General features: G+C 35.2%; 1 protein-coding gene across 1 annotated transcript; it reads left to right on the top strand.

The window, feature by feature from the left end:
* Positions 1 to 18,969: 18,969 nt before the first annotated feature.
* DCN (decorin) lies at positions 18,970 to 58,238 on the top strand. Its single transcript, XM_016215268.2, has 8 exons — positions 18,970 to 19,117; positions 23,014 to 23,275; positions 36,438 to 36,550; positions 42,606 to 42,819; positions 43,604 to 43,717; positions 48,873 to 48,966; positions 52,141 to 52,279; positions 57,495 to 58,238. Exons 2-8 carry the CDS (start codon positions 23,047 to 23,049, stop codon positions 57,687 to 57,689), a joined length of 1,098 nt encoding a protein of 365 aa, XP_016070754.1. The 5' UTR covers positions 18,970 to 19,117; positions 23,014 to 23,046; the 3' UTR covers positions 57,690 to 58,238.
* The last annotated feature ends 13,851 nt before the right edge of the window (positions 58,239 to 72,089 follow it).

Here is a 72,089-nt window from a genome sequence, read left to right on the forward strand (position 1 = left end):
GGATCTAACACAAAAGGGAGTTTTTTCCATTATGACTTATCGTATGCTGCTAAAAGCAATTAGCTCTAGCTTCAACATTCTTCCTGGAAACCATCTTGCCCAAATTTACAAGTAAATTGGGTTAATATGCTTTCTTCTCAGATATGACTATGAACTGATACCATGGACTGGTCTTTTTTCCAGCCTCCTATACTTTTTTTCTTTCCATATTTTGAATGTTTCTTTGAAACTAGTTTTCTCTCCTTTCACTATTCAGTTTCAAATCCAATACTTGGTATTTTAGATTGTTGTTACAGCAGCAACATACTTCGAGGAACTACCTCCCCCAGTGAACAGTTTATCTAGAGAATTTCTGCATAAACAAAAAATTTCCCAGATTAGCCATGTAAATCCTATGGACATTCATTTGTGGTGATGAGAAGAGTGTGAGGAAACATATGTGAAATCAGATAAAATAGTCAGAGTGATTAAGATACACTACCCTCATTGACAACTTTAACCCTATCATATAGAATATGTAACTGTGGACAGGTTATGCTTTATATTAATGAATATAAATAATGAGGCATTAAAAAAATTGATCCCTAAAGCAGTAAAGGTAATTACGTGTCTGTCAAAGCTGTGTTGTGGCTATTGCAATTTATTTTGTTCATGGATAGAAATTCTCATAAAACAAATTATTTTCTGCAAGCTAATATTTTTCCTAAAAGTGGAAAATAACTTTTGGATTCTAATCTTCATTCACAGTTTAGATCAAATAACTGTGTTCGTATGTTTAAAAAAAAGCTTGAGTAATATTTACTATTATCTTCAGGGTATAATTTAATTGCAAGTGAAAACCTGCAGTAATACAAATGTATAAATTGTGTATCTTCATAATTCATAGGCCCTAGTCCACACAAACATTATTAGAAAATAAGTTTATTTTAGAGAACAACCAGGTTTGGTGAATAATTACTTGCAAAATAAAGTATTGGGGGGGGGGAGGAAATCAATTGGTAAGGACTTTAAAAATCTTGAGTTCATATCAAAAGCATCTTATTATGTTCAAAACCGTATTATAAGATATCTTTACCCCAAATACTTACCCTTTCTTCCAGAAAACCTGTAAAAGTTTCAAAAATAGGAATTGTACACATGCACGAACAAATATTCCCTCTACTCTAAGTTTTTATATATGAAAATGAAAGCCCACTATGGGGAGAATTTTTTTTCAGAATAGATATTTATAAGATCATGTAGCCAGTTTTTAAATTGGTATTACAGTTCCAAATTTCTATTCATTTATTTATTAATTCAATAAATATTTATTCAGTATCTATAGAGTACCCACAGTCTAGGTACTAAAAATGTCTTTATGCTAAAAAATATATATACTAAATACACTTTCTAGTAAGGGGAGAAAGAATATATAAGCAAACAAATACAATTGAATGTTATCGATGGCTTGAGAAAAGTCTGTCCTAAGTACACGATGGTATGAATGGCAAAAAGGAGTTAATAACTGTTTCTAAGGATCAAGACAATGGCAAAGATCAAGTTATATTTTATAGGGAATTATATTTTAAATAAATATCGAACCTTAAGTAAATTTCACTAGTTGATGGAAGAGAAAATGAAGCATAAGCATGAGCCAGGGGTATGAAACAATGAGTTGCACTGGGCCCTCCAGGTTGTTCGCTGCAGTTGGTGTTTACATAGAGCATGGAAGGACACATTTAGAGAGGAGGCTGAAGACCTAAGCAAGAACCTGCCATTAATTTCATGTTCCAGGTAGTGTGGTTTGTTTCTGTATAGTCTAATAACTATAAGTCACATGGGCCTGTTTAAATTTAATTTTAATTAAATAAAATTAAAAATTAAATTTTGCAGTCACTTTTGCCATATTTCAATTGATCAATAGCCATGGTGTCTAGTGTTTACTCTTTGGGACATTATAAATATCAATCATTTCTATCATTACATAAAATACTATTGGACAGAATTGAATCACTAAGAATCGGAATCCAAATTTTTAATGCATTCAGAGATTAGACAGGTAGTAATAATGAATCAATCTGGCTTAACATATATACATTAAAAAGTAAGAACATTTTTCAATCTATGATCCAATATAGCGAGGTGTTTTCATTGATCAAGCAATTTTACAATTTAAAATATTTTAGTTGAATATCATCTAAATTTTAGCCTCTTTCTTGTGATCTTTATGTGGGTTTTGAAGAATTTTAAGCAACAAATATCACAATCAGATCCTTAAGTTACATATATCACTCTGGTGGCCTATTGGATCATGGATTCGAGGAAGGCAATATTGGAGACAAATTATAACAACAGTTTATTTGCAGCATAGTGAGAGAAAAGCTCCATGAAGGAAGCACCAGTGGAAGTAAAGAAGAGATAACAGATAAATATTATATAGAGAATCCTTAGACTGTTGATTATTTGAATAGATGGGTTTGCTAATTCTTAAGGTGGAAAATACAAGGAGGACACTTATCTTGGTGAATAGCAATAAATTCAGTTTTCAACATGCTGAGATTGAGGTGCCTATGATATGTCCTAGAGGGAATGTTCAGGAGGAATAAAAATAGAAAATTACAGAGCACAGACAAAATGTCAAGACTCTATGGTACATGGCCCAAATCCAAGCCACTTCTTACTTTAAATGCTGGAGTTAAGTACATACAATAGAGATTTATGGCCAAACGAACCAAAACTATTTAATACCTGGCCCTTTACAGAAAAAGTTTGCTGACCCTGCTCTAGCATAAGAGATTAGTGCCCTCTATAGCAAATCCACATCCTTCAGCCAAATCTGTGAGTTAAGTCCAGTCATTCATTTGTTGAATCAATTAGAAAATATTATTTATTAACTATGTATGTGCCAGGCATTAGACTAACAAATGATATGTAAAAATTCTTCAGTAAATATAAAAATTCAGCATAGTTATTTTTAAATATGCAAATATAATTGTGATAAGGGAAATAATTTATTATTAAATACATTGGGGTTTTTTCTTAAGGAAGAAAATCTTACCAAGGTAAATATGTGAGTTCTGCCACTTTTGACAGTTTTCAAATAATTTTGTTTAGGTTCATGCAAATTTTCTACTGAAATATTAGGTAGTATTGAGTTTTCTGTCATTTCTCCCAGAGTAATTCAACATTAATACATAACTCCAGAAATGTGAAAAAACTTCCATACTGAAATCTATGAAACTCCAAAAGAACTTTCAGCATAAACAAACTACTGATGAGGTGGTTTGAAGAGAAGATTCTTCTCGGCATAGCTACAATGTCAATAGAATAGGAGACCACTTATGCTTTTATTCATTCATTCACCTATCTATTTAACAACTATTTTGAAGCACCTATTGTTTACCAAGTATTGTTTTAACTTCAAGATATAAGAGTAAACAAGATAATTCTCAGAACCAATATAACTATTGCTATATTTGGGGAAATTATGTCTCATGGAATATTAAGGGAATACAATTGTAAAGTTTGGATGGCAATTTGAACAAATTCATTAACCTTACTTCTTTACCAATAAAGATGTTAAAAAAATATATTTTAAAAAAAGTGAAAAGAGAGAGTAAGACTATGACAATAGAATTCTGGAAGCTAGAAAGAACAATGAAAGTCACTGACTTAAAAGAACTGAGACATTTCTAGTTTTAGCAAAGAGTAAAGAACATGGAAGTAACTCCTATTACAATAAGAAAAAGACAAATTGAATATCAATGATGTTTTGGATCCATCAGAAAACTCAGGTTTCAGGCCAGAGTGCTATACTGAAACTTGGCTGGATAGGCGAATTCAGAGAGTCAAAGCTGGGATCTGTTGAACAGGAGCAGAAGCAGCTGCAGCCATAGACTGGTAGAAACACTTAAAAGGTAATTTTGATAAATTGCTGAAGGCTGAATGTGGGCTAGCATGAAAATAAAAAATTTCTGAGGTTTACAGTCTTAAGGGGACCCCAAGTTTTAAAGTTTTTACCTCTAGAAAACTCACTGTGTTCTTAAGCTAAAGAATTGCGAAAGATCCCCACACAGCTCTTAAATAAGATGAGTAATCATTGTGTAATACAGTGTTCTCTGTAACAAAGGTCCACTCTCCAGGGGAAGAGACTTACTCCAGCTGGAAGGAGGGGTTTCCTGCCATGCCAACTTCTCTAACCTTCCTATTTTACCAAAGGAAGATCAGGGGAAAGCTATGCCAGTAAAGAGATAGTTGTGAAGGTCACAGCCCAGATATACAGGCACACCAAAATACTAAAATTTAATCATAAGATTACAAAATGCTCATCTTCCCCCATTCTTTATCACCATACAATAAGACTCCAGTATAATAACAGTGAGTTACAGCTGAAAGAGCTGCAAGGCCAAGGCACAAACTGTCTTTGAGGAAGAGTATTTAGGAAAGCCCAAAGCTAGAGGGTGACAAAATGGGGACTGCGGAGGAATTTGAAACTCTTGTCCCCTAAAGCCACAGAAAATATAAATACAGTCCAGTTCCTCAGCAAATTAATATCAATCCTCACACAAAAGGCCTATTTATTGCAGTTCCCATCACCTGATACAACATGCCTGGCTTTCAATAAAAAAATTACAAAGCATGCCAACAGCAAAAAAAGACAAAGTAAGCCTTAGAACTGGACTCAGATGTGCCAGAGATGTTGGAATTATCACGGGGGGGGGGGGGGGGGGGTTTAATACTTGGTAATATGTTAGAAGTTCTAGTGGAAAAAGTAAAAAATGTTCAAGAACAGTTGGATAACATAAGCAGAGATGGAAACCCTGAGGAAGAATTGAAAAGAAATGCTAGAAATCCCAAACCCTAAAAGAGACAAGGAATATATTTGTGATAAGCTCATCAATAGAGTAGATAAATCGGTGGAAAGAATCAGTGAACTTGAAGAGAGGTCACTAGAAACTCTCCACATGAATTTGAATTAAAAAAACAACAACAACAAAAAACCACCAGGACATCTAAAAACTCTGGGACACTGTAAAAATGTAACATACACATAATTGGAGTACCATAAGAAGAAATAAATATTTGAAGTAATAATGGCTGAGAACCTTCCAAGATTAATGAAAGATACCAAAACACAGATCCAGGAAGGTCAGGGTACACTAGGCAGGATAAATACCAAAACACTACATATGGATGGGGTGGGGCACAGGTAGGTTTGCAGTTGTTCATATACGGAAACTAATGCAATTATTAATAAATAATAATACAAGAATAAAGTGTTTTGCATACTCACAATTGTAAATCTACTTTTGCCCATCCCTGTATAGGCATATCATATTTAGAATCCTTCTCCCTCCAAAATAGAGAGAGGCAGAAAAATTCTAGAGGGAGTTTTTCCTTCTAGAATTCTAATTCTAGAGGGAAAATAATGCAGCTTCCCATAGAGGAAGAAGGAGATAGTAGATGTCTTGTCAAAAATCATGCAAGGAAGGAAGAAGTGATATGAATCTTTAAAATATTGACGAAAAAGCACCAGCCAAGAATTTATATCCAGAAAAATTATTCTTCAATGTGGAAGACAAATGAAAAGTTTCTTAGACAAATAAAAGTTAAAGGAAATCATTGCCAGAATAGCTGTAGGCAAAAAATGTTAAAGGATTTCTTTAAGCAGATGGAAAAAAATATAAGCCACAAACTTGAATCTACCTAAAGACAGAACATCAGGAAAAAAAAAAAAAATGATGAAGAGAAAATAAAAATATTTTAATGTTCTTGTTCTTATTTGATATGACATGACTCTTTTTAAAGTAATAGTAGTAACAATGTTTTGTGTGATTATAGCACCTGGGTAAGTGGAAGGAAAGGCAACAATGTCATTGGGAGAGGATGATGGGATTGTGGATACTCTGGTAAGACATACCTCCCTGCACTGCAACTGAAATGGCATAGGTTTATTTGACTAAAAATTATATTAGTTAAAATTTCATATTGGAAAATTAAAGGCAAACAGTAAAATTTTAAAAAGGAATTTATATGCTAAAACAGGATATAAAAGGGGATCATATAAGATGCTCATTTAACAGCCAGACAAAGCAGAAAAGAGGAAAAAAAGTGCGAATTCAACAAATATTACAGATGTGTAAGATATATCAAGCTAAATCAAGAAGAAATCTTCAATATGAATGGTTAAAACACTAATCAAAATTCAGAGATTGTTATATTGGATAAAAAGCCAGGTCCAGTTTTGTATTGTCTAATAGAAGCCAATTTTAAAAATAAAATTTCATTTTTGTGAGGAGGGATGGAGCAATGTATTACGTTAACAATAATCAAAAGAAAACTAAGGCCTGGCCTGCATGGCTCAGTGGTTGAGTGTCGACCTATGAACCACAAGGTCACGGACACATGGCTGGGTTTGGGACTTGATCCCCAGTCGGGGGCATGCAGGAGAGAGCCAATCAATGACTCTCTCATCATTGATGTTTTTCTCTCTCTCTCTTCCTCTCCCTTCCTCTCTCTGAAATTAATGAAAACATATTTTTTTAAAAGAAAACTAAGTAGATATATAATTTCAAACAATGCATAATTCAGAACACGGATAATTATCATGGATAAATGGGCATTACATAATGATAGGGAAGTCAATTTTCATTTCTCATAAATGTATGTGTACCTAACAACAGAGTGTTGAAAAATAATAAAGGCAAAAGCTGATAAAACTAAAGGGAGAAATAGACAAATTCACTGCTGTAGTTGAAGCTTTCAACATATCATCAGGCAGAAAATAGGAATATATTTAACCTGAATATCACTACCAATGAGCTTGATCTAATTGATATTTATAGAATGTTCCAATCAATGACAGCAGAATATACATTCTTCTCAAACTGACACAAAACATGCATCAAGATTGACTACCTTCTGCCCTAGCCAGTGTGGCTTAATTTGTTGGAGCATTGTCCCATACACTGAAAGGTGGTGGGTTTCGATTCCTGGTCAGGGCACATACCCAGGTTTCAGGTCCCCGGTTGGGGTGCACATGGGAGCCAACCAATCAATATTTGTCTCTCACACTGATGTTCCTCTCCCTCTCTAAAATTAATGAGAAAACATATCCCTGAGTAAAGAATTAAAAAAAAGATTGACCACATTCTGAGATATAAAATACATTTTAACATATTTACTAGAATAGAAAACATACAAAGTATATGCCCATATCTAATGAAATTACAGTATAAATCAAACAGAAAGATAGCTGGCAAATCCTCAAATATTTGAAACTACACAATAAACTTCTAAATAACTTTTGGGTTGAAAAAGAAAAATAGTTGGGTCAAAGAAGACAAATTTTTGAAATATTTGAAGTAAATGACACTGAAAAGGCAACTTATCAAAATTCGTGGAGTGTAGTAAAAAGCAGTGGTAAAATGGAATTTATGGCATTAACTGCATATATAACAAAAGAATTAAGATCAAAAACAATAGCCTCAATCTCATCTTAGGAAACTTGACAAAATAAAAAATATTTTTTTCAACTTACAAAAATTTTTTAAAATCCAATTTTTATATTTTTATAAATATGTTACTTTAGAGCTGTTTGTAAATATGAGAAGTACAGTGTATTACAAATTTAATGTGTGTATCCCCCCAAAACTCGTATTTAAATCTAATCCCTAATGTGATGGTATTTGGCCTTTGAAATATGATTAAGTCCTGATGGTTGGAGATCTCATGACTGGGATTAGTGCTCTTATAAAAGAGATCTGCCATGTGATTTTATAGCAATAGGAGAACTGTGTATGAACCAGGAAGTGGGTTATTACAAGATACTAAGCCTGCCAGCATCCTGATCTTGGACTTCCAAGCCACAAAAAATGTGAGAAGTAAATGTCTGTTGTTTGTAAGCCACCTAGTCTTAATATTTTGTTGCGGAACCCAAACAGATTAAGATACAGTGTTTTCTTCATATACACAGTAAGAGATAACTGTTGAGAATTACTTAATGTTTATGGACCTTTTTCTTAGTGATAAGATGATTTGTACATAAAATGTCAGTATTATTCTACTTACAGTATTATTCTCACTGGGAAGAATCAGCCATCTCTTAACTCTCAAATGGTAACATGTTTGAAAACCCCTGGATTAGATTACAATTCATCAAGCTTTATAACAAAATGCTATAATATAGTCCATTTGACATATATATCCTGTCAAAAATATATAAACATTCATGTATAAGTCTGTTAGTCAAGTTCATGATTTTTATATTCTATTAATCCATTATAATTTGATTGCCTATAGACTTGTGTCAGATCTCCAGTTTTTAGTTTTGGTGATTTAATAAACCATTATTGAGCAGCCATATACTTATATTATGCCAGATGTCAAGAATTATAAATTTGAAAAGGCATGACTCCTGCCTTCAACCAACTCATGATTTAGTGAAATAAAGACATTTTCAAAATAATGAAAATACTGTGAACTTTATTCATATGAAAATTTGGTTTGTTTTTTCCTATATGATAAGATAGGAAGCTCTTGTGGTGGATGTTGAGGGTCATTGCTCAGACATCCTCTTCAATATTGAGACACTTATTTCTCTAGCTGCCAGAATTTTTGACAACTGAGAACCCACAGCTTGGTCCCATTGAGGAAGGGAGCTATCTAGCCTAAGGTTAAGCTCTGTCTCTCAGGGGCATCTCACACACTATATTTGGCCAAAGTTGGGCTACAGAACTTCAGCTGCCTTGATGAATTTGACTCAAGTCTAAAGTCCCCTCAGCTCCAGAGCTTCTCCCTGGATCTGCTGAGACCATGGTTGTGATTACAGCATAGATCCACTTCTAATCCTGCTCTGTGCTCTCCCTTACAAAGGTTTCTGAGGGCTTTCTCTGATCAACCTCCTGCAAGAAAGCTTTACTCGGGATCTGCTTTCTGGTGAACCTGACCTAAGACATCTCTAATTATACACAAACACACACACACACACACATACCTAAGAGTCCTAAGTGTCAAGAAAAATATTGAAGGGCCAGTTCGGAAATAGGATAAGGCATTAAATAAGGAAATCTATTAGGGAAGATCTAATGTGGGATTTATAAGGCATTAGAAGATGGGTGAGACTTGGTCTAGACACTGTTGCTCCAGGTGACTTCACCCAGTAAGAGCATTGTGGGTAATCATCCCGGGATCCATACAGAGTAGATTTAACACAAGGAAACACAATCAGTGTAGCCTTGATTGCTATTACTGGAAATCTCTGTGACATTTGGAAAAAAAGGTTTGAATTGCCTCACAAACATAGAAAACTAGAGATTATTTCTGACCTGATCCCAATAAAATAAAGGGGCTTTTTGTGGGTAACTTCCAAATATCTGTAAGCCTGACATCCCTTTTGGGTTAATCATTACTAACATTACGTTAAAAATAAAATATTAGAAATTGTTTTTTAGAAGATAGGGTTAGGAATTAATAAATATTTGTCACAAAGTAAAACCTCTACCATTGATAGCAGGCCATGTGATTTTACATGATTCACCAATGAATAGTTTTATTATAATAATTATGTATTTATTTTATGTATTTATTTAAGCATATAATGAAAATATAACTGCCATATAATGATGTGTTTTTGCAGATGTTAGTATTATTTAGAGCAATTATTGTTGGGTAAATAATAATCATTAAAACAGAGAAGATGAGAAAAGGTTATGATGTTGGTAATCAACTGACTAAATTTTGAGGCTCACTGAGCTATGGCAAAATGACAGTTGTGATGGAAGAGATGCAGTGCGGAAGTGTGTTGGGGTGTGAAAAAGGGTGTGGAGAGGCACATGAGTCTAATAGTCAACAGTTTACCTTCGCGCCCACTATGTGTCATGCCTGTTTTAAACACAGAGACATAGCAGCAAATAAAAGACACAGATAGCCCTGTTCTGATGAAGTATTCATTCTGATGTCCATACCTGAGATGCCTTGGTATAAATTAAGCTTAGAGTGAACTGAATTATGGCTTTTAAATTATGAATGAAGAAAACTTCACTTCTCCCACGGTCTTTGCCTGGTATTGATTTTTTTTTCCCTAAAAAATCTTTGCACAATGCTTGTTTTTATTTTTTGAAATTAAACATTCAAGGGGTTTGTTTTTAACTTCAACATACTTAATATTTTAAAAGAAAATTTGAAAGTACTTTGCAGAAATGCATACTATTCTTTCAGGAAGATACTGTCTTTAGCACTTTCATAAAAATAGCTCATTTATATATGAAATATTTTTAGGAAGACCAACATTAAAAGTTTATTTGACTATCCCAAGTTTGTTTAACTGTATTTTATAGTCACAAAATATGTTAAGTTCCTGGTTTCACAGAACTGCTGTGACAAGATACAGATACTCTGCAGATTCTCAGTTATCAGGACTGAGCAGAGAACTCAAAATATATACCTGCTAATGAGAAGTTAGTAGTATCATTCCAAATTCATTAGCTCATCTTCGAATTATATCCTCAATTTTTGTAAACAAATATTTGATAATATTAAAACTTCTTTGGCAAAGTACTTTCAACAAAAAATCCATATATTTTAATTGTTATTTTTTTATTTGATACTGATTTTAATAAAGAATGTTAGGTGTCCCCAAATTACATCTTTGAAATAACGATAGCAAGCTCCCAGGCCCATGTATCAGGGTTTACTGTCTGAGGCCAGGGTTGTCCTCTTGGAAGAAACCCTTCTTTAGCAGCATGGTTCGACTCCTTCAATGCCTCTGATAGTTTCTTATCATTTCACTTTTTTCTCATTCAATAAAAAAAATACTTAGCCAAAACAAACAAACAAAAAGCCTTTCTTTTTCCTAAATTAAAAAAAAATGTGTTGTATTATTCCACTGAATGAGGTATCCAGAATAAGCAAATTCATGGCGACAGTAAAATAGAGGTTATCGGGGACTGAGGGGAGAAGGCAATGTGGAGTTATTGTTCAATGGGTACAGGGTTTTTGTTTGGGTTGATAAAAAAAAGTCCTGGGAATGGATAGTGGTGATGGTTGCACAACATTGGAAATGTACTTAATGCCACCAAACTGAACACTAAAAAGGTAAAATGCTAAAATTTATGTTATATATATTTTAATCACAATAAGAACAAACGAACAAACAAAAAGTCCTTGAAACTACGAGATTGCATTGGCATCATTATGTACATGTTATGTAATGTTAGTGCCACCACATTTTAATTGCCTGTAGGCAGCTGTCAAGATTTGCAATTACATGAAATAAACAAAATATAACAATCTTTACTGTATGTCCTGTACTCTCTCAGCAGCTAACACTGCATGGTTTTACTTTCCTCAGACAGGCACATAATGCTCTTATCATTCAGAACATTAACAATCAACTATTTCTAAGAGCTGATTTTTTTGTTTTTGTTTTTTAAAAAATATACATATCTTTATTGATTTCAGCGAGAGGGAGAGGGAGAGAGAGAGAGAGAGAGAGAAACATCAATGATGAGAGTTGTCATTGATCAACTGCCTCCTGCATGCCCCCAACTAGGGACTGATCCCAAAACCCAGGCCTGTGCCCTGGCAGGGAATCTGAACCTCGATCTCCTGGATCCTAGGTCAGTCCTCAACCACTGAGCCATTCCAGCTGTGCTAAGAGCTATTTCCATAGCACAAACTTCAGTAGCTCTTGGTTTATGGAAATAATTAAATATTTTGTTTCTAGTTGGATTTCATATTCTCTCCCCACGAGTAATGCTAGAGAAGTTATTTTTAATTTTTTTTTTTTTTTTACCCTCACCCTAGGATATTTTTTCCATTGGTTTTTCAGAGAGTGGAAGGGAGAGAGAGAGAGAGGAACATTGATGTGAGTGAGACACATTGATTGGTTGCCTCCTGCACACACCCGGACTGGGGCCGGGGATCAAGCTTGCAACCCAGGTATGTGCCCTTGGCTGGAATTAAACCCAGGACCCTTTGGCCCACAAGCTGATGCTCCAGCCATTGAACCAAACTGGCTAGGGCTAGGGAAGTTATTGAAACTGGCCTCCAGGAATGAGAAGTAGACCTTTTGATAAAGTTTGGAAAAGATGTAAACCTGAAACACTAAATGAGATCATGCCTCAATTTTCTTTTGTTATCCCCATAGAATCATAATTACAAAGTAAGCTCACATATTGGTGAGTGAATGTTTTTATAAATGATATGTTCAGACATCGTTCTATAAAAAATGGGCACATAAGTTGTTTCTAAGTAGTAATATTTCCTCAAGTATTTGATTTATTAAAAATACAGAATAGTTTACAAAAATAAACACACTCATATGATTTAAATGATAAAGCATACTCCAACTTGTTGTCATGTTAATCTATATCTACATCAAAATATCCATCTCATGAATGATTAAAGAAATAACCTCAAGGAGGCAAATTAGAAAGAATTATTGCTATTGAAGGCACAACTTGAATCAAATCAAACAGTTCTAAAGGGGCTAAACTTCTCAGAAAAAGTTCTTAATCTAAGTCATTATTTTACAGTACAGATAATAGAATAAAGCTTTTCATCCATTTGCCCACTTAAATTCTAGATGGAGCAGTTACTTTTCGGAGGATACAGGATAAATGGAAAGGAGAGTATTTACAGACCAAGTAGGTGCCAATGCAGTAAATACACACTGTGCAGACACGAGCTGCATTTGAAAACTCCAAGCTAAACAGGATGTAACTTTCTGGCTAGAGTATGAATCAAAGGCAAGATGAAGAAGAAACAATCTCTTAAAAGCCTCAGTTTGTTGTGAAATTTTTGTTACTTGACATGAACTTACATAGCTTATTCTGTGTGACAGATTATGTTCTATACCCTTTGCAAATAGACTCACTGTATCCTCTTGTGTAATAAGGTGCTATCAATGGGAAAACTGCCTAAGATCACAGACATAATTAATGGCAGAGCCAAAAATCAAACTTGAGCTGTCTGGCCCCAGGCTCTGTGTACTCAGCGATTACACTGTATAACCTTTTTGGAAAGCTAGCGAAGAGAAATGATCTTTGTTGCAGGAAATTACAAATAGTGTACAGGGTCTTCTGTGCTTTCTAGAATTCAGGTATCACACATTATTCCATTCTCTCTGTTGTGCTCAGCCACAACTTTTTGTTTGTTTTTCTTTGTTTGAAAAGATAGTATAGTGCTGCCAATGGTGTCTACTTTGGGGGGTTTATGGTAGCAGACTTTATTTCTAGCAACCTTAGTCAACTAATAAGTAAACAGACAGGACCACAGCCAGGATGTTGTCTTTCAGGTAATATCTGGCTTTTATCTCCCTCTTTTGTAGTTTCCACTCACTTCTAATATGTATATCTCCAAAGCTGGCCCCATCTGTAATATGCCAACATTTCTGCCCTCATAGTGTGGGAAGACTTCATGAAACACAGTGTCTTTTCTCATGTGAGAATTCACAAGGAAAGATTCTATGTTAATCCTTCCCCCTTTTTTAATTCTATAATTCAGATTGCATGATTTCTCCATAGTTATTCAGACTAGAGTCATTATCAAGACCACAGATTATTTAACCTCACATAGAATGATTAATTTCTTAAGATGTTTACATATGTGAAGAGCTTTAGTTAACTTAATCACTTTTGTTTGCTGCTTTTTTTCCCATTTAAAGAATGTTCTCCTGGGAAATAAAGATGCAAGCAAAGAAGTGAACTCTTCCCCTGCTGTTGCTTACACAACAAAAGAGCTGGTTGGTGTGGTAAGGAGAACAGAGTGTGGAGTACAGGACTTTTTCAGGCATTAGTTCTGTGCTTTTAAAATTATGATAGTCCCTAACTGATACAGTTGTTATGAGTCTTAGTTGAGATAATGCACTTAAAGAACACACTACATTGACTGGCACAGACTAGGTCCTCCAATCATTTATCTTTAACATATCACATCAGCTTTCTGAGCAGTGGTCCAATTTTGACCATGCTCATCTTCTTGTTATTAAGATATTAATACACCAAGATGAAAGTAATAACCTGTTAATTAGTTTTCTTGATTCTAGTCCTTCCACCTTGCATTTACTTGCTAGATTTGATTTGCTAAAATAAAACTTTTGTCATGTTATTACTTCATTCAAGTGCCTTTGATAACATCCAGCTACTAGCACAGTAATTGACACATATTTATCACCAAATGAATATTTGAATGAATAATAAGTGCTCTGTGGGAGACTTTCAAGACCTTCCACAGTCAGACTCCACCCACATTTCTTTCCTTGTCATCCTTTAGTTATTACCATAGACTTGGAACTTCTTTCATTGTGTGACACAACATGTCAGACACCATGGAGGTTGCTAATATTCCAGAATGATAAAAAAAACTCATGGTTTCTCTAAAAGAAAGCATCCACTTAAGATGCATTTATTTATTCCTTTGCTTTCCTGTTGCCAAGGTTTTGATAGAGCTGTTTCACCAGCCTAAAGAGCTGTCTCTCCCCTTTCATATTCTTTTTATCACTCAGGATTCAGTTCAAATTGTACCTTGTTCTCGATAAATACTCACCTAACCACTCTTGTGTAATGTGATCTTTCTCCCATCCCTCCTCTGACTTGCTAAAATAGTTATTTTTAAGTACAACATACTTTATTTTGTCCAGGAATCATAATTATATAATACATTATAAGTTTTCTAGTGTGGTATCTCTAAAATGTCTATATGTATTGCCTCATCTCTTTACTCCAGTATAAATGCTTCAAGGTCATACCTTTCACTTATAATTTTTGTTGTTGTTGTGATTAATCCTCACCTGAGGATATTTTTTCGATTGCTCTTTCAGAGAGAAAGTGGAAGGGAGTGGGGGAGGGGAAGAAAGACATAGGGAGGGAGAGAGAGAAACATCAATGTGAGAGAGACATTGACTGGTTTGTCTCAGACACAAGCCCTGACCAAGGGCAGGGAGCGAACCCGAAACCCAGGTACATGCCCTTGAACAGGAATTGACTGAGCCCTTTAATGCAAGGGCAGATGCTCTAACCACTGAGCCATGCTGGCCAGAGCTCACTTATAATTTTTGTTTCTTGGTATCTTCCACAGGGCCTACTATTAACTTTTTCTCCCACAGTGGTTCTTCAGTCAGTATTTGCTGATTGGTTGGTTGGTTGATAGGTTACTGGAATTTCCTTGTATATATCAGAGACCGTCTTGCATACACTACTAGATATTCAATAAATGTTGCCTTATTTTCCTAGTGCAGACTGATTAATCAATATTATAGAAAGAATAATAAATTTTCTGACTGCAATTGACAAAAGAGATGTTCCTGAACATTCAGGAAGAGCCAAAGAATTAAGAAATTGAGTGCTTCTTGGGTTAAAGAAAGGTACATGTCCCCATATCTTTTCCCTAACTTAATTTAGAACTTACACTGTCCTTGTCTCTATTGCTATTTCAGCCTCATTGCTCAGAGTAGAGATTCTTCACCTTGGATTCTGTGGATTTTTATGAAGTCCATGAATGGATTTCAGCAGGATTTACTTGGAACCCAGTAAAATGTTATGCTTGCAGAAAGCCAGGCAGTTATTTAACAGATGCAAAGTACGAGTTTAAATCCAAGCTTATTTAACTACAAAGTCCTTGTTTTTTCCAATTACAGCATGGTTTAAGGGATTTCTCAGACGAAAACACCTTGGGCTAGGGAAGGGATGCAGTCTTTTTATTGGACTGGCCTGTCCAAGTAAAGGTTTGTAACACTAACCACCACAAGAGTAGCAGCAGCAGAAGGGACAGCACTGTGCATTGTTTGAGACGTGTCAGTGGTAGCTCTAAATGTTTTCTGTATTAACCTTTTTTAAACCTCACTACAGACCTATGAAGTGGATAGTATTATGGTTACCCACATTTTATGAATTAAAAACCTGAGGGACAGAGAGGTTAAATGACTTATGAAAGGCGCAAGGACACCGAACACAGTGGTGATGGGTGAAGGGAGTGGAATCATGTGGGAAAGAAAGATGGCCAAGGTAATGGTTTCCTGCTACCACATTTTGTCTCATCCCACCTTCAAGGCTGCCCTGAATTCCACCTTAGCATTCTTTCTTAGCTAAAAGAGAAAATCTCTCTAGGGTGGCAAAAGAAAGAGCCAGGCAACCCACTGCAACCCCGGATCTGACTTTGAAGAGTCAGTCTAAGAACAGAACAGTCACATCAGGTTTGTGGAGATAATCACTAGCTTTCAGGCCTCTTAGAAAATAAAGGGATGTCAAAGGAGACCTTTCTAGGCCCTGGCATTCTTCACATCTTAATATGCAGGTACAATTTAAATCACTTGTATTTGATGTCAGTGAGAAAGAGTGACTAGCCTTGAAATGAACTTTGACAGCACACAGAATATAGTTACCCTGTTAACTAGGGAGTTGTCAGCAGAAATCACAGTTTAAGTGGTTTAAACAGCAGATGCGGTATGGGCTCTGAACTTCAATATTTCAAATATCTATACAGCAGCCAAGATTTCTGTGAACCCTACCCCCACACATTCCAAACCAAGGTACGTTTCAGGAATCTCTGTACAAGATCTGCTTCTAGCCTCAAAACTGTTCCATTTCCCATTTGATTGCGAGAGACCTGGGTTCTGACAATAGCCCCCTGGCTTTTTGTGACTTAATTGCATATGACTTTGTTGTGACTTCCTTTCTTCTATCTAAAAGCAAGCGTGACAATATATGTAACTTAACATCTGATTACAGATACAGATTTTGAATTAAATCATGTTTGGTAAAATCCTTGGGGTTCTGGAGGTGAGGTTCTCACTAAAATTTTAAAAAATGGAAATATCTGTTCTTGCACAAATATAAAGTTTAATAAGAATTATAACTTGGTTACAGTTTTTAAAATAGCCTGCAAAGACATGTTGCCCAAGAATTTTGATAAATAGTTAAATTTCTGTGTCTTCTGAGTTTGATCTTTCTTAAATACACTAATGGGAAACTGGAAGGCCTGAGTATTAGTTTCCGTTATGCTTCTTACCAGCTATGTGAACTTGGGTAGATCACTGGTGGTCAGTTTTCTCATCTATAAAATGGAAGTAGTAAATGCAATTTCTCTTGCTCATTTAAAAAGAGCTCAGTTTACCAGAATCCTGCTTTGAGTTAATGTGCTTTATGTATATTGCCTCGCTGCATCTTCACTCCAACATTATGAATTAGGTAATAATTTTTGCCTACTTTACAGATATGGGAACTGAGACTCAGAGTAGTTAAATAAGATGTCTGAGTTCATCTCTCTTTTCCTTTCCCCCCTCCCTCCCTCCCTCCCTCCCTCTCTCTCTCTCCCTTCCTATTTCCTCCTCCCCTTTCCCCTCCTTCCTTCCCTCCCTGGAAATAATTTTTGCTGTTATTCTTCAAATATACTTTAGTAGGGTTGGGTTTTGATGAGGGACAAACCAGGGCTTGGCAAAATAGTAATCACGGTGTGATCCATAACTAATGATCTCAGTGTCTTTATGGAGTCTTTCAAGTGTTTCTTGGAAATTTATTATATACCATGATTGTGTTGGGTTCAGGGGCTCTACAAATATGAAGACACTGTGCTTCCTCCCTTGGGATAAGACATGTAGATAAATAAGTATAATATAAAGAAGTGACCGTATGTCTTAAGAAAGAGATAAATGCCGTACAAGAGAATATCAGAGGAAAAAATTAATCCAGGTAAGGGGATCATTTGCACCAATGTCCAGGGAAAATAATACTTACCCTTCTCTAAAACATCAGAATTACTGAGCTTGTGGTTATTAAAAATCAAGGAAAAGAGGAGTAGGGTAAGGTGTTAAATTAGGGAGGTGGGGCTTGGGAAATAAGGTAAAATATAATGTGATAACACCCTTTCCCCTCATTTAGTTACCCACTCAAAAATTTAATTCCTTGAAGTTTCATCAAGGCAAAAGAGTATTTGCTGTGGAATTGTATACTTAGATGGCTGGAGGTTGGAAGGAGGGAGGGTGGAGAATGGAGGGGGTCCTCTCATGTTTCACAGATGCTGATTTCAAGTTTCCACCTGGTAATGGCCTGGGGGGCGAGCATAAAGATACAAGTCAAAACAGAGAGATGCAGAGACAACTAACAGCAACCAGCAGGGGAATTAGAAACATTCAGAAAAATCTTCCAGTAGCTAAATAAATGACTTTCCTTGTATTTGCACTGTCTTTTCTCTACTGAAATTTGGAAAAAGCCATAGACTCTATTGCCTCTAGGTTATATAAAAGCCTAATTTTTGAAAATAAAAGTTTTACAGCCTAAAATAAAATGTGGCCAACTTTTAGAAATCTGTGTGTTTTATTAAAAAAAAAAAAAAAAACAACAAAAAACTAGTAGAAACAAGAAAGATTTTAAGTATGAGCAATGAACATAATAAATGATATGCTTTTTCTATAAAACCATGGCTTTCATCCAGGACACTTTAGAAACACATTCAAAATATATAGAAAACCTCCCCCGCAGAGCACTTGAATTTGCACAAAGAGCCCAAGGCAAGTAAGAATCCGAGGGAGTGTTTTCACAGAAGGCCACTCATTTATTTTCACAGACCACATTTAAAATAACTACAAGATTCATTTCATTCCATTTGCCGGACTTACACGACCTGAAAGCAAGGAAAACTGTCGTTGCCGAAGTATAATAGATGTTCCTTAGGAACAAGGCTAGAAAGGGTGGAGAGCGGGGTTGGGGTGGGGGTGGGGGTGGGGAAACAAACCCTTTAGTTACGATATTTTAGGGCACTGAATTGACACAATAAAACAAATTTCAAGTCAAGTTCCTCCACTGTGCTATACAAGCAGTTTAGAATCTTAAGCAGATGTAAAAGGAACTAGGCAAATGGGGAGAAAAAAAGGCCAATAAACTTTCTGGCTACAATACAAGAGACATATCATTACCATATGATCTAATGTGGGTGTCAGCCGGGTAGTGTTCATTGAGGGAAACCTTATTTTTTATCTGGGCTATGGAGTAGAAGCAGGAGATTTTCAACCTAGTGACAGGCACAGAGCAGCACCTACCCCCTCCTCCTTCCCACACCTGCAAACTCTTTTGCTTGGGCTGAATATTTAGTGTAATTACATCTCAGCTTTGAGGGCTCCTGTGGCAAATCCCCGGATTAAAAGGTATGGCTTTCGATAATTGTCCTGAACTCTGCTACAGACTAATAAAACTTTGATCAAGTAGAGGGAAAGAGAGATTATTTGGTGAGAAAAAGAAAAGAAAAAGTAAACTGTGCTAAACTTTTTAAGAATCTTTATGCAGCATTTTAAAAAAGTATTGCTTGGAAACGGAAGTTGAAAATTGGGTTAAATGATTAAATGCATTGTTTTAGTTCTTTCTGTTCTTGCAAAAAAAAAAAAAAGATGTTTATTAAAAATCTATGACCTAACGCCATGACTATCTATATTTATATATTTGTATTTGTACTAATGAAATGTTTAGCTCTTTAGAATGTATTCATAGAAAAGTATTCTAGATTAGCATATTATTCGTAGTTGGGTTATGTATTTAAGGATTTATTTCCTTCCTGACTTCTTGTATATTTTAAGAACTTTTAAAACCTAGGAGGTTACTAAGAGAAGTAAACTCCGGTCATTAGTTGTAGAAGTTTAGTGTACATTTCTACAACCTAGAAAAGAATATAAATAATCACCAGAGGTGAAAATAAACATTGAATACATTTATGCTGATTATTAAAGACTCAACTAAAATAATATCACATTTAGCTACATAATTTCTTAAATGTAAAGAAGAGACTCTGTCTGTATTTTCAGTACAAATGAAATTTTATAAGATATATTCACAATGCAGTGAGGGTGTAAGTTAGATTTTTTTTCTAATTGCAAACAGGATAACATGATGACCACTTGTTAAGTGAGCTCTGGTGATGTAAATACCTGTGGGTTTTTTTTCCTTCCAATTGCTGTTTTGACAAGAAAATGAACTAAACACCTCCTATAGCAGCCCTTATTTATGGATAAATGTGGTTTTATTGTTTATTTTAAAATTATTTTATTTTATTGAGGTTTTTAATTCACCTAGTGCTGGTGGTTTTTAATTTTGCTCTGCATTTATAGCTTCGCTTATCTCCTGAGGGTTAAATTTTGACTTTGATAGTCACCCCAAAGGCATAAATGACATCATACAAATGTTGATCTGAATGATATAGTTAATTTAATGGGCTGAAGTGGTTTAAGGAACCAGAGATGGTTATTTCTGATAAAATACTTATAAATTATGGCAATGAGCTTTAATGAAGTAGTGACATTATTCTTAGCAATTAGCATTTAGGAGTCATACATTCGACAGTACTTAAAACAGTTTAATGAAATTTAAAAGCCTATCATCTCAATAATAGCCTGCCTGGTTTCTACATGAGTCACTGTTGTTTTTTGTTTATTTTTCGGACTTCTTAAGGAAAGAAGGAAACGATTAAAGAAATTATTAGGACCAACTGCCCACATTAATTGATTTAAGATGCTGAGTGTTCAAGTATCAGAACTCTAATTTAAAAGAAGTTAATTCATGGAGGAACTTGTATAAAGTTCCTGGACATGTTAGTATTATTACCCAGGACAATCAGGGTTAAAATGCGCACACACACACACACACACACACACACACACACACACACACGACAGCTATAAGCTGCCTGTTTGCATTCAGCTTCAGCCAGAAAGCATTTTGCATAGAGAATTTGCACCATTTTACCAAGAGTAACTAAATATAAATGATAATATTTTTTGAGCTAACGTGCAACATTCCCTTTTGTGGGTTAGTGAAGCAACCAGATACTTTCTGTTCTCGAGAAAAGATAAAAAAGTGACATCTGCATTAATTCTAGTTGCTATTTATTAAATCTGCAATTACTTTACTTCATTTTTCTTCTAAAATTGTGAGACATTAAATATGCAAGGCTAGCAAACTTGTGGTAAACCATAAACTTTGCATTTTAATGTGAAACAGACAGAAAACACTTTCCTTAGATCCAATCCAAGGGCAACACTGCCAAAACAATAGGGTCTCCGTTAAAAGGCAACTTAGTGAGTGGGAATGGGCTCCGAGGGGAAACCTGATACTGAACTTAAAGGGGCAGTGTGAATAATTAACCTTAGTAGTATTTTTAAATGAAAATCCACAAGCCCATATTGTATGTGTGCTGCCTTCATGATACTTCAGTAATAAATATAAACTAAGAAACAAAAGTATAAAAAATTGAAAAATATTTATTCCCTTTCCAGTAGTGGATCTAGGTAAAAATTTCCCGAACATACATTAGGGTTAGGGCATACAAAGGCTTGTTTTTCTTATGCTACAATTGGATAACAACTCCAAACAATTATTTAATTTAATTATAAATGTGCAGCTTTACTTTGGACTCTTATACGTGTACAATTCAAAGTAACAATGATAGGACTAAAGATAATATCTGCAATACATTACGGGAATACTTAGAACAGTTTCAATGGTTTTACTTATTTTTTAAATATATCAACTCAAAAATTGACTGCTTGCTCTCTACATGATCAAACAATTTTTGTTATTCAGATTTATTAGTCAACTTTATTTAGTTCACTAGGCGAACTAAACCACCAATTCAACAACATAGATTTATATATACATAGTGCTTAATGAATGAATGGATAAATATTGTATGGATTTGTCAAAAATGTACTTTTTGTTTGTTTACAAAGTAGTCCTATAGGTAAAACTAAATAATATATGAGCCACATAAAAATCAGTTAGTATTTTCCATACGTGTTTATTGGTTCATTTAAAATGATCAGTTTGAGAAACTATCCAATAGAATTATTTTTAAAAGTGAATCTTGCTTATACCAAGTTGAGGTTTTCAATTTCATATCTTTCTTGTGCTAGAAATTTGATATTGAAAAAAAAGATAATTGGTGTTTAAAAAATCAGACTGACTGGCTGCTTAGCACAAATTGAATAACTGGTGTTAATAAATTGATGGTCAGTTGAGTCATTTATGTGCAGAATATTGTGCAAGGCTTGGTACAAAACAAAAATAATAAGACACGCCCTGAAGGAGTACATCTTCTATTGGGGGGGTTGGGGGACAGACCCAGCAGGCAAAACAAATTACAATAAAATGTGATAAGTTCTTTAAAAGAGGTTAAGAGCAAGGTTCCTGGGAGCACAGAAGAGCATCCTGCCTGGATGTGCCAGGGACAAGCACAGGGGAAGCCTATTATCTCATTTAATCTTTACAACACTCCTACAAGGTAGGTATTTTAAATGACAATTAGCTTTGAGGATCAGGGTTGAGGTGGGCACTGGGAGAGAAGAGAAAATGGAGAGAAATGTCGCTAGAATATCAGTTGATACCACATTATGAACCATCTTAAAATGCGCCACAGGGGATGTAGACCTTTTTGGCAAGCCATGGAGGTCAACAAAGGGTTTCCAGTAGAAGAGTAATACAATTAAATTGAATTTTTAGAAGATGACTTGGACAGCAGAGTGGAAGATGGCCTGGTGCAGAGGGAATAGTCAAGGGAGATACCAACTGGAAGCTCTTACTATACTTTTAGGAGATGAGAATGGCCTGGACCAAGATAAATACAATAAGATGGAGAGATAAGATTGGCTTTCAAAGATACTTCTGAAGCAGGAATTAGAGATCTCTCAAGTGTATAGACAAAATTTTATTTGACTACGGCATGTCTTGTGTTGAGTAAACATTGGAAAATTTCAACACAATTTATCCTTAACAATTATGTAAATGATGTGAATATATAACATATTGTCTTAATTCAGACCATAATTGAGACCCTAAATTCAAAACAAGCCAAGTTAAATAATATTTGAATATTTCTTCGTAAGTGAATAGTCATGAAAATTAGTCTTACCACCATTTAAATATGTTTCTAATGCTCTGCTTCCTAACAATATATTATTATTATTATATTATTTTTTACTTTCTTTATTCTCATTCTACTATGGGGTATTATAAACTAGGCAAGGCTGCTCTTCTAAACCTTTTGTTTATTTCCTAGGTTCCTTGGTTGTGAAAATACATGAGATAAATCATGAAGGCAACTATCATCTTTCTCCTGCTTGCTCAAGTCTCCTGGGCCGGACCGTTTCAACAGAGAAGCATATTTGACTTTTATGACCTCATGCTTGGAGATGAGGCTTCTGGGGCAGACTCAGATGACCATTACCGCAGTCCTGATGCTCCTGACGCAGATGTTCTGGGACCAGTGTGTCCCTTCCGCTGTCAATGCCATCTTCGAGTTGTCCAGTGCTCAGATTTGGGTGAGTGGAGTGCAGGCTCTCTTTACCCACCTTGTTTGTTATTTTCCTGGGAATGGCTCCTGGGAATTTAGAACTATCCCTTTTAATCTCTGCATTTCCAAATTTGAGACACAGTGCCACCTAATGAGAAGTAAAGGAAGCAAAGTAGGATAGAAAGAAGTAGCTTCAAGGTTAAAAGATATTTTTTCTTTTCTTTTTTTTAAGTCACAGCTCTATCACTTTGCAATCTTGGACAAGTTACTTTTAAAAAGAAATCTTTTTGAACCTCATGGTGCTCCCTTCTATAAGATACAATTTTAAGCAAAACAATGTCTTACGTTCTGTGATTGCAGAGTGATGGTTTATTTTAATTTGATGATTTTTTCCCCCATGAAATCTTAGACATTAAGAAAACTTGGGCCATCTCTCTGTTCTTGGCTTAGTTCAAAACACAGAGTTCAAACATTACTAAATTGTAAAGTATGCAGAGTTATCAGAAGCAAAGCATCTAAACTTTGAGAACAAAAAATTATCTTTCAAGTACCAAAATACTCCCTTAATCTCTGGGTCTTAGTTTTACCTTTATTGTTGGTATTTTTTTTTTTTTTTTGTAATCTGTAGCTGTTTATATTCTTTAGAAACTTTCAAAGTAAATCTTTACAACTAACGTATGGTGTAAATATTCAACATAAGCACAGAGCACAGATCTTTAGCCCAACACTGTAAATACAATTTGATTTATCATAGTCAAGAAAAATTTGGCCTGGGAATTTCAAGAGCAATACACTCAGAAGATAAATCTCCAGAAAGTTTGAGGCCCCAGCACATGGGCCAAAAGGGAATCGACTTAGTTTACATGGCAGCTGATTCACATTCCTCTTTCTTTTGGTACATTTTCTTATTGGAAAGAGAAAAAAAAAAATCTTCACTGAATGATTCTACCATGGTGCATTTCCCTGTGGAAGAAACACATAGCATAGTAGGACACTTTTTTCAGAAATCTTATATTTATTCAAAACATGCTTTCTAGCAGGATTTTGCACTAACTTCTACAGTGGGAATAAACTACACTCAGGGACCCAGGAAAACATAGCTTGTTAAATAATAACTGAAAAACAAACACTTTGAGAGAGCTTCTTCAATACTGACATACATCACATAGCCATTTGAAACTGAAATAAGTGTATAGAAAGGCTATAAAAAGACTGTTGGTAATTCCACTGGATTCATTCATTCATTCATTCATTCATTCATTCATTCATTCATCATATATGCTGAGATCTTTTCTAGGCCCTAGGGAGAAAAGAATGAAACAGACAGATATGGTCCCTGTTCTTGTGACTCTTAGATTCTATTGATGGTGATTATTGCTTTTTTGATTTGTATAATTGTTACAGGGGGTATTAGATTACTATAAAATTCAAAAGAAACTTCTATAAGCATCTAGAGATTACATGAAATATGGGTTTAGGCAGAAAAAATAATAGGGTTGAAACTATCTGAACAAAGGAATTGCTATTTTATGGACATACTAGTGGTAAACTTTTTCTGAAATTACTAAAATGGCTGAGTTACCAAGAAATGTGATGCAAGTTAAATCTCACTTTGCCTCTGAACAAGGTTAAAAGACTTCACTATTACTCCCATCCCATATCATCAACAATGAAGGGTTGGTGTTTTTAAGCAAGGAAGACATGTCCAGTCACTTCACTTAAGTTTTATTTTTCCATAAATATAGTTTTACTTTGCTTACACAATAAATGGTCCATAAAGCCTGACTCTGATAAAAGTATTGGAACAGTGCTCCAATTGTCTATCATGGAAAAGGCCCAAGGCTATTGCTCAACACTAAACAGAAAAGTGGAGAGTTAGAAAAGAAACATCAAGGTTCATTGACTTGGGTGTCTCATTACAATTTTGTTTTGGTTACTGTTTTGTTTTGTTTATTTTGTGTTGTTTTTAGATGAGAATGTTTTCTACATTATCTTATTTTTAAGGGCCCAGAGTATACAGCATTCCTTTATTATAAGTAATCTTACTGGCTCATAAAAAAGAAATAGCTAAAATTTTAATAATGATTTGTTTGAGGAACCATGTTTGACTAAGAGAACTGAGTTCCAATGAGCAGTGGGCTCATCCAACTTACTTTTGGTCTTTATTAATTCAAAAATGCATATTTAAATATGTTGTCAAAAAATGGTGTGATATTTCTAAGAAATACATTTTTTTTTATAAATTGCTTTTATTTTCCAATTACAACTGATACTGAATATCATATTAGTTTCAGAAGTATCTGAAACTATTATTAGTATCATAGTAGTTTCAGCACATTCATATAACTTACAAAGTGAAGAAAATGCATTTCTTAAAAGGAAGAGCAATCCACTTGCCTTTTAAAAAACACTGTTCACATTTTCATCTACTATCTCACTCCTGCTCCCTTCATGATTTTGGAAGACTTTTCAGCACCTTGACATCTTTAGCTGCACAAAATCACAGTCTTAGAAAACTCATTATATGTGTAAGATACCTGATTTATAGTAGAGACTCAAAACATTTTTTTATGTGATGATTATATGGAGTAAAAGATGAAAGAAAAGTAGAAACAAGCAAGGAAGGAAAAATGGTCAAAGTCATTCATATAAAGATAATGCAGTTTATTTTATTTTTAGTTTTAACTTCTCTAATGATCTGAACATGAAACTTGTATTATTATAATAAAGAAAAAATGCTGTGGACATTGAGATAGGAAATGTAAATGCTTATCTGTATCAAAGGCTAATGTTTTCTTCAGGATTATCCCTGGCAGAGGTTTTTATTAGCAGAGAGAAGTTACAGTGCTAAATGACAAAATCTTTTGTCAACTTATTATCTAAATAATGTTTAATATAAACGAACATTTTTATTAGAATGACTATTTTTGCCGCCAAGAGTTATTTTTGACGTAGTTAAACAATATCAAATTTTTAAACAGTTCTTTTAAAGTTAAGATGTAAAAGTTGTGAAATTAGGATTGAATAATTACTTTATGGGAAAACTTAAGACCTTCAGGAAGATACATTGACTGTTTGGGTTCCTAGTTTTAACTTATCAGAATAGTATTATATTGTGTTTTCCTAGAGCTCAGCATATTGAGAAAGCAAACATATGTCTTAACCTGTTTGAGGAAGTAATGAATTCTCCGTAGATATTGGCCAAATTGGTTTGACTGAAAGTGTTGCAATTTAGCTTGTAATTTGAACCAGACTTTTATGAGGCCTATCTCTTCTTTCTTTATCTATCCTCTTAAAACATAAAACCATTCCCTCTTAATTTTATAGCATTTATAAAAAATAACAATATAAAAATAAATGTAGGAACAACTTTAAAATAGTAAACTCACAATTCTCAGATCTTTTAAAAATGTCCTAATATTGGACAGTGTCGCTAAATGGTTAGAGCGTCAGCGCTGAAGGGTCGAGGGTTCCATTCCCAGTCAAGGGCAGGTATCTCTCTTGCAGGCTCAGGCTCTACCCTGGTCCCAGCTGGGGCACGTGCAAGAAGCAACCGATCACCAATCGATGTGTCTCTCTCACACTGATGCTTCTCTCTCTTTCCCTCTCTGTCTCTCTATCCCCCTGTCCCTCCCTTCCACTCTCTCTAAAAGTAATCAATGGAAAAGGTATCCTTGGGTGAAGATTAATAAAAATAAATAAATTAATAAATTAATTAAATAAACAAATATGTCCTAATACTGATCCTGTGACTGGATGCTCAATTTTATGTACTTAGTATCTTGAAGGAAGACAGTTCCCCTTACTTGTGTGCTCTTTGGATTAGCCACTCATCTTTGGATCAGATGTCCAATTGGCATTGGTCATGACTTTCATAGTATTGCTAAAAAGAAGATCAGACCTGGCAGATGAAATAGCATAAGCACTGTTTTTTGACTGTTAATCCAAATTAAAGTAATAGTTATTGATAGATACATTTCTTATAAACAAGATTCAAAAGAATTAAAATATATTTTAAAAGTATTGAATAATGGAGAAAACTTGGGTTATGCAGTTTAACAACTCTGAACTCAAGTCCTGTTTTACGATTTACTCCCTGTACCTTTGAAACTTTAAAAATCTGTTTTCTCATTTGACAAATGAGAATATATCTTTATTAGCTAAGAATTTTAAAAATTTTTAAATGTTTACCATAATAACTGTTACATTCAGTTTACCATTTCAGACGTGTTGGCTAATAACATGAGGCTATTTCTGATATGTTCTTTTATTTTTTTAAGAATTGAGAATCACTAATAAGTATATGGCTTGTTAAGTTGGATACAAAATAGTATCTTCTCCTCCCCCCCAAGAGGCCACATGACCTCCAATGCAAATAGATAAGAGAAAATTGTGCAATTATTGAACAATTCAGTGTTCTCCATGCACTGTTCCTTTGAACAAAATGGATTTGGTTGAGTGAAGAACAATAAAATACTAAGCTATTTTATAATCATAAATGATTCACATCCACATACTTAGCCCTGTAGAAATAATGCCAGGAGATGGAAGGTTTTATTTTGCCATGTAAAAGTCATTACAAATAAATATTGTTCTTACAGTGTAACTCATACTGCAAAAAATAGTTTAATTAAAAAAAACTTAGGGAAAAATGTACAACCTGCAAAAAGTTAGTTTTCTTTTGTTTAAATCATTTTCTCAACTGTTGAAAATTTTGTTAGAGGTCACAACTTGGAACATACTATAGTCCAGTTTGTCTCTTGTCTGGGGAAATTAAGTTTACTAGAAGCAAACTTTATCTACGAGCTAAACAAACTGTTAGACTTCCTTGAAATCTACCCAGAAGAATAAATTAGGGCTGTTTTGTAGAGGGATAGAGAGAATGCTGGAAGCTCAGTTGCTTTCATGCTTTATGTCTAGCTCTGGAGCATCAGGGATGTGGGGTGACCCTTATTAGGAGTTTAGATGCATCAAAGGGTAACTCCAAAACATGATATAAGAAAGAAGCTGTGCACAGAGCATGCCCAGTGGTTCCCTAAGTTAGTATTGGGTAGAGTGAAGTCTGACAGATCCTCAGATGAAGCAGGAGTAATGCTCAGGAGCAACCCAGGTAACCAAGGCTTCTGACTCAAAGATTTAAGGATGGGCAGGAGGAAGAGAGGAGCCAGAGAAGGCCAAAGGAAGCTTCTGTCTCCTTGACCTGAGAACTGACACATTCTTGGTTTCCTTCTCAGTCCCAGGAGGGAGAGAGGCAGCTGTGTGGGGTCAAGGCATCCTGTTAGCCTACAGCTGCGCCCCGTCTCTGTAAGACCATCCCCGGCTCCAGGTTAGCTAGCATCTGGGTAAACGAGGAAATGCAGAGACCTTTTAATTTTAACTTTTCTCCTTTAAAAAAGTACCAAGAAGATTGCATATTTCCTTAAAAATAAGGATAATAGAAGAATTAAAGCAGTTTGCACTTTCATCTTAATAAAAGGAGGAAGCCTTGTAGCAGCTGCACTGTAAACTCAAGATTGACCCCTAACTTTGACTGTGGATTGTCTTTAGAGGCAACTTCTGAACTTGTCTACTTCTGTGTTTTCATTGTAATATACATTTACCTTGATTATTCTTTAACAATCAATGATATATAACAATTATTATTCAGTGTCTTTTTATTACCTGTTTAAACATTAACTTGCTCTACCAGAAGGGAAGCATGACAATAATTTATCTTTGTAGACCCTCCACTCAGCTAAATGCCTTATACTTGATAGGCTCTCATACATTAATAAACACTTGTGAATGAATAAATGAACAGATGCATGGCTTAGTGCATAATTCTATAATATTCTTGATTCTGTCAAACTGGAAACAGGAGGGAACATGTCTGACTTGGAATTCGTTGCCATAGAATTGTGGTTCACTCTTTCTTATTCCTTTTAGAGATGACCTCAGAAGGAAGCTTAAACCTTCCTGGAGTTTACTTGGGAAAACAATCTAATTAAAGGGGGAATCTTCTATTTCTCAAAACTGATCCAAATAACATTACAGTCAAATTGCCATTTTTAAGAGGCAAAAAGGGAGGAAACTTGTAGGGCTGAGCAGAAAGGTATTTTGATGGGGTTGGATGTCTACATATTGTTTTGGTTATATGCCAAAAATGGAAATGTATCACCATTATCCTACTTACTAAATTGAAGACAGAATTACAAAAAAATATTGTTGGAAATCAACAAGAATAAATCATGGATTTTGGATCCCTGCCACAGGGCAGGGAAAAATAAAAGCATGTTTTAGGACAACCTGGCCTTTGTCCAACACGATGTTTAGCAGATTGCTGACACTGGCTAACAGAACAGTGCTATCCATCACTGGGACAACTAGGGAAAAAAAGTAAAATTCTTTTCACTAATAAGCCTTTATTTCAGAAATAGCTTCCTGCTAACATCGTAAGTAGAATTTTATTTACTTTAATAAATAATCCTATTTTAAAGAAGATAAAGTTCCTGTTACAGAATTTGAGACAGCAAATATATAATTCAGATAGCCTTAGAAATAACTGCATTTCGGTGGAAAATTTAGAATTATATTAAAGTATGCTCATTGAAAAATAATTAAATATAGGGAACCACTCTGTTCCTATTACTATTGCTGAATAAATATTACCTAAAAACTTGGCAACTTAAAAATATAATTTTGATTATGATTTAAGGTACAGGGGATTTGAACAGGGCTCAGAAAGGCTGTCTCACTTGGGGCCTCTCAGGCAGTGTGGTCAGGTATTGGCTGTGGCCATGGCCATGGGTTGGTAGCCTAGGCTGGACACCCAAGAAAGACTGCTCGCTCTCATGACTGGCAGCTGCTGCTGCTGTAGCCTGAGAGCTCTGCTTTCTGCCATCTGGAGTGTCTCAGGTGGCGTCTCCAGCATGGTGATCTCAGCACAGACGGAATTCTTTCTTACATAGCCTCTGGCTGCCCCCAGAGCAAGTATCCCAGAAGAATTGGACAGCAGCTGTATGATCTTTTCTGACCCGGCCTCAAAAGTCATACTGTGTCGCTTCCACCACATTGCATCAGTTCATAGAGGAATCAGGAGGCCAGGCCAGATTCAGAAACAGGGGAGTGTGACTCCATTTTGTGATGGGGTTAGGACAAGTTTGTGTTGAATAAGAGCATATTGAGGGGCAGATATGATTAACGTCATCTTTGAAAAATGCAATTATTTACACAGTCACTCAGATTTATATGCATTTCTTGACAAAAAAGAATAAGCTGATATAAAGACTGATAATTTTAGATTTTCAAAAGACTATAGGATTTGTTACCATTATATTGACCACGAACAGCTTTTAGGGGATCTGATTATTTGTTGGGAACATGTGCTTACTAAACCAAAGGGTTGCCACCCAGAGGCGGAGCTTGGTAGATAAGCTCTCCCAAGGCTCTCAGCTTTGTGGGAACTGGGATGAGTGCAGCAAGGTGATGGACTGACTGACAACAGACAAACAAACAAACACACACAAACCAAAAACCCCACCCAGGTTCAAGAGCTTTAGGTAAAAAAACCTGTGTGTGACATACCTTTGAAAGAGATTTCAACTTCCAAGATCATATGCATTTTAATTGTATTGTGCAGAAAAATAAAAATAAAGGAAAAAAAACACAATCACTTGTCACAGACATACAGACTAGTAATAATCAGCGAGGTATCTTCTCCTTATTGGTGATAATTTTAGGTACCAATAACTGGGACCCTGCTACGCACTACAGTAGCCAATTATTTTGTAGATTAGTAATAATCAGCAAGTATCTTCTCCTTATTGGTGATAATTTTAGGTTTCAATAACTGGGACCCTGCTATGCACTGCAGTAGCGGATTATTTTGTAGAATAGTTTATTGAGTTCTCAGAAAAATTCTGTGAAAGATGAAGGAAAACTTATGCCTAGAGAGCTTAAGCAACTTACCCAGTGATCTTAAGGATCAAGAAAGGCCAAAATTCAAATTCAACTAACAATCTTATAAAAAGATGTTAAAAATTTTTTAAATATACAAAATAGGACAGTTGTGTACCCATCACCAAGCTTCACCAATTATCAACTAATACCAGTATTTTCCTATATATTCCCACTACTTTCCCCCTTCCATGTCATTCTGAAACACATTTAAGACACCATATCATTTTATCCAACAAATAATATCGGTATATTTCTCTGAAAGTTTAAAACTCATATATAACACAAACATAACAACCTGATTATATATAAAATTAAAAACAGTTTCTTAATATCACCAAATATTCATTCAGTGTACAGATTTTCAATCATCTTATAAATGTTATAAGTGTTTTATAGTTTATTTGTGTGAATCAGGGTCTAAATGCAGTACATACATTGCAGTAATTTAAATAGCTCTTATGTCTCTTTTAAACTACAGTTTCACCAATATTTCTTCATATTTCCATGCAATCTATTTTTTGAAGAAATTGGGTTTTGTTGAAGCCATCACTTTAGTAGACTTTAGCGTGTTTCTTTGACCTCTTTATTTCTTGTAAATTGGGAGCTACATCTTGAGGCTTAATCAGATTCAGCATTAATTGTTTATTTGCTTGTTTATTTGTTTGTTTTTGACAATACTAATCCATACTTGAGGATCTATTTCTCCCTCCAAGAGTTATAACCAATCCTTCCCCACAAGAAGTATGAGAAATATATGGCGTGCAAAGAAACTGTTACCACTGGATCAGTCACCATTTGGGACAGAAAAGGCAGTCTTCAGCAGATACATATGTGATAAAAGGTTCCTCACAAATATGTCAAAGACACATAAGAAAGTGAGAGCAATTTTCAGGTGTAGATAATGGGAATGATGTTTGATAGCAGCATTCATTTCTAAAATGTTCTTCGACAACCAAGAATCAGAAAGAAAATTTTGATTCTTATAGCCAGTTGTATCCTAATACTTCTGAGGAAAAATAGGAACTCTCATGAGAGCAGGATATGAAGAGATGATTGTAAAAAAATAGAGCAGAAAAGACTTTGAAGCCATGACCTGAACTGCTCACCATGGGACAGCAAGGCAGACTATGATTTTAAAATGAATCAATCAAAAAGCTACCTCCTGTATGTAAAGCATTAAGATCAAAGCTCTGATGAAACATAGTAATTTTTCCTTACCTAGAATTTACTGAAAAGAAAGAAATCTAAAGTGCAGTATTATACATCAGAAGCATATACATAAGGAATTTGTAGGGTGGGGGTCATCATTATCTGGGTTGGTTAGGATCAATATTATAAGGCAGGCTGATGAGTGCTTGAAAGGATTGTTAGAATGGAAGTAAGAGGAAATGAATGGGTGACATATTCCATACACATAAATTATATAAACAAAAATGAGTAGTTAAGAATAAGCACAGTATGTTCAAGAGAAAACACTGATCAGCATCTTTTAAAAACATGCAAGTATGTATATATACATATATATATGTGTGTATACATATACACACACATATATATATATAGATATAAAATAATTTTTAAGATTAAGCTTAGAGAGAGACAAAGAAACATCCATGTGAGAGAGAAACGTCAATAAGTTACCTCCTGCATGTGCCCTGACCAGGGATGGGACCTGCTACCTGGGTACGTGCCCTGAGCGGAATCAAACCTGTCACCTCCTGGTGTACGGGACGACGCTCCAACCAGTTGAGCCACACAGGCCAGGGCCTTGCAGAAAATTTATATACATAAATGGCACATTAGGTAGTTCAAGTGTGGACTCATATCATCTTGGTCTTGGTCTTGGTCTATTTTAGCTATGAAGCATCTCGTATAAGCCATTTAACTTCATTAGGTGTTTCTTTTCTTACATATGGAAAGAGATTATTGGACTAGCTTAGAAGTTCCCTGATTTCTAGGACAAGTAAAGTTTTTTGAATGTTAAACAAGTTAATTTTTTATTGAAGTCTAAACCAAATCCAACAAAATAACAACTTGCCATCTGCTATTAGAATCATTATTTTTATAGAGGTTATATCTTAAATGAAGGCAGTGTGTGTGTGTGTGTACGTCTGTGTTGTGCGTGTGTGATAATTTATATTAAAACTAACCAAATTGCCCTCATTTTTTTTCCTCATTTTGATATAGACTGATAAGAACATCATAGAGTCTACCTGCTCAGCACTTGGGAACCATAGACTAGCTGATACTTAACAGTCCTCTTTCTGAGAACTCATAACTAGGATAATTTCCCCATTAATCTCTATCTATTGTTGTCCAACAAGCTAGTTAACACCCCAATGCTCTATCTTGCCCTTAAATGGGTCTGCTGTCAGAACAATTCTTGTTGGGGTATACATAGGTAAGACAGAAAAAGCATCCTGTTGGAAGCCAGCAGGTGTGTCTTCTGGCCTGCGTTTTGTCACTCCTAGCTACATGAGCTTGTTCATCTCATTAAACTTTTCTAAAAATCATCTTGAAAAATGAAATGATCATACTCCCCACTTATCTGACTGAATTGTTGTGAAGTCAATAAGATAACATTATTTTTATTTTTTATAAACTGTAAAAATACATAAAATTTTAATAATAAAATAATGATATGTGAAATCCCCCAAACAGATATGAATTTACTAGTATTTCAGAGAAGATTGTAGGAATATAATTTTGATCATTAAAATGACTTTTAAGAACTGAACTACAAAAATGACAATGCATAAAGATGTTTTTATGCAAAATCTTCAGAAAAAAAGTATTTAATTTACCCCAAGCATTTCCTGTTGTTATAAAATCTAGGATGACCACATAATTAAAATTGTCAGCCATCCAAATATATCACTTCTTTCTCTTCACATCTGAAATTTAGTAGTGCTTTTGCAGTGAACAAATGGTAAGAGAGCCAGTAGAATTTAAGCCCAACATGTGTGAAAATAAGCATAAGTGGAAATTAAGACTGACAAAGACGCTTATGAAGTAATGAGGAAATGTAGTCAGTAACTTCTTTTCAAATGAAAGGAAATGTGCCTTTTCTTGATTGGAGAACACTAATTATCAAAGATTTTGCAGACGTCTATCACTCCTAATTGCATAAAATCATCAAACTGGTATTTCTGAAAAGGGCACTGATCACAACATTGTGTAGTTGAATAACCCTCCTACAAGGTTCTGATGGTTGGTTTGCTGTTTCTCACTGAAAACACTATACTCTTGTTATTTCTCTGTGAACTGTTTCTGTGAGTTCTTGGAATCTAATTTATGCATGTTGAGAATCACCTATATTTTATTTTATTTTTAAACATTTATTTATTTTTTATTGAATTTGGGGGGGGACATTGGTTAATAAAATTATACAAATTTCAAGTCTATAATTCTACAGTACATCATCTGTATATTGTATTGTGTGTCACCACCCCAAGTCAAGCCTCCTTCCATCACCATTTATCCCCCTTTTCCCTTCTACCACATCCCCTCACCCTCTGGCAGTCACCACACTGTTGTCTGTGTCCATGAGTCTTTCTTTTCTTTTTTTTCTTTGCTTAATTCCTTAGTGCTTCTCACGCAGCCCCCAACACCCTCCCTTTTGACAGCTGTCAGTCTCTTCTCTGTATCCATGTGTCTGTGTCCGCTTTGTTTGCTAGTTTATTTTGTTCATTATATTTTATATTTATAAGTGAAATCTATGGTACTTGTCTTTCTCTGACTGGCTTATTTCACTCAGCGTAATATTCTACAGGTCCCTCCATGCTGTAGCACAAGGTGAAGGTGCCCGATCTCCTCTCACCTGCATTTTACTATTCACATTTAAAACAATTGTTGATCACTGAATTGTAAACTAAACTTTTTTTCAGAGCAGGTGATTTCAGATATATTTTCTGTAATTTCCATAGAAGACATAAAGATAAAATATGGCTACCATGGTAATTTACCAGTATGCACTTATGTAAGATTCAAAATTAGAAAGATATCTTCTTCCCAGCATAGCAGTTATTATAAACCCGGTTGCAACTTTTTTTTAAAACACTGAAAGCTGTACATTGAATTGTATTTTTCATGATGATGTGGACAATTTTTGTCTTGTTCCTGTTCTATCTCTTGGGCCTAATAAATTCACGGTGTCTAGGAGGTATTCAATAAAGCATTGTTGAATGAATGAAAGAATGGTCTTCAGTACTTCAAGTTTCAGATATGATGGAAAGGTTGAAAAACATTTCTGATTTGTTATACAATTTTAAAATACAGAAACGATCACATGAGCTTGAGTTAATAGAGTCTCAAATTTTGAGTAACATCTTTCATCAATATGAAACAAAGTCAATGTAATAAAGGCAAACAGATATATAATTTAATATTTTTTCCATTAACATTAAAAATGATGACTTATTTTTAAATGCAGTTCCTTTTGAATAAAAACAGTTCATCCTTATACATCTAGTTGAATAAATATGTTTTTAATACCATAAGAACATTTGTTTAGTTAATGTGCTTACATTTATAAACTAAAACCAATAACTCAGTTATTTAGACCAAAATTTAAAGTGCAAAAAGAGTGCTTCATATAATGAATTTTAGATAAGCTACACTAACAATTTAAATTTATTTTATTCTAATTAGCCACATATCCATCAGTCATAAAACATTAACTAAAATTGATATTGTGTTGGTATTCCAATTAAAATGAAAAGAACTCCCAAAAGTTTGGACAAATTTTAAAGTTGTTGATGCAACAATATGGTTGCGTGTTTATATAATTATACCTCTAAATGTAGATCTGTGACAGTGTTAGGTTTATCAAAAGGATCTTTACCTGATTGTTTGGCTAAAGCTCTTTACTGACACAATATTATGTAAAAGTTATGGATTTACAAATAACTAGCACTTAATACTTATCAAAAGAATAACTTTTTAAAAGAAGAACAATGAGGTATAATAATACACTGTGTACTAATTATTTGAGTACATTTTTACAAAATATTTTTTCTTTTATGAAGAAGAGTAATTACATAATAAAATAATGTATTCTGTTTACATTGGACTTGGTTGGAAAAGGTAAAGCAGATATTTTAAACTACAATTGATATAACGCCTAGCAGAAGTAAACATGGTACTTGTAAAACAATCATTGTAACAGTAATTTCTTGGTAAACACATCTTTTGTGATTCTGTAGTAATGTGTCATATTTTACTGACTGAACGCCGGTTAATTCCCATACTAGGTCTGGACAAAGTGCCAAAAGATCTTCCTCCCGACACTACGCTGCTGGACCTGCAAAATAACAAAATAACTGAAATCAAAGGTGGAGACTTTAAGAACCTCAAGAACCTTCATGTAAGAATTTTAAAAAATTTTTCACTTTAACAAGATCTGACTCAAAGTATTTTTCAAAACAAAACTTAGGTAGGGCCAAGAGTACTATATGGTAATAAACAAGCACCTAAGTGTTTATTCATCTCTCTTTCTAGGAGGTGATGAGGGAGCATATCATCACAATCATTAACCCCTAAAATCAGCCAAATTTTTCACATGTACTGCATATATACTTAGCATTTGCTTCTTAAGACTACATTAAATCTTAATCTCTCTCATGTTTCATGAATGAGTCTTTATCTTCCCAATTATATTGTACTTCAATAGTGGAACAAAATGGACTGATCTCAGTTTTATTTTATTTCTTTGTTTCTTTTGTTTTCTTTTACTCATATTCTGAGGGGTGCAGATAATTTTGTAAATCCCCACAAATTGGCACCAAGAGAAAAAGTATTAATCATTTATATTTTATTTAGTAAATATAAATTCATCTTTAAATATATATATATTTGAAGCTATATACATATATATAGCTTTGTATTTTGGATTATGCACACTGCATTCTTATCTGTATCTTTGTTTCTATTATGATTTTCACTTCCCTCTACCCTAGTATATGGCAACACATCTAGTCTACCAGTCAGGATTCCAGCAGAAAAGAGGTGGTATTCTCAAAAGCATTTCACAGAGGAGACTTTACTAAAGAGATTATTTGCAAAGGGGTGTGGAAACCAACAAGGTCTAAAGGAACTAGGGCATCCCAAAGCCTTAAGAAAGGTGGGGAGCTATAGCCCTATCTTCTGATTTCCTACCAGTGTCGTCTGCGGTTGAACCTAACTGGAGGCCAGAGGACAAAGACATCTGGGTGATGAAGTCACCAGAGGTCAGGCTCCGAGGACATAGGGAAGAGTCAAAAAGCACAAAGAATGAATAGAACTGTATTTGGGAGAGGGTGCATTGAAAATGAGAAATTACCAACCTAATCAGAGAGGTTTAAGCCTTGCTAAGATAGACTTTTGTAAGAGTAAATGCACTGTCTGTTCACATAGGGTGTCAGAATCCCCATAAAATTTGATATGGGCTTTAATTGGCCTTTGAATACCTGAAGAACGATCATCATGAGGATAAAGAGTCTGGAAATCATGCCTACAGGACAACTGATGGAGATGTGGAGATCTAAATTGCATGCAAAAAGGTCATGAGTGATGTATTTGAAGGACCATACTGGGAAGAGAAATTGAATTTTCTTGCTTCAACTACAAGATGACAGAATTGTCCTATGGACAATTGAGTGGAATTTCAGGGATGCAGAATTTTGCTCAGCATTAAAAATACAATGTAAAGTGTTAGAATGTTCAAATAAGATAGAAGATTGCCTAATGATCAGTTACCTATTTGTGGAGGTAAATATAGAAATTCATTCTTAAAGTTGGGAATATAAACATAGAAAACTCTAATTTCACATTCATTTATTTATTTTTTAATTGTTGACACAGTTATAGATGTCCCCCATTTCCCGCCCCTTTACCCACCTCCACCCGCTCCCCCCCCCCCCCAATCCTGGCCATCACCACACTATTGCCTGTGTCCATGGACTAAGATATATGTTCTTTGGCTAAACTCTTCACCTTCTTTTATCCAGTTCCCACCTCCCTCTCCCCTTCAGTCTGTTCCGTGTATCCATGCCTTTGGTTCTATTTTGTTCATTAGTTTATTTTGTTCATTATATTCCACATATAATTGGGGTCATATGGTATTTGTCTTTCTCTGCCTGGCTTATTTTACTTAGCATAATAATCTCCAGGTCCCTGATGCTGTCCCAAAGGGTAAGAGCTCCTTCTTTTCTTACGGCCACATAGTATTTCAGTGTAAATGCACCAGAGCGTTTTTATTCATCTTCTAATGGACACTTATTTCTTTAACTGTTATAAAAAATAATTGGGTTGTATAGTAAGAATAGGCAATATAGAGTAAAATATAAACATAAAAATAAATTATCTGGCTGTTATATATTAGAATGAAAAATACATGTTCAGGGGAAATAATGTAATTTAAAGTAAAATAAACTGATCATAATATGCCATAGAGTTCATATAATGAAGACAAGATGTAGTTATCAACTTTGTGACAGCCAAGATGAGGAAAGGAATAAACATTTATCTATTAGGAGAAAATGTTCCAGTATTTTAAAAGGAAGCAAAGCTTTTTTTTCTTAAGATTTTAAGATTCTCCATGAAACAGTTGATTAGAACAATAGCACATATAAAGTTGTGTAGTCAATCTATTGTAGTGTTCAACATTATAAGTATAATCTGCTATCAGTAGTGAATGTTATGAGCACCCAGTGAGAAAAAAATCACAGACCATCTCATATCAGGTTTTACCAGTTAGTGTTTTGAGAAAATATGGAATAAAGAGGTCTTAGGATATAAGCAGAATTTTGAAAAGAAGAAAGGGGATTTTTCTGTGCAAGAGGAAAGGAAGCGTAGAAGAAAATAAGAAGCAGGCAAATAAAGATAGAAACTAGCTGGTGTGAAAGATTCAAGCTCCAAAATAGTGGAGGATCAGGCTTGAGCTGGAGCTCCCCAGGCAGGGTCGGGGCCCCTGGTCCGCTGGCGGGTTGCAGGGCCTGGCCCATCGCCCCTCCGCGTCCAGTTCATGGTTTCACCGGGAGTGAGCGGCCGCGCCACCGAGGCTTGCCAGCGGCTGTTGAATTTGTCATTGGAATGATAAGAGAGGGAATAATGACAATTGAATATTACTAGTTTCAAGAAACTAAAATATTTCAAAAAACTTTATTTTCATAAGTGTACCCTAAAGCTACTTTTTTTAAGGAAGGCAAATTCCCTGTCTCTGAGCCTTACTTCCTGTGTGTTTAAGTATAATCTGAATAATTGGTTGAAACTCCTCATATCCTTAAATAAAAGATACCAAGTTTCTGCGATGTTCTCATTAACTCTGGCATTTGTAATAATGTGACCTTTCTTTTCCACATCTCCTTCTAAGTGGAGGATGTTTTTAGGCAATTATCCTCTTGGCAGCCTCTCTACTTCAAAGCGTACCTTGGAAGAAGAAAGAGAGGGTTTGTTAGAGCTTAAACCGTTCCGAGGATGTTAAACAGCTGCTCTGCTCTTACTCTTTCATTCATTTTCATTTCTATCCTTGTTATTATGCAAATAAACATTATAATTTCAGCCAGGAAAGCCACACTTGAATGAGAAGGAAGGAGAGAAATGAAAATTTAGAAAGGATTAAAATAAAAAAGGATTTAACAGAAAAATACCCCCTGTTTCCTCAATAATTTGATCAATTCATAGCTCTCTGGTTCTTTGAGTGGTGCATGTTGTATAAGAGTAGTTTTGTACTTATATGTAGTAGAAACTCTACAAACTTATTATATAAAATAATAAAAAATTGAGTATTATAATGCCGATATTCAATATATTTTTAAATTGAAGTTTAAAAAATATAGTAAGGCAATTTTTAAAATTAAAAATCTTCAAAGATTGAATAATAAAAAACACTTGTTTAGCAATTACTATTTAGTAGACATTGTTGCTAACACCTTATATGCATTAACCTATTTAATTCTTATAAATAGGTTTTTTATGAGGTCGATACTCTTGATATCCCTCATACAGATGAGGCCTCTCAGGCACAGAGAAGTTGAGTTACTTGCTCATATTCACACAGCAAATAAGACCCAAAGCTTGAGATCTAAACTCAGGAGCAGTCTAACTTGAATCTGTGCACTAATAATTCCCTATAAACTTAATATCCACCATACAATTCCTTAAAACAACACCTGATATAGTGTAAGCCTTACATGAGTGGCTTTGGAGAAAACTGTACATACGAATTCAGATTTCCATATTTTTCCCTTCCGTTTTACTGAAATATATCTGACCTATAGTATAAGTTTAAGGTGTATACCATAAAGAATTGACTTACACATATTGCAGAATGACTACCACAATAAGATTTGTTAACATCCCTCATCTCATATAGATATTAATTTTTTTCATTATGAAAAATTTTAGGATTTACTCTCTTAGCAACTTTTAAATATACTATAGTGTTAACTATAGTCATCATGTTGTACATTACCAGTTCATCCCTAGTAGCTATTTATCTTCTAACTGAAAGTTTGTATCTTTTTATCATTTCCTTGGATGAAGGTGGTGAAAATACTTTTACTCCTACTTCTACCCTATTTCTGTTGCTTGTCACCTTTTTCGTCACCCCTCCCTACCCCCCAAGCTAGGTCACTGTTTTCTTTAGTTACCAATGAAGTAGGTTGTCCTGATTTCTGAGTCTGGGTTTCAATTTTAGATTAAATGGCACTCAAGGCATTTCTTACCCCCAAGCAACACATTCTCTTCTAATTCAACTTCTCTAGGCCTCTTAGCTGACCTCCTGAAGAACACCTGGGGTTCACCTTTGACCTTTTCTCTTGTAGCTGTGTAATTAGTCAGATTTTCCCCATCTCAACATTTTGCCATTGCCTGTTACTTTATAGCTACACTTTCTTAAAAACATATCCCTCTGTATGGAACTAACATTAACCATCTTTAGCAATACTGTATATACACAAATAACTTTTTCACATGTGGATCTGTTTTAGATAATGTTTTAATTTATATAGTCCTTAAAATTTTAATTTATGACCAAAATTTTCAGTTTTATTTTTCAAATTTGTTTCATCCTGAAACCAGAGATGCTTTTCACTGGACTAAAACTTTCAACTAACAGTAATACTTGAAAGGCACTTTGTAAAGAAGCAGTCTATGTATACATTGTCATTTTTAATCTTCATAACAGCCCCCCTGGGTGCTATTATTCCCACTTTACTGAAGAAATAATTGGGGACAAATGCCACACTGTCCCCAAAATTTAGCAGCAGTTATTGCTACAGCATACTAACAGGTAGAGGCATTATCTAGTTATTATCTAGTCAAAGAAGTAATATTTTGTTACCTGAAATAGGTAATACCTCATCAGGTTGAATCTTCATAATAAGTTTGAACATTTAACATGAAATAAAACAGATTTTCAAACCACGTTTAATGCAATTAATGATATCAAACTTTCAGAATTTTCTTCCACAGATTGCAATTGAGGATCTCCTTTGCATTTAAAATTAAGCATCTGCCATTTTAAGTGTCTTTCATTTACTTATTTAAAATTTTATTTTGTTTTTCCCATCACATTTTATCCCCTCTCTGCCCTCTACCACCTCCACCTATCTCCCTCCAGCCCTGCAATCACCACACTGTTGTCCACGTCCAAGTCCTCTCAATCTTTCTCTAGCTCTCGCTTATACTGATTTCCTGGACATTTTGCTTGTTAATGTAAATTTTTTATGACTTATAAACCCTTACAAGTTTTTGAACTTTCTATAATATTCATTAGAATTTCTTAGGATTTTGTTTTAATCACCGATGAATATTTTATGATGAGATAAAAATTATGTTATTTGTTTTAACTAGTCAAATAATGTGAACTACATGAGGATGTACATGGTTTAATTAGCCAGCTGTTAGTATAAGAAAATATTCTTGCATTTCTGAAAATGAAAGTTACCGCTTTTCTGTTGCTCTAGTTTCCTTTTTGTCCCTCTGTATTTTCATGTATGCATAAAAGTGTACTACAACTGAAAATGCAAGTTTCTTAAAACTTTATAAAGTGATTCTGTTAAATAGGGTTAGTTGATAAAGAGACTTAAAATAATAAGAACAGTGTGGTTCTTAGACATACAGATCTTTGGAAGAAAATGAGACAGTTCAAAAATAGGTTTGGCGATAGCTATAGGTATTGCAACAATGAATGAGAAATAATTTCCTATATTAGGAGAACTCAGAAACAAAAATTTTAAAAGTTGCCAAAAATATTAATATGCTGGGACAGATAAAACCTTTATATAAAAAGGGCAAGAAAATAGAAGAATATCTTTCTTGCAACTTTGCAGGCTTCTCTGCTAGTTCCATGAATGGAATGAATGGACTACGCACTTGTTTTATATATGTGCCGAAGGTTTTGGAATTAAGAAAAGGTTGTTTTTGTTCCTTACCTACAGACATTGATTCTTGTCAACAACGAAATTAGCAAAATCGACGCTGGAGCATTTGCACCTTTGGTGAAATTGGAACGACTCTATCTGTCCAAGAATCAGCTGAAGGAATTGCCAGAAAAAATGCCCAAAACTCTTCAGGAGCTTCGTGCCCATGAGAACCAGATCACCAAAGTGCGAAAATCTGTGTTCAATGGACTGAACGAGATGATCGTCATAGGTACAGATATTCTTATAACTCTAAGACCAGGATTCAGGGTTCACCCTAAGAGATTTCAAGTAAACGTTAGCTGCAGGAAGGTTTTTAGCTGGAAATTACATGTCTTAAACCTGTAAGAATGGCAGGAGCAAGGCCAGAAGAAATGGGATTTTGAATCTGTGCCTTAGGAATCTGAGAATGTAGGGAAAGCTCTAGAACTGAAGTTTCCCTATTGCATGTTCAAGATGCAGGGTGCAATTAAGTAGTGCTTAATCAGAGATATTTAGGGATCCATTTCATTGTGGGGACTAGTTTTATTCTGAACACCTATAAATTATTTGTTTTAAAATATGTGTTCTAATGTTTTGCATTATGCATGGCAAAAATTATAATTTTATAATTGGCTTACAAAATGTTAGATTCAGATTGTTTAACAACATTTTATTGTATTTTAAGAAAGTAATAGCCCTATAATAAGTGCAATTTGTAAATACTTGCTTTTGTTGATTTCTGGGCAAAACTGTGTATGAACCTTAAATAATTTTGTTGTTTTTGTTTTTGTTACTATTACTCTTTCACAAATATTGGCTTTTTTTGTTGTTGCTATTTGTTTGTTTTAGTAAGAGTTATTTTTACCCCTTTTTACTATCCCTTTGAGGAACATTGCTTTAATTTCTCTTTTGTTTTTCAGTCAAGATATTATTGAACCACATTTCTGTTAAACTCCATGTTGAAACAGACACTATTCTGACTTGTAATATCCTAAAACTGTCCTCTAAAAGCTCTGCACTTAATGCATTTGCAGAACTGGGCACCAACCCACTGAAGAGCTTAGGGATTGAGAACGGAGCCTTCCAGGGAATGAAGAAGCTCTCCTACATCCGCATTGCTGACACCAATATAACCTCCATCCCTCAAGGTGACAGAAAATTCTCCAAAGCAGTTTGAAAATCTAAATCTAAAGGTGTTGACACTTAAAAGAGATTGTTTGGAAAATGTGAATGGTGACTCATGTGACCAACTTTATTTCTAGTAAATTCTCTACCTCTGGAAGTGTTTCTACTGAGCCTGGCTCACCATTGAGCCATCTAGGCTCCTTGTGGAAATGGCCAGACTCTTTCACCTATAAAGTCTCTTATAAGATGTAACTCAATGCACAGTGACTTTATATAGTAGGATTGTGATTTCACAAAGAAAAAACTAGTTATTTTAAGAAATAGAATGCCTTAGCAGTACTTTGTTTAAAAAGAAAGAGAAGAAGAGAGAAAGGTACATGGAAGTACCTCTGAAATTGAGCCAATTTTTACGAGTCTCTAATCCCATAGTGAATTTCTTCCCTTCTGAGGATTTTCCATTTATTACTCTCTGAGTAAGAGGATTCACAGGGACCATACTCTTATTTTAATAGAGGCAGTCATGTGTTATAAAGAGTGTGAATTTTGGAGGCTGCTTTTTTTACTTCAAATTGTCATTAATTGGCTCTGGGACCTTGAACCAGTTCTTAAAAACTGCCTAAATTTCTTTATTTATTTGTGACATGAAAATAATATTAGTATCTACCTCGTTGGGTTATTTTAAAATTAAACAAATAATTAGAGGAATATCTGGCATATAGATAAGCAGTGGATTAATATTACCTTCTGTTGTTAATTAAAAAGATTTTGGACACTCATTTTGCTTAGACAAAGTTCCAAACACAAGATACAAGACAGTGAATAGCACACACTACCTGCCTGCAAGGCGCTGATCGCCGGGAGCAAAGCCAGATGGTTAAACAGCAGGCCCCGCACAGTCACGGGGGGAACTCACTGCGTGAAGGGCCACCCAGGAGAGCGGCATACGTCACTCTTTGTGAATCAGAAAACGCATCAAATCACCAAAAATAAGTTTCTCTAACTGTCACGTTTTCCCTGTCTTAGGTTCTTCAGTCTCACAAAAACCACTCTCTGTTCTCGAATTTTCCTTTCAATCTGGCCCTTCTCGTTTTCTGGTGTCTTATTCTTGGACTGGGTAGAAAATGTAGCTATTTGCACACAGAAAACAATGACCTTTTACTGCGCTTCCATAGGAACTTCAACTCTTGAGAATACGTATTCCATAGAATTGTTTCTTCCCACCCCTTTGCCCTCTCCATAGTCTTCTTGCTACAGAGGATGTTTTTGGCTTATAATAGCAACTACTGGTGTAGATGGATGGACACAGACAGATCCATAGACAGAGAAGGGAGATTGATTTACAGTTCATACAGCACATTCATGTTGAGTCTCTGACCTGTTGCATGTATCAAGTGATCTTCTTTATCCCCAATGCAGGGGTTATGTACATTATATACATATAAAATATATATATTTTTTATTTTTTTATTTTTGTTCAAAATATTACAGATGTCCCTTTTTCTCCCCAATGACCCAATCCACCCCAAATATATTTTATTTATATTACTATTTTTATGTACTTTGTTATATTTTATGATATGTAAAGTTACCTATCTTTGTCTATATCTATCTATATCTATTATCTATGTCTATCCATCTAGCTAATCTATCTATCTATCTATCTATCTATCTATCTATCTATCTATCTATCTATCTATCTATCTATCATCTATCTATCTATATCTATCATCATCTCTTGCCTAAAGCCTTAGAGCTGTAGAAGGTGAAGTAAAGTAGTTGGAATTTAAGGTCCAGGTCTTCCCACTACATGCCGCCACATGGCCTGCGTTCAGAACAATCTTTGATTTTGCTGTCCTTAATGCATCTTCCTAAATATCCCTCAGTGACACATTTCATCACTTAGTTGTCTGTTTTTCTGTACTTTCTTATGTCTTTTCCCTCTCCTAGGTACTCTTTTCTCATCTCACTTTTATTTACTAAACATTAATATTAAATATTAAAATTATAGTAATTAAATTTTATTCAGCACTTGACCAAATGCCTTTCATAGGTTCTGTTATTTGTGCCAAATGCTTTTCATGGATCCTGTTATATGAATTTCAAAACAATCTCTGTAAAGAATATTATTACACCTGTTTTATAAATGAGGAAAATGAGGCTTAAAGAAAAGTAAATTGTGACCAAAGTCTTGGAGCTAGGAGGTGGCCAAGCCGGGACTGACAAAGCCAATGTTTGACCATTCACTTCACTGCTATGCTACACCCTCCAATGCATATTTATACATATCTAATATCTAATATCTAATATGTGAGTCTACCTTTCTTGGGCTAGACCCTTCTAGCTGAACATCAGCAACCTTCAGAGAGTCTTCATCTCTAAGTGTTATCTTCCACCACTGATGGAAACAGGCAGTGGAATGGCGTGGAGAGATTATAAATTCACTCTTAGGTTAGAGCAGCCTGAGTGAGAAGCCGGACTCAGCCTTTTAGTTACTCTCTGACTTTAGCCTAATTATTTCACATATCTAAAACCTCCGTTTTGTTATCTATAAAGTGAAGATATTAATGGCATCTTTCTTTGAGAATATTTGTGAGGATTAATAGATATAAGCCTTGTAATGCACACACATAGTATTTGGTCCAAAATAAGCTGTCAATATGTTTTATCTCTTTTTAAATTTTTTTTTACCTTTATTGTTGAAAGTATTACAGATGTCCCCCTTTTCCCCCATTGATCCCCTCCACCCCGCATCCACCCCACCCCCAGGCCTTTCCCATACCAATGTCTGTGTCCATGGGTTATGCTTACAAACATACAAGTTCTTTGATTAATCTCTCCCCACCCACCCACCCCTGCCTTCCCACTGAGGTCCCTCAGTCTGTTCCAAAATAAACTGATGAACAAAATAGATCCAGAGACATAGGAGCATGTTTTATCTTAATATAAAAACAGAAAAGAAAAGAGATAAAGTAACTATACTTTAGGTTCTTTGGCTAAATGCTACAGTGCCAAAGGATGATGATGTTCTTTATAAACTTGACTCTATCCTGTGCAAAGTTTTCTTCCACAATCAAACTTCCGCCTGGCTACAACTTTCCTTTTGGGAAACTAATGTTCCCAAAGGGAGACAATTAGAAACTTTGTAAGAATGACAGATGTGATGATAACTTGGTGTTCTGGAAACACAGCATTTTAAATACATCTTGTCATGGTAATAGGAAGAAAATATATGCATTCATTGCTTTTTATATACTTACTTGTTTTACTCATAGAAATAGTTTAAAAATCCTCACGTATTTATTCTGTGGAGATTCAAGTCATTGAAATCCCTTATTCCAAGAGTGACTGTGATTTCCTGATACTTATTCATGAGAATAATGCAATTGTGGTTTCATTTCCTTCAGTTAAGAGCATGTTATTTTAACTCTTTCTGGCCATAGGGAACTTATTACATTCCCTACTTAGTAGCTAGATAACCTACAACATTTGTAACTGTATATCTCTGTTTCTTCATCTATGAAATGGGACAAATGAAAAATAACTTAAATATTGAAAAAATTAAACGAGCTAAGTTAGCAAAAGTGCCAATTTCAGTGTTTGGCACAAAACAGGCATTCAGTAAGTAAAACCTTTCCTCAGCATCTCCCACATAAATAGAGAAACTAACAGTCATTTTCAAATCAAATATGGACTACATTTTTACATTAAATAGACAACCTTGACAGAACTCAGTGGGATGCAATGAAAATTTTAGACCAATCATAACATGTGATTTTCCATTTCTGTTCTTAATGGACAGATAACCAACACTTTCTGCTAAGCAGATGTTAGTTCTACATGCAGCCAATTTGCAGTTTTCTTTGTAGTTGTTGCTGTTATTGTAAGTGGAACAATATGCTGTTTAAAAACTTGTATAAAAACGTAATACCTCCTCAGATGTCAGGAGGAAATGAAAATAAAATATTAAACTTTTATATTTATATTACATTTTTAGAATTCCTAGCCATTCAAGAAGTAATGTCCAGAGGTTTCGTGGATACTTTGGATTTAAAATGATTTCTCCACGTGCTCTACATATGGCAGATCACTTGGTTACAGGCCTTTGCACCCCACTCTTATATAGAAACAGTCTTGATTTTAAAAGTCCAAGGAAACTTTAAGTCTTTCTATACACCCATGTACAGAGGCTTTTGATATTTTTATGGAAAGGGTGATTAAGACTAAGAATAGTATATCAATGTTAGTTTTTTTAAAAAATATGATTTTACTGCCCGGCCAGGCGTGGCTCAGCGGTTGAGCATCGACCTAGGATCCAAGCAATCAGGGTTCGATTCCCGGTCAGGGCACATGCCTGGGTTGCAGGCTCGATCAATGACTCTCTCATCATTGATGTTTCTATCTCTCTCTCTCCCTCTCCTTTCCTCTCTCTGAAATTAATAAAGATATGTTTAAAAAATAAATAAATAAAAATATATATGATTTTACCGATTTTTAGAGAGGAAAGGAAAGGGGGAGAGAGAGAGAAAGATCAATGTGAGAAAGAAACATTAAACATTGATCGCTGTCGCCTGTATGCACCACAACTGGGGGCTGAACCCGAAACCTAGGCATGTGCCCTGACTGGAAATCGAACCGGAGACCCTTTGGTGCACAGGATGACGCTCAGCCAACTAAGCCACACCAGCCAGGGCATCAATGTTAGTTGTTAATGATGATCATTAATGAAATAACTAGTTAACTTATATAGTATATAATCTCTTTACTACAGTTCAACTGTTCAGCTCTTCATTGTAGAGTTATTATCTTTTGTCAACGGCATGGTTACCCCATTAACAAAGTGTAAGAACTTAATGAGATTCAAGGTCTCACTGCAGTTCTGCAATTGTGCCCTAACAACTCCTGGGGGGGTGGAATCTACTACATGCTAAGCACAGTCTATGTGTCTGTTAAATTCAATCTAGGAGGAAAGTAAAAATGTCTCACCCTACTTTCAAGGTCATATATTATTATCAAAGGGATGAAGGAAAATGATTAAAAGCAAAACTAATAAACAAGACAAAAAGCAAATAGTTTGTACTGTATATCTTTTAGAAAATGGCATATGGGTCCTCATTACGTCTTTCTACATTCTTGTAATGATGTTCACATGCTAATTTAACATTTGTATTTGTATTCCAGGTCTCCCTCCTTCCCTTACTGAATTACATCTGGATGGCAACAAAATCACCAGAGTCGATGCAGCTAGCCTGAAAGGACTGAATAATTTGGCTAAGTAATAATATTCTTTCATGACATTCTGTCAGTGAAATGGCTATGTGTATTAGTGCCTACATGCTTAGAATTAGAAACATGATTGATTTTTTTACTGCACCACATTTTTTAAATTTTCACCCAAAGATATGTTTTTATTGATTATGGTTAGAGAGACAGAAAGGGAGAGAGAGAGAGAGAGAGAGAAATGTGAATTGGTTGCCTCCCATGTGCACCTGCACCAGGGATGGAACCCACAACTTAGGTATGTACCCTGACCAGGAATTGAACCCACAACGTTTTGGTGTACAGGACCACACTCCAGCCAACTGATCCACCTTGCCAGGGCTGGACCACTTGTTTTGTTGTTGTTTATAACAACCTCAGACTTCAGCTAGCCTAATTATTTCTTTAAAAAAACACACTAATGAAATAGTATACTTACTGTAACCACCAAGATCAACCTCTTATTTTATGAATACCCTATTGTTGTTAGATTAAGATATAACTTATTAGAAGGCATTTAATTAAATCAGTATGTTCATTCAATATGTTCTAACTTAGTTGCTTTGAAGTTTGAGTAAATTATAACGCAGTGTCCAGAATTTAAAAATGCATTAAAATGAAAACTACCAGGACATAGAAATATTGGGCATCCTACACCACATTATAGAGTTAGAATAGTTATGATGATATTCTCAAATTCTTATTCTGAAAAGTTTAAATTATCTCTGGACATTTAATGTAGTATAAATTTTTTTTTAAAAAATGTGTAGCTCTTCTTCAGTGTCTTGCTTTCTAAGCTAACTTCAATCTTGCTATATTTACGATCTGGTTAAGTAATAAAAAGAGGAGAGTTCTGGCAAACTCTTTCAGTTGTCTTCAAGGAACACTCTGTTCTTGAGCCACACTATTGCTGAATGTTTTTACAGAGAAGCATGGTGTTATTCCAAATTGGCTCACTCTTCCTTTTGTAGATAAATTACATGGTAGATAAATAAAAATGAAATATTCAGTTCGTCTTGGAGAAATACCTACTACCAGATGGGTAGATAATGCAGCTTTTCCCATTCTGTGGATATTTCTCAATGACCCAGTGGATGGTAAAGGCTGAAGATGAGCCCATGCAGATGACAATCCCTACAAAATATTACCCTGGTGTGTCTCAAATGCTAAGAAATCCTCTATCTAAAGCTATTATAATTTCAGCTTCTTTTCTTTCTTTTTTTAAAATATATCTTTACTGATTTCAGATCAATAAAGGAGAGGGGGAGAGAGAGGGATAGAAACATCAATGATGAGAGTCGTCATTGATCGGCTGCCTCCTACAAGCCCCTGACTGGGGATCAAGCCCACAACCCGGGCATGTGCCCTGACTGGGAATTGAACTGTGATCTCCTGGATCCTAGGTCGATGTTCAACTGTAATTTCAGCTTCTAATGTAGAAAATATTTTTCAAAATAGTAGTATGTATCACCCACTTTCTTTGTTAATTCGATCCCTCTAGCTGCAGAAAAATGCTTATTGTGCAGAACTGTCTTTAGGACAGCTATTATTATTATTGGATCTTTATTTGGAGGAGTAATAGAGATAAGAATTAACAATGGTCTAATGTTCTAAATATGGTAAACCATTCAAGGCATAATATTTGTGCCTTTTTAGTACACAATTTATTTCATACTGAAAATGGTATGGACATTTTGAGGTTCTGCACTTTAACATTAACATCATATGCTTTGTATCAAATAGAAAGAAGCATAAAGAGCTAATAAGCTTTGAAAAGGCCAATAGAAGAGAGAATTTCTGTTTTAATGGATTTGAATTCCATTCATTAAATTAGAGCAGATGTCCTCATTGGCCAAGGAAACTTTTCTAACTCTTAAATTTATCAAACACATTTCTTTTTGGAATCAAGTCCAGAAAAAATGTGTCTATTAAACTATAAAATCCTTGTTTCTTGAACCATGTGCCCTCTGCCCTCACAAGCCTAGGATAATGTCTTGAACATATTAAGTTATTGAATATATCAGTAAATTATTTAAAAATCGAAATTTCCTTGGATAAATTATGAGGAATATTATATCTTAAGAAATATGTTATTCCCAAATGGGTATGGGACATAGAGTGTTGTAAGAAATAGGAGGCATGATTCTGAAATAAAAAAAGGAGAGGCCAGAAACAAGAGATGAGTGCTGAAGACTAAGGGAGAACCAAAAGACTCTGAGCCAAGATGCCAGGTTAAGAATCTATAGCTAAAATAAACCAACTCTGCTCTTCATTGAGTTATTTCAAATACCAAATCATGATTAAAATTGGGAGACTTTGGTTACCTAAGCCAGCATCTAAATCTTAAAAAGTCTCAAAAGTCAGAGCTAGCTGAAGGCAAACAGAAACCATCCTATAAAACGTGCCCAAGTCTCCTTCACTGGGTTAGAAGAAATCCAATAGATTCTTCCTCTTTTTCTCCCTTGAAGGTTTCTGACTCTCTTCCAATATCTTCTTGTCTCATCCCTAGAGATCTAGGTCAGAGACCAGGGTCAGAAATCAGGGATGTTGGCACCAGGTATATCCCAACAGTAACAGATGGTCATTGATGAATTTTTTCAAATTAGTACAAGATGCTAACTATGGTAACCTTTCTGGAAGGTAGGTTTATTGACCCATAGAACCTTGTACCTTCTATTTCCAACAAATAAATGTGTGTGGTGAATATACAATTGCTTAATTTTCAAAGTAACCAAAATGATAACCATATTCCTTTTATTTTTCTCCCAAATGAATTCACTACATTCGTTATATGTAAAAATCAACTCAACAGCTATTCATTGACCATTTCAAGCTCTGTGTTAGTACTGAATGTGCCACAAGACAATCACTTCTCAAGGAAAGACACACAAGTACAGAGTCCCTTGAGTTTTACAAGAAGGTGACAGCAAGAAACTTGCTTTATGAGCATTTACTAGAGGTACCGATTCAGTCTGCTACTGTCAGAGGAATTTTAAAGAAGGTAACTCTAGGATGAAATCTTAAGAACTGGTGGGCTTTGTCCAAGTTCACCAGGTTTGGGAAAAAAGCACTCTAGGCAGAGGTAAGAGTGAGTGCAAAAATGTCCTTTTCTCATGACTTAGTTAATCACATGCTTGTGAGAAGACATCCATGTGTGGGGTAAGCCCTTGTCTTCTCTTTTCTGTTGCAGGTTGGGGCTAAGCTTCAACAACATCTCTACGGTTGACAATGGCTCTCTGGCCAATACTCCCCATCTGAGAGAACTTCACTTGAATAACAACAACCTTCTCAAAGTGCCTGGTGGGCTGGCCGAACATAAGTACATCCAGGTAATGCAGTGTCACTAACTATTGTGAATGACATCTAGGGAGCAAACCCTCTTTACTGGGAAGCTAGGAGGTAGGAAGCTCTGCTGAGAAATTTTGCAGAGAGATATTTTTAATGCTTCCACATAAATAGTCATTCTAGTTTTATAAAATGTAAGTTTAAATGATCCATTTTAAAAAAAATTAGTGCTATTGCCTTGAACTTACTATAATGCTTGCTTCCAGAATATAATATTTCTATGAGGCAGGGTAATCTCAAGTCACAGATTAGTGTAATAAATACATACTGGTTGGAAAAGATGACATAATCTGTGATGCATAGATATGAAATAAATTGCAGTTTTGACTTTTAGCTTCAGCAAATGTCATACAGGTCAAAAGAGAATGTTTATCTAGCCGTGCGGCTAAACTAACTTTATATAAATCATCAAGTTATAAATCATCAAGTTATAATCCTTCTAATCAGAAGGATTAGAAGATATGATTCAGTGATCCACTGTGGAAATAGAGCTTTGCAGTCTATAAATCTATAAATGAAGACATACTTGTTAGTTTAAATAGTGATAATAATTTCATATATAAGAATATAAGACTTCCATTGTTACTTTGAGGAACTAAAACAAACTTGTTATTTAAATTATATAGTTTTTAAAAATCAGTAATGTGGTCATCTATAGATTTTACATATTTGCTTATTTTATCTAAATCTCCAGCTTTTTAAAGTTCATATTGAAATTGGTTCAGAGAATTAATAGGCACTTAGTGCAGCCACCATGATTCAGAAACTATTCCTTGACACCAGCACTATGTTATAGGTAAAACCATTTTATAAAGTTGCCCTTTTGGTAATCTAGTATCTCAACCTTATTGCTTGGGGTTCAAGGTAGTTTTATATTTTACTCTGCTCTCAACAGTATCAATAAGTTACTGGTATTTTTATTAAGTTGTGACAAAAACTCCAAATTAAATTGATATATCACAGTTTTCATTATTTTATGCTAATTCTTTTTCATTGTATCTTGGGTGATGGTAGAGAAGTGAGTAAACAAGTTTTAAGCCACAAGTAAAACCAGGTCTCTTAGGAGACCAGATAAGAATAGCTATCATTGTTGCTGTTAAGATTTTACTTGGTGGTGGATTTTGTTCTGTTTTTGTTTGTTTGCCTGTTTTTGTTTTTAGGTCTCAGTATAATCATTTTCACCTTCTTGATTGCTATTTTTCAAATGTTAGTCTGAACACATTATTGAGTTCATAAAATCAGTTTCATGGATTCTTTAGAAACATTTATGACATATGATAGGATGGGATGGGATGGGATGGGATGGAATAGAATAGAATAAATTTAATATAAAAGAAAAAATCACTGTAATGCTAAGTATTTTTAAAATTTGTTTCATATGCACAGATTTATATATACTAAAGCTCAATATATAATGTGTTTCATATTGTGGATCACAGAGAAAAAATATAAAACATTCTAGTTTGAAGTCTTTGTTGAATATCAGCAAAGTGTTTATTGAATATCCTTAACTGTAAGTGTCCCGCATACAGAAGGGCCTCACTCATGGTTTTCCATATCTAGTTGGCTCTCCATGAACTCGTTTTACCTCTCTTTCTACAAGCCCAAGGGATTTCACCTAACCTGCTTCGTTTTCTATAAATATATAGTTCAATTATTTTAAGCAAAATTATATAGTTGTTCAACATCACCACAATCTAGTTTCAGAACTTTTCTGTTACCCTCAAAATATTCTCTTATTAATTTCTTATCAGTTCTCAATCTCATCTTCAGACACAGGAAATCATTAATCTTCTTTCTCCTTCTGTAGATTTGCCTTTTATGGACATTTTATATAAATGTAATCATAACAATGTGTGGCTTTTGTGTCTGGCTTTTTTAAAATGTATCATAATGATTTTAGGACATCCACATCATAGCATTTTTTAGAAGTTCATTCATGTTTATTGGTAAAGAGCATTCCATTATATGGATATGCCACATTTTGTTTGCTAGTAGTACACTGTAATGGCAAAGCTCACTGGTTGCCTCCTGCAGTGGCCAGGTGCTCTAACCCCTGAACTATAGAGCCAAAGGAAGATGAGACATTTCCTTTATTTGGCTGTGGCAGGCCAAACGTACAAGATGGACAAACCCACACTCTCTTCTGGTGGTGGCCAGCCGGGCATACACGGGGGACAAACCCACCCAGGGAGAACAGACCACAAACCCACACCTCTAAAAGTCCTAGGCCAGTCTTATAGGACCCAAGACAATAGTGGCTCTCAGCCAACGGGTCAGACATTAACCAACTAACAGGGCATCTGTTTTGACCATGCTATATCATGTTTACGTAACTGCGGCCTTCTGCTGTGAGAAGGTGGCAAGAAAGTCTAAGTGTGTTCACTTTCCCTATAACACTTTCTGATCACTGTAGCTTTTGACTATTTTGAAATTGGGGTAAAGGTCCTCTAACTTTGTTCTTAATTTTCAAAACTTTTTTGGCTATTCTTCTTTCTTTGCATTTCCATGTAATTTCAGAATCAACTTGTTCATTTCTGCTAAAATAGCCTGTTAGGACTTTGATAGGAATTGTGTTGAATCTTTAGATCAATTAAGGGAGACTTTTTATCATGATAATATTGACTCCTCCAATTAACAATAATGTAATACCTCTCTATTTTATCTTCTTCAATTTTTCACAAAAATGTTTTGTCATTTTTAGGATATAAGTGTTATAATTATTTTATTAAATTCATTCTTAATTTTTAAAATTTTGTTGTGAATGAATTGTTACATTAATTTTATTTTGAATTGCTTGTTGCCAGTATAATTCAAATTCAACAAAAATTCAATTGGTTTTTGTTTATTGATCTTCTATCCTAGTACTGTTTAAAATTGTTTTTAGTTGCAGCTAGTTTTTATGTATTCCTTTGGACATTCTATATTCAGGATCATGTAATTTGTAAATAAAGGCAGTTTTAATTATTCTTTTTTATCTAAATTCATTTAATTTCTTTTTCTTCCTTCATTGCAATGGATAGAATCACTAGTTGAATTGAAGTGTTGAAATTAGACATCTTTGCCTTGTTTCCTAGTTTAAGAGGGAATTGAACAATCAATTAAATCAATTTTACATTTCTGAGACAAATAGTGCTTCACCTTGGCCATGATGTATGATTCTTTTAAATCTTGTGAGATACAGTTTTCTAACAGGTTGTTAAAATTTTTTGTCTATATTTATATGAGATATTTGATTATAGTTTTCTTGTGATGATTTTTGTCTGGCTTTAGTATTAGAAAATATTGACTTCACAGAATGAGTTGGGAATCTAATTTTCTTTTTACATAGGCTAATACTTGTTTTATGTCTTGATGTTTTCTCTAAGTTTCAATATTAGCCATAAACTCTCACCAACACCTCTCTTCTTTCTTGCTAATCACTGCTAGGAAATAGAGAGTGGTAAATAACAATACAAATTTTTCACAATTTGAGAATCATAAAATAAAAATAATCACAAGTATTGTTTTGATTTTAATATTCCTTGTTCCTCTTTCTGTATGAGATCTATCATTTTCCTTATAAACCTTCACTTAAACAAGGCCCTTTTCACCAGTAAGTGAGTGTGAGTGTTGTGATAGGTGGAACAGTATTTCAAGTCAATTATTTTAAGGGAGCACTTCATAAGTTTTACAGCTTGCTTCAGAAATTGTTGCCTTAACATTATATTTTTGCCTTGGTCGTATGGTTGTATGGTCATTTATTGCTCTTCAGAATTCACATCTACAATAATGGAAGTAAAAAACTCATTTCTAAAGTCCTTTTAGTAAGTCTTATATTTGGTTTCCCCAAGGAAATGTATGAACAAATCACCATTATCTTAAACATAATCATAAATACATTTCAGAAAAAATGTTTTGATGAACTATAACATTATATTCATAGAATATAATTTGTAAATATAATACATTTTTGTTAAAACTTTCTAGGTATATTTATTCCAAATGCTGTAACACTCAAGTGTTTCTTAGAGCTTGTGATTCCTTATTTTGATTTCAATACTATATAACATCTTTTTCTTTACTACATATTACCTCCTCATTTTATAAAATTTCATTGAAAGGTCTACCATTTGTCTATGCCCTGAAAATATACTATTCCATGTAGACACAATTTATGAAATAACCATGAATCCATTCATTTATTCATTCAACATATATTTACATATTGAACTCCTGTTCTAGTAGATAGTATAGATACAATCTTGAACAAAACAGGAAAGGTTTTCCTCCCAATGGAACTTTTATTCTACAGGAGGACAACAGACAAAAAACAAATAAAAATAGAATATACTATATAGTGATAACTGCTATAAAGAAAAATAAAGAATTGTAATTGGGACAGAGTATGGCAGAATGGGATGTTTGAGGAGGATGTTTCTGCTAAGGAGAAATGAATTACATGAGGAAGCAAGCCTGGAAGACATCTTAGAGAAGGTTATCCCAGGTGGAGGAAACTGTGTGCCCACATGAGGAGGAACCAGGCTTCGTATATTAGCAGAGAAGCAAGAAGGCCAGGGAGGTTGGAATGAGCCTTGAGGGAGATGAGGTCAGAGCAGAAGGATGTTGGAACATGTAGGATCTGGAGGCCAATGTGAGAACTTTGGACTGTATTCTGCATGACATGGGAAGCAAGTGGAATATTGAGACAAAGAAGATATAACTTGGCTTAGTTTTATAAATAATTGCTTCGTGAACTGAAAACAAGAAAAGAAAAGGAAAGAATAGACTTTACAAAGGCAGAAGAGAAAGCAGGAAGAACAAGCAGGGCAGCTTCAATAATACAGAAGACGGTGGCAGCTTTAGGGAAGGATTTGGGAGTAGACGGGGAGAACTGGGTTATATGTATATTTTAAAGTTTGAGCTGGCAAGATTTGTTGATGGTTGGGCAGAGAGTAGAAGAGAAAGGGAGGGGCAATGATAATGACACTATTTTTAGCTGGAGCATCTGAAGACCTTGAAGTGCCATATTCCGAAATGAGGAGACTAAGGAAGGTTACAGCAAGTTTTAAAGCAAAGAGAGAAATCAAAATTTGGTTTGAGAAGTATTACAGTATTTAAACTAAAGGATGAAAATACTGAAAAAGAATAAGATATTTATACAAGAAGCCTCAATATATTCAGAGGAAAATAACTATTTTCCATTGTTTTATGTTGCAGGTTGTCTACCTTCATAACAATAATATCTCTGCAGTTGGGACTAATGACTTCTGCCCACCTGGATTCAACACCAAAAAGGCTTCTTATTCAGGAGTGAGCCTTTTCAGCAACCCAGTTCAGTACTGGGAAATTCAGCCAGCCACCTTCCGATGTATGTATGTGCGCTCTGCCATTCAGCTCGGAAACTACAAGTAACTCCCAAGAAAGCCCTCATTTTTATAACCTGGCCAAACCCCATTAATGCCATTGCTCAAAGAAGGAAAAAAAGAAAATGAAAGCTAGATACTGAAATCCTTAACTGGAATGTGGATATTTTCCCCACATGACTTATTATGCATAAAGCCAAATATGCAGTTTAAATAATTGCCTACAATAAAAAAAAAAATGTTTTGCCTGCCATTTCGGAATCCTTTTTTGAAGCTTTCTGTTGATGTTAACTGATCTATTGCAGGTATTCTTATTTCACTAAATGTAAAATTTGGAGAAAATATGTATGTCCAAAATTTAGTAAAGCTTTTCTTTTTTTAAGTTTAAGGAATTAAATTTAAAAAGTATCAATCTTCTGTAGCTCATAGGATGGTTAGTACTTTGACATAAAGTCAAAACTCAAACTCTAGCTTTGTATTAATCCCTATTGTTACTGGAAAAGCCTCATTTGAATATGTAAATTCAGTATAGGCTATGTAAAATTTTTACTGTCATTATTTTGAAAAAAAATAAATTCACAAGTTCACATTCAAAATATTACTATTGTATAAAAGTGTAATTGTAAACCATCCCTAAGCTAACTTCCTGAAGAGTAGACATTACTTTCTTGATACAAACAGCACATTGTTTCAAGTCCTTAGATATTTCTTCTGCTCCTGTCCTTTAGCATTTGTGTATTATAACTTACATCATCTATATTCAATGTTAAGCGATAAAACACAAAATTGACTTTTGTTGATTGGTCTAGAAAACTGATATTTTATAATTCCTACGATCTAAGTCAGTTTTAAAGCTATCAGGTATATAATTAGGCTGCTCACCTGAACATTTCTATAATTACTAGATGTATTAGAAATATTTATGGCATTTAGTTAAGCTTTCCTTCAACTTTAGAATGTTTTCTCCAGGATTTAGAAACAATTATCAAAGCAGACTATTCAACAAGCCTGGGAATGGGATGATTTACCAAGAGTAAATATTTATCAAAAAGTGTATTTATGCCATCAACATCTAATAAGTAAACATGGAAAGACAGTTTGTTTCTTCTACAAAGTTGGATGTTTTATGGTTGTAAATACTAAAAACCAAATCCAAACTGGTTTAAACTATAAAGGAAAATATAAAATAGGCAAACTATTAGGTAAATTATTAGGTAAAACTTTAGCTGCAGTTTGATCCGAGTTCTACCTGAGTATCTGCAGTTCCTTCAGCTCTCTCTTCCTTCATTACTCTTCTGGCTGGCTTCTCTTATGGTTGCAAACTATAGATCTCCCCCATTATTCATCCCATTCAGAACACAAAAGAATATTAGCACAATATTTCCAGGAAAAGTCACGAGATTTTCTGTGATTATTGCATACCAAGTTCACCACCCTGTAGAGTCAATGGGTAAATATTGTTCCTCTCATTTTGTAGAAAAGTAAACTGAAGTTAGTAAAAAATACCTGGCAACAGAGGTTTTTCTTTTCTTTTCTTTTCTTTCTTTTTTTTTTTTTTTTGTACAACACAAAGTCTGGTAGAAAACAGAATTTACCCCAGAGAATTCACATGAAAATAATTTAATGAAGGGGCTATATTATAGGGTGCACACAGAGTTTACTGCATCAAACAAGGGATGGTGAGACACTCAGGGACTGGCAATAGTGGAAAGCCATTCCCACCATATAGCTGAATGAACAGGGGAAGAAACTGAGTTTCTGGAGTCAAATGAAAGGACAACTATGGAGGGCTTTTGTGCCCAGGGATCCATGTTCCTGGGGGAACACAACTTCTGCCAGAGGTGAGGTGCTAAAGCAGGGCATCTACCTTTCTCTTCTATTACAGATCCTCCCACTGTTCAAACCTAAAGGAAAGACAACCATCAACAAAGTCAGGTAGATGAAGTCTTCTCCTGGAGCAGGGCAAAGAGAGGAAAATGGATCTGGTCAAGGCACTGGGAAAGTAACTAACCACAATTGTAGGACTATTGAACAAATTCTACCAACCTCAGATAAACATTACATCCTATGTAATCCCAGGCACATTTTCTGAACCATGGTTACTTTAGACTTTTTTTACATTTATCAGAGGTGCTAATAAATAAAAATATATATTTGATGAAACTTCTTTAAATAATTAACTAAATCTGGTTTTCTGTTATTAGCACCAGGCTATTTTTATAATGGCTTTGACTAAAGCGCAGTATATAAATTTAAATAAATATGGTTTTTGTTAAAAATCAAAGTGTGAACAGAAAACTTATGCTGTCAATATTAAAGGGCAGTCAGTTATGTATTATACATAAATTTTGCAAAAAACAAAAATAATATTTGGATAATTATGAGAATCATGAGAATTGAAACAAGGCTCTAAGCTGTTGCCTTTAAAGTTATATTTTTCTTTTTACCAACTACTGCCTGAAATGTACAAAGCTTTGTATAAGCTATTTAATTTGGCTGGACTTTCATGAAGTGATCATGTTGCTGATATTTATTCATAGTCTTGTATCAGGCAGTAACTGGGAGAGGCTATTTATTGATTTAGCATACTCCATTCGTCCATCCAACCATCCAATCATTCATTCATTCATTCATTCATTCATTCATTCAATAAACTAGATATGAGATAACTCCTCTTAACAAAATGAACACAACAAGAACAGATATTTGTTTCTGGAGTTTATCCAGTGCATACAAATTGCCAGCTTCTGCGCTAAGCTCTTTTTGGACCATGTATTTATCACAAAAATCCTGTAAGAATATACTATTCCCATTTCATAGATTATGAAATTCAGATATATGGGAAATAAAGAGTCAGCATGTAACCTTGATGTGTGCTGACCCAATTAGGCTTGGCCTTTGCTTTTGCAACAGTTTACACAATTCATAGCATTGTTAAAACCACAGGTGGCAGGCTTAAACACTAGGAAGAGAATCTATTTATGGTTCTTAGCAGTTCTTCAGCATTGTGTTAATAGGTTAAGATCTTGAGGTTCATGTGCCATAAAGATAATAACTGTCTTATTGAATACTGTGTCTAAACTGTGTATACAGTATCTCATTTAATATTTACAATAGCCTTATGGGCTATGTATGGTTATTTAATATCCCCTTTACACATGAGCAAATGAAGCCCTAGAGAGTTCAAGTAATTTTTCCATGAATACACAACTTATAAGTAAGAAAGACAAACTTTCTATCACCTCAATGTTTTGCCTTCTACTTTAGAAAAAAATGTATTTATGTCTAACAATGAAGCATCACTGTACATTCACAGTGATGTCTTCTTTGAAATGTTGGGCAGGACTATAAAATAAAGGGTAACTCCACCAGTTGGAATTAGTGTTGTTCCATTTCAAAAATGATGAATTCATTCATAAAAAATAGAAAATATTCTACAACAACACTTTAAATTTGAAATTGTTCTATATCAACACTGTTCAGTATGGTATCCACTTAGCCATGGATGTCTATGGAGCAATAGAAATGCGATAGAACTAAAGAACTGAACTTTCAATTTTATTTGATTTCAATGAATTTAAAGTTAATAGCCTTAAATAACTACTTGATATCACATTGGATATAATATTCTAAACACTCCCAATGAGTTTAAACATGATGTCCATGATAGAGGGTGGGTTTCTATTCATTCCAAAATATTTACTCAGCCTGTCCTGCATCCTGGGGATAGAACAATGAATAAGAAGCCCTCCTTGACTTTAAGGGTATCATAGTTTAATAAAGAACACAAGCAGGTAACTAAACAATGGAAATGTGGAAGGATAAATTTTATCATAGTAATATATGCAAGTTACAGCAGAGGCTCAGCGGAGAGGTGATCGTTTCTGCCGAAGTAGCAGCATAAGCAGAGAGCACTGTGGAAGCCTTCGCTGCGGGGCGATGGCTGAGGGCGGCTTTAGCGAGCAGAAGAGTTCAGCGGGGCCCAGCCGGGCAGGGCTCAGCTGTTGGGCCTCGACCTAGGATCCAAGTGATCCCGGTTCGATTCCGGGTCAGGGCACATGCCCGGGTTGCGGGCTCGATCAATGACTCTCTCATCATTGATGTTTCTCTCTCTCTCCCTCTCCTTTCCTCTCTCTGAAATCAATAAAGATCTATTTAAAAAAAAAAAAAAAAAAAAGAACAGTTCAGCAGGGAGACTTGGGGAAAGGAGCTGCTTCAGGCAGAGGGTAAGCTCAAGGGTTCAGGGGGCGGCCTGGGCAAGTCTTCTCTGATAGGCTGGCATTTTAAAGGGCTGTTTACTCTCAGGCGCTCCACAGAGGCAGTGGTTTACAGTTAGAGATGATTTTCACAGAGCTGAGGACAGCAGTCGGGGAAGCCGCCCGTTTTCCTCTTTCCACAGTACTGCTGAGTCACAAAATATCAGTTTCCTAGAATGTTCAACAGGAGGGAGAAAATGTCTTCTTTCTCTTCTCTCGAACAACCCAAAGGTCCCACCCTCATAGTGAGAAAGAAGTTTCTATTAGAAGGCATTCAGGGGCTCAAGGGCCACGTCATCACTAGATATTATTTCCCCAGGCAGGACCTTGAGTCTGCACTCTCTTCCCTAGTCCTGCCTCCTCCACACTGTACCTTTCCTCTTGCAGGGGAAAAGCTTGCAGTTACCATGCTGCTTACATTAACTTACATCTGGGTGAGGGATGGGTGGAGAAAGAAGAGTGGGGAAGACCACTTAGGACTTTTATCTCCGAGGCAGAGCCTGCAACACACCTTTTCCAGCAGCAAAGCTATTTCTAATTTTTGTTTCAAGATCAACAGGAGAGAAGGCCTTGACATTTCAGCACCCCTCTCTCAAGTATCAACATAACTTTTTTTTATATTCTTCCTTTGAAATAAAGATATATGAGGCTCATTTTCTTGACTTCAACCTCTGCTCTTTGCATGACTTTGGAAAGTTTCTTAGCCTTTCTGTGCCCTATTTCCCTCTCTGTAAAATGGGAATAGTAATAATGCACCCCTTGTAGGTTGGTGTGTGAATTAAGTGGTTAACATATGGTAGGATGCTTCTACCAGAGCCCAGCACGTGAGAGAGACTCAAATATGTGGGTGCTATTGCTGTTATTCCCCAGGCTGCATAGTTAGAGCTGCAATAATCTCCAGGGATATTAGGTCCTTAGGACTATGGTGGGGCCTGAGATTGTGTATTTCAAACCAGCTTCCAGGAATGTTGCTGCTCCTTGATTCAGGCTTTGAGAAACAAAGCAATCGAGTCCTCTCATTACCTATTATACCATGTTTGTCTGTTGTCTCCCACTGGCTGGCCCCTGTGAGAAACCACCCTGTTTTAGTTTCCTAGGGCTACTGTAACAAAGTACCACAAACTGGGTAGCTTAAAATGACAGACATTTATTCTCTCACATTTCTAGGGGCATAAAGTTCAAAATCAAGGTGCTGGTAGAGCTATGCTCCCTCTGAAGTCTCTAGGGGATGGTACTTCCTTGCCTCTTCTGGTTTCTGGTAGCTCCAGGTGTCCTTGGCTTGTCGCATCATCACTAATCTCTGCATGGCCTTCTCTCTTCTTGTCTTGTGTGTCTGTGTCTATCTTTTTCTCCTTATAAGGACCCTGTTTATATTGTATTAAGCTCCACCTCAGTTATTACGACCTCATCTTAACTTGATCATCTGTAAAGACCCTATTTCCAAGTAAGGTCACATTCACAGGTACTGCGGGTCACATATGCAACATATCTTTTGGAAGGGCACAATTCAACCTTTAACACTTTTTATCTTTATAAAAATGGTTAATTTTTTTCTTATTTTTATTAACACCTTTGCTTGATTGGGTGTAGTTTGCAGAAGAGGTTGGAAAATGTGAATTTGCCTCTGACCCCTTGCAGTTAGGAAAGCCCCCTTCCTACATTCATGCTAACTTAGGCTGTAATCATTTCTGTCTCCAGGGCAGTCATCTTACCCTATTTAAGTGACCCAAATTTTCCAGAACACAGTATTTATGTCCTTTTAATGCATTCCTCTTCAATGACCTTGATCCGGCAATGAAAATCACTATGTAGTCCTCAGCACATAAATCAGGCATAATGTGGGTCTCCGCTTTCCCTCTGGTTCACTCATTATACTGAGTGGTGACTATTATCTTTCTTTTCTTTTTCCCTCCCTCCTTTTCCATAATACTATTCCAGGCAACTCCTTCTTCCACAGTTCATTACAGCTGCAGATGCAGAATCTCATTGCCTTATCCTCCATGCAAACTAAGAAACGCCTAATCCCTTGAGTAAACTAAAAACGTTATATACAACAGTGTCTCCATCGTCCAAAGTTCCAGAAAGGCCTGGTTCAAGACCCCCCCTTAATGCACACGGAATTCTTCATGAGATTTTATTGCCCTTCAGACTCTGATCTCCTCAGCACAGGTGTTATAGGCTGCTGAATCGATTTTGCTGCTCATTTTTAATTCCCACACTTGTTGCTAGAGAATTTCGTTTAGTGGATCTGTTTATGTATTCTAGGGAACCATCTGTCACAGCACTTCGAGTCACAGGTCTGTGACAGACTATCAATTGCACACTACAAAGTATAACAGTGGAAAACAAAGAAAAATTAAGAAAAGGAAAAGACTGAACTTATTAAAATCAAATATAAACATAAACATAATGTAAAACAACCTTAAAATGGAGTTAAATAGTTTTTAAGTAAGAGAAAGTCTATTTGTTTCTCCAGTGTAAGATAGTTAGAAAATGACTGGATGAGATGCCTCTTAAGTACATGATTCCCAACAATGTATTAGCCACTGACATTCAAGAGATTTTCTCCCCAGGCACCTATTGCAACAAGAACTGGGAAGACTACTTAATGTTTCCAATCCATTGTGAGCAAGCATGGAGACACAAATCAATTTATAAATATACTCAAAATATCAAAATAATCTCACCCTTCTGTTCAGGCCTGATATATGTATGCTAGCAGACATTACTTCATTTAACACATATTTATTAAGGACCTACTGTGTGCTTGGCACTATCCCAGTGGCTGACAGAGCAATGAGCAATGTCTTGCCCTCATGCAGCAGATGTCACAGTGGAAGAGTCGTTTCGAGGCATGGCAAATAAAGTGGAGGAAAGTAAAACAGGACTGGGAAATAGGATGTGAGAGGGTGGGACTTGCTATTTTATATAGGATGGTCAGAGGAAAATCTTTCAGATACCGTGACATTTGAGCAGAGATACTGACTGAAGGAAGCACGGCAAAAAGAAAAATCTCTAATTAGGAAGATTCTAGTAGCAAAAAAAGGCAAAAGTAAACAGAGTAAAGTGAGGAAAGAGAAGCAAAATATGGCATGGAGTCAGAGGGGTAATGGGAACCTAAATCTTGCCGGGCTTTTTAGGCCATTTTAAAGACTACCGTCTCCTCTGAATATGACAAGCTATTGAAGGGTTCTAGGCAGAGGAATGACTTGATTGGACTGATGACGAAAGAATACCTCTGACTGTATACACTGGAGGGACAGGGATGGTCCCAGGAGGGATATTTAGGATGTCATTGCAATAATCAAGCCAGAGGTGATAATGGTTTTGACCTAGATAGTAGCAGAGACGGTGGTGAGAAGGGGTCACAGTGTGGAACTGTTTTGAGGATACAGAGGACAGGGATGCCTGAGAGATCAAATGGGGTGTGAGAGAGAAACAGTAAAGACAGAGATTCTTCTTCTGAGAGTTTTGGCTTGAGCCACTGGAGAGAGAAAGTCCCCACTGCCTGAGATGGGAGAGACTGTGAGGAGGTGGAGGTGGAGCGGATGGAAATCAACAGTGTGACTCTGGATGTGTTCCTTTTGAGATGCTTATTCAGTTTCCATATGGACATATCAAGGAGGCTTTTTGGATCTAAGAGTCTGGAGCTCAGGGGAGAAGGTGGAGTTGCAGACATAAATTTGGAAGATGCCAGAATATAGATTGTCCTTCTTTATCAGTGCAGAAATGGCTTAACTTTACAAACTAAGCAATCATACTGTACATGTTAGCAGCGCATTCTACAGAGCCAGTTCTGGCCCATTGCATGTTCTTGTGGTTTCCAAGATAAATAAACATAGGTTTCCCGCTGAATGCCTTTGCTGAGATCCTGTCAGCATTTCCGAAACAGTCCTTACTTGAACAACACGAAGCACGAAAAACCTCCTGAAGAGAAAGGATTCTGTTGTTTTTGAAAATTCCTGTTTTTCTCTTATGAGTTTAAAATTGTATAAAAACAGTCTAGTTTCTGATTCCCACAAGAGCTCACATTAACGAAAGTGCAGCTTGCCTTACGTGCGGGTTGATAACTTGCTGGTGGTTTGACAGTTAGGAATAGACAGTCCTCTCCATGAAGAAGGCATATTCCCAAAACTGCAGGAGTCTCAGTGGGCCTCAGGCACGGTATGAGCACATTTAGCTAGAAAACCATGGAAACAGCTAGGCCATTATTTCATGAAATTCTAGCATAGACAATTCTCTAATGACTTGTATTGATCACTAGTTTATAAACAATCCATATGGTCACTTGATCTAACATTAGTACATAAAAACATATAAAATATTTCTATTGAAATAATTTACTTTTTTCTACCTTTTCACAAAACCAGTCATGTGTACATGTTTGGTGAGTATCGTCTTGCAATAATAACATGTTCATGAGAGAAAATAAAAGTTTAATTAATTTAATTATTAATTCATTTATTCCTCCATTTCACATATTTATTGAGGACTTAGATTATCAAAGGAACTGTGCTAGATTTGGAGAAAATAAAAACAAAGAAATTTATATTTTCTTCCCTGTAGTAAAAACTGTGGAGTGTGAAAGTGAGATATTATTTCAGTACACTTTATAAGTGAGTGAAAAGATAATATCTGAGATGGTTCTGAGAAGAAATGGAAGCCAAAAGTATTGTATACCCATTCATGATTAAAAATTATAATGTTAGACAAATTTCCTGTGTTTGTCTTTGACTTCAAGAAAAACATCTGGAACACTGTAAGAAATACCAGGCCACCTACAAATCACAAAGCTTTTACTGAGGTCTAGGGAATGATAAACAGAGCTTATGAGACCAGATGTTTCTGGATGCTGTTATTGTGATTAAAGTCCTTCTCATGCCATCTGGATCAGTAGATGAATTTTTTCTAGGGTATTTCTTTCTAACTTCAGCAACTCTCACTTGTAAATATATTAGAAATCCATTTTCCTAGCAATAGAGTTAGTAGATTTCTGCAAGGCAAAGTTAGAGCAGAAAACTCCACCTACTCATAAGAGAGATGTACAAGGTAGCTCAGGTTTAAAAGCTGCTGCCACATTCACAAAGCCTACATTTGCTCCTGACATCCAGTGTCCGCTTTTAAACTCATTTCTTAGAAACAATGCCTAAGGCCTTAGGTTGGCAAAAGTTGGTAATCGGGCAATAATGTAATTACTCTTTTTGTAGGTTGTTAGAACTACTTGACTAGTTCTTTCTGACTCTAGCAAGTAGCAAACCTATTTGATGTTTATTTTTTATTGTTGTTTATTGATATATAATTGACATATAACATTATAGAAATTTAAGGTGTGCAACATAATCATTTGGAGATATATATAATATATATATATACACGATTTCTACAATAAGTTTAGTTAACATCAGTTTTTATCCATTCTCTGGATTTTCTTTCAGTAGCAATAATAATAAAAATAGCAAAGCTACTTTGCATCAATATGGCAGCTTTTGGTTGACAAGTGTATTCACTGATGTAATCTCATGGCTGTTTTACAACCAATGGCGTAATTGATTTATATTCTCATAAAAAAAAAGACAAGAAGTAATTTAAAAGGCTTTGAGAGACAAATGAGATTAAACATAAGCGTAATCCATTCACTAAAGGACAAAGAGTTGTGTTGCTAACAGGAGCTGGGGAAGAAAGAGATCTCTTTTCCTGCCCCAGATTCTTAGTGGTGACCCCTCTACCCCTTCACTCCCATACTCTCTCATTTATCAGTTCCATCCTTGTTATGGACTAAATGTTTGTGATGCCCTAAATTCATATGTTGAAACCCTCGCCCCCAATGTGATGGTTTTAGCAGGTGAGGCCTTTGGGAGTAATCACCATTAGATGAGTTCATGAGGGTGGAGCCTTCTTGAGTAGGATTAGTGCCCTATAAGAGACTCCAGATACCTTGCTTTGCTCTGTTCTCAGACACATGAGGATACAATGGGAAATTGGTCATCTGCAACTCGGAAAAGGGCCTTCACTAGAACCTGACTGTGCTGGTGCTCTGATTTCGAATTTCCAGCCTCCAGAACTATAATAAATACATTTATGTTGTTTATATCCACCCAGGCTATGGTGTTTTGTTATAGCAGCTTGAACTAAGATAAATTCCACCATCACAGGGGTTCACATGATTGCTTCAGGAATGGGTTACAACAGAACATTTCAAGGTGGAGATCCCTGGATGGGCTACGGGTCTAGTGTAGGCCTAGATTTCAGAGCTGGGAAAATGTGCTCAGGAGGCCCAGACAGCCCATGTGGAAACCCGAGCTGCAGCCTCAGAATCTAAATCAGCTTCTGAGGCAGAAGAGAGCTACCAAAAAGAGTAAAAGCCTGTGGCCATGTTGACCTGGGATAGTCTGTGTTTGGGTGTTTACGAGCTATGTGACATTAGGGATATCAGTTTATTGCTTTAAGCTTAAAATGGGGAATAATAACAAAGATGCCTACCATAAAAGTTACTTAAGACAATGAATTGATATTACTATATGTAAGTAATAAAGGATCCTGTAACATAAAATGAAAAGGAGAATTAAAGTTGTGGGGTGGAAGGTACTGCTTTGAAAACCATTTATCTAGAAAACAAATCATAAAAAGCCCAACTTCTACTCTAAATAAATATTGAAAAAGTAATATGTATGAAATAAGAGATACTGAGATAGAGGGAAATAGATAGGCAAAGCTTAAAGAAACAAAAATGCATTGTGGGAAAAATAATAAGTTTCAGAAACAGTAAAGAGAAAAATCAATACTGCAGAAAATAGGCAAAAGAAAAAGACAAAGAAATGAACTGTAATGACAAATAAAAACAGAATAAGAAAACCACCCTAGGGGTACTTGATGTTTTTTTAAAAAGAAACTAATTCAAATAGGGCAGAAGGATTAATCAAAGGAGAACAGGAGATTCATTCTCTGAGTTGAAGATTTGAATCTACTGCTAAAATGGGAGCCCATGGAATATTAAAAAATTAATGAAAAGAAACCCATCTTAATGAAACCTGCCTGGTGAAGTACTTGAACTTCCAAAATGAGCATAATACTAAACACACACGCACAAAATCACGCAGGCATAATGTGACAAACAACAAATAAAAGAGTCTGTCCATGGAAGGGAAATGGTTATACCTGCCATGGACTTCTCTACTGTATTAAACTTCAAAAGAAACAAAGTAAAATTGTCAGAATTCTGATAAATTTTGTGACTATTTGTATACACTCTTTTATTTATTTCCCTAACACCTGGGTTATAGTAGGTAGTTAATAAAACATTTCTTAATTGAATTAGGAAGGAATTAACACAAATGTAAGTAGAGCAAGCTTTTTTTTTAAAATGTCTAAATGTTTTTAATTTTTATTTTTTTATTAGATTTATTGGAGTGACATTGATTAATAAGATTACATAGTTTTCAAATGTACCTTTTGTTGTCCAAGAGAACATAATATGATTTCCATTGCCTTCATGTTAGAAATGAGCAAAAGTTGTTTCTGGTCAATGTACAACAGAGTTATTGATTTGTTCATGAAAAATCTGGGAAGTATTTTCAATAATCTTTCAGCAAGTACTACTAGCATAACATCCAAAGCATATCCTCACTATGCACAGTTTTCATCAGCTGCACCAATTCACACCATCATATCTCACTTGGGATGTGACACACCCTGAGTGATTTTTCTGCTTCCACTCTTCCCCTTTCTCTACTCCCCTTCCATACAACCCACTTCTACAGTAACACAATCTATAAGGTTGTACATAAACAATCCCTTGTCCAGCACTCAGCACTAACATGCCAAGCTTGTCCTACCTCAGGACATTTATACTTGTCCTTCCTTCTGTCTTAGATCTGGGCTCCAAAGTCATCTGATCATGATTTATGGAACAATGTGTATTTTCCTCAATTTCTACCCATTTTACTTGCTTTTTTTTTATACTACTTAAACTATTTTTTAAGATTATCTCATTTTCTTATTTATTATCTCCCCACCCCCAAGTAGATAAACTCCTGGTCTGTGTTGTTCATTCCTATATGCCGAGAACATAAGTTAATTCTAGACACAGAGTTGCGCATTCAACATATCTTGACTGAACAACGGGTAAATACATGAATGATTGCCTGAACAAAGAAGAATGGTGGGTTAGCCTCTATACTCACCCACACAACCAACTACTCAGGTTCTGAATTAGGGTTCAGATCTGTGCAAACGAGCTGCCTTGACGTATCTCCTTTTCCTTAATTTGGAGAGTTTGGGGGAAGGTCTAGTTAATAGACATGATTTGTAGCTTGTGTTCTGCCAGAGGAATAGGAGGGAGTAACTTGGATACTAGAAGGGGAAAAATATGTTCAAGGTGACACTATACTAGCACATTTAGTATAGTCTTCATTGCGCCTTGTAAATCTCCACAGATATCTGCACCGGGAGACAAATGTGTGCTAGCAGCAATTCTGATACTGGAAGTCCCTGTTTTCCACAGAGGTACTTTCATTTTGCCAAAGAATAGATGGGGCGGTTATGAATGAGAAAGGAAGGAAGGAAGGAAGGAAGGAAGGAAGGAAGGAAGGAAGGAAGGAAGGAAGGAAGGAAGGAAGGAAGGAAGGGAGGGAGGGAGGGAGGGAGGGAGGGAGGGAGGGAGGGAGGGAGGGAGGGAGGGAGGGAGGGAGGGAGGGAAGAAAAGAAAAAAATAAGGGAGAAAAGGAAGAAGAAAGGAAGGGGAGGGAGAGGGTGGGGAGAGAGAGAAAGAGAGAGAAGGAGAAAAAAAGAAAGAAAGAAAAATTGTTCCATTTCAACAGCTGGACCAAATTAGAAAACCAAATGACATTCTCTAGGTTGGATTCTGAACCCAGAAAACGGCAGTTGTGGTAAACACCACATTATTTTTAGCAAGCAAATTGGGGAAAATCACATCTGCAGTACTGGGTCCTGTAAATGTTGGTGAGTTAGACAGATAGCTTAGGACACAGTCTTCAGAAACTGTAAAGTATTGTTACTGGTGAAATGGAAAATTAGAGTTAATGAAGTTTAAAAACCGTCACTTAAAAAATTCCTTTTTGCAAACTGAGCTAGAGTTTGTTTGGGGTTTGTCTACGTCTACCCTAATGTCTCCATAATGTCTGAAAGGCCTTCTTTGGTCATATGAGACTGTCCATCTATTGAAAAATAGTATTTTTTTTTAGGTGAGTTAATGATTTCTAAGTACCCAGAGTATTTTCTTCAAAATAAACACTGTATAGGCATAAAAATGAGGAGAGATGAGCTTGAAAAAAACATAATATTTATCACATTATCTGGAAATGTGATGGAATTTGCAGAATATCTCATTTTAATTGTGTAATATATCTTTTCTCAAACATTTTAATCAGAAAGTATGTTTATTTAATAAAACTACTATAATTGTCACACTGTGAAAATTAAATTAAAAGTTTTAAAAGTTTTATCCAATATGCTCACATAAGTTTAATAAGCAAATTCTTCACTTTATTTTTGGTTGGGATATGAATACATAAATAAGATAGAGAATTAGATCATACTTACAAAAAATAAAATAAAATAAGAATCTTGCATCAGCATTTAGGAATTATTTGTTAATAAGAATTACAAACTGCCTCTTTCTGAGGCAATTATTTTGATAGTAAGCTGTGTAAAATTATGATACTAAAGCATAATGATAATCATTGTAGAACCCAAAGAAGTTAAATTATTGCCCAGAAAAAAACCCAAAAAGTAGCAGCAACAACAGATTACCGAAAGAACTAATACTACCACCTCAAACCCTGTATTCTTATCATTCACATGCAACATTAGTGTTAATAGTATGTGTTAAGTTGGCAATGAGAGACTGTTAAACCTGTGAAATTCAGAAGATAAATATTTTTGAAACAAAAACTGGTTGAGAAGTAGAAGTTTTAAGAAACTATTGCAATGCAAAAAGTCCAAATTTAAGTGATTTCATGATGCAACCCTAGAGGTGTGGGAAAATTCCGATATCTCCCAAACTTTTGCAAGACCTCACATAACCCCTAAACTACCTTTACTATGGGTTAATTCTTATAAGATATTCAAGAGACTTTTAACAGAATCCAGAACCCTTTTTGTATATAAAACTAGTTTTAGTTATGAGTGGATTAAACTGTGATCTTCATTGTGTTCATTTATTTGACAAATATGTG

This window comes from Miniopterus natalensis, chromosome 2 (assembly GCF_054644295.1).
Source record: "Miniopterus natalensis isolate mMinNat1 chromosome 2, mMinNat1.hap1, whole genome shotgun sequence".
In the NCBI taxonomy this organism is placed as follows: domain Eukaryota; kingdom Metazoa; phylum Chordata; class Mammalia; order Chiroptera; family Miniopteridae; genus Miniopterus; species Miniopterus natalensis.

What these genes read in the sequence shown, in the direction of transcription:
- DCN (XM_016215268.2), top strand. Translation starts at nt 23,047, where the DNA reads ATGAAGGCAACTATCATCTTTCTCCTGCTTGCTCAAGTCTCCTGGGCC. An exon ending in GGACTGAATAATTTGGCTAA is followed by an intron (nt 48,967 to 52,140) that starts GTAATAATATTC and finishes TTTCTGTTGCAG; the next exon opens with GTTGGGGCTAAGCTTCAACA. An exon ending in CCGAACATAAGTACATCCAG is followed by an intron (nt 52,280 to 57,494) that starts GTAATGCAGTGT and finishes TTTATGTTGCAG; the next exon opens with GTTGTCTACCTTCATAACAA.